The 72,089-nt window shown below is 38.0% G+C and overlaps 1 long non-coding RNA gene across 1 annotated transcript; it reads right to left on the bottom strand.

Annotated features, from left to right (window-relative positions):
- Positions 1 to 39,103: 39,103 nt before the first annotated feature.
- On the bottom strand, positions 39,104 to 68,627 carry LOC135311734 (uncharacterized). The gene is made up of 4 exons (XR_010371321.1): positions 68,582 to 68,627; positions 65,467 to 65,532; positions 53,731 to 54,037; positions 39,104 to 40,160 (listed from the first exon to the last, which is right to left on the bottom strand). It is a non-coding gene; the product is annotated as an uncharacterized LOC135311734 (long non-coding RNA).
- Positions 68,628 to 72,089: the final 3,462 nt, after the last annotated feature.

Below are 72,089 nucleotides of genomic sequence, written 5' to 3'. Positions count from 1 at the left end.
TTTCAAAGGTTCAAAGAATTAATTGCTATGGCATTGTTTAGACCATAAAATGCTACATCAAGCACATCAAGATACAAACATATGCTGACTGCAGTGTCCACATTACTAATAGACTGAAGACTACTGGTGAGAGTGGTGAGGTAATCTTTAAAGCCACAGCAAGGTCTTTGTATGCATTTATTATCCTTTACTCTATGGAATTAGAACATATTTAGATTCTAAGTCAAGTATCTGGAATCTTCCAAAGGATGGAAGAAGGATGCTTAACAGCAGTGAAATAAAGGTAACCTAAAATCAGATTGTCCCAGTATTTTTACTCCCTTGAAAACAAGGTGTCCAATGTGTACCGTGTGCAAAGAATTGCTCGTCTTTACAACTAACTGTTAGACTAAAGGGTTCATTCACTTTCATAAATTCTACCTTTCACTAAACTCTCCCTCATTTTTCCTTTGTAATCTCTAGAAGTTCAGTGAGCACTAAAATATTTTAACAGATGAAAGAAGAGCAGGTATTATGACACACAAGACTCTTGTCAAGTATTTTCTTTCTTGTATATGTTTGCATACAGTTTACTTGAATTATTTGTGATAGTCACACACAAACCTAAAATGCATATATATGTACACATACACGCAAAATTTTCTTCTATTCACTCAACACATTTTCAAAATATGTTGTAGTTCTTATAGCTGAAATGCCAGAAAAATAAATTTCTATATGAAATAACTGTTTCCAAGGGATACAGGAGATCTTACAGATACAGGAATGGCAAAGGAGAAGTACCAGACACAATATAACATAAAATATAGGTCTTGGTTTTGATAATTAAAGTGGCATAAATTAAAAATAATTGCTTAAAGACATTTATAAGATATATGTGAGAACAGAAGAATATTCTGGAGTACTGCTGCAATGTCGAAATGTACCAAAAAACCCAGAAGCACTGTCATGGCATTGACAAGATCCTTCATATTTCTTAGTTGGTTTTGGCTAAGTCTTCATTGAATATTTTAAAGCAAATACAAAAATAGCTTATTATAGCACTAATGAATGAAGTATGAATTATAAGCACTGAAGTTGTAATTTAAGGGTGAAAGCATAATCAGAAACTGGAAGAAATCTGCAAGACATTGCAGATCTACCAAGCCAACACTAGGTAAACAACAGTTTTTCTTCTACTTCTTGTATCTTAGATACACTATAATTAGATGTGATTATTACAGAATAATTTAGCTCAGTCATATATGCAATGAAGTTAAAATACAATATAGGAACATTAAGACTGTTTAAATTATAGTTAGTCCATTTTAACCATACTGTATGTCAGCTACTAACCTCTCATTTCTGAGACTTTGGAGGTCTGAGATTGGTCTGAATGGACAACCTTGAATCAGTGAGTAAGTCTACAAGAGTTTCCATTGTGGGGCTCTATATTTGTCTTTATAGTAAAACACAGAACTACAATAGCAATCCCAAACTATGTAAGTAATATTTCAAATACCACTTAGGTGAATACAGTTCCTTATGTTTTTAAGTGCAGTCTGGGGCTGCACTTTTAGATCTGCAGTAAGGTACAGGGCTAAAATAACAAGCACATAATAATCAAACAGTAACCTAAAGTTGCATAAGAAGTCAAAAGTAATTTTGTAAATTACAAGACAGCTAAGCAAAGATTTGGTAATTATTGCACTGGGAATTAACAAATATGTTCAAACATCAGAGCACTCACGTTTTTCTAAAACATTAACTTAGAATATTTGTTACTGAATATGCACATCCTTTTTGGCATAGAAAGGCCAAATTGGTATGGAAGTAAATCGCAAAATGAAAAGATAGCTTATTTTCAAGTCAAATCAGAGTGAAAATTTTGCAAACTCCAGTGCATTTCTGTTTATTCAAATTTGAACTGAAAGTACAGTAGTTCGACCCTTTCTTTGCAAGGATGCTAAACATGTATATCTTCAACATAGTACACTGTTTTCCATAAGAATACTGTATAACACTGGACCCACTCCAACAGGTCTTCCTTGTGTTCGGGGCTCCAGAGCTGGATGCGGTACTCCAGGTGGGGTCTCAAGTGCAGAGTAGAGAGGGAGAATCACCTCCCTTGATCTGCTGGTCACACTTCTTTTATGCATTCTGAGATGTGATTTGCTTTCTGGGCTGCAAGCACATGTTACTGGCTCATGTCCAATATGTCATCCACCAGTATCCCCAAATCCTCCTCTGCAGGACTGCTATGAATCTATTCATCCCCCAGCCTCTAGTGATGTTGACATTGAGTCATTGATCATACTTTTTGGATGTGGCTATCCATCCAATTCCTTATCCATATAACAGTCACGCATTAAATCCATTCATCCCCAATTTAGAGGCAAGAATGTTGTGGGAGACAACAGCCTTACAGAAGTAAAGGTAGATGACATCCGTAGAGCTTCCCTTGTCCACTAATGCAGACTCTCCACCGTAGAAGTCTACTATATTGGTCAGTCATGATTTTCTCTTGGTTAAGGCATGTTGGCTGTCTCTAATCACCTCCCCGTCCTCCATACGTTTCAACATAACTTCCAGGAGGATTTGTTTCATAATCTTAGGTGGCATGGAGGCTGACTAGTCAGTAGTTCCTAGACTCCTTCTTTTTACCTTTTTCAGTAATGGATGCATTGTTTCCCATTTTCCAGTCACTGGGGACTGGCCTGACTGCCATGACTTTTCAAATATGAGGGAGAGTGGCTTGGTGTCTACATCAGCCAATTCTCTCTAGACCACTGTGATGCATCTTCTCAGATCCTATGAACCTGTGTATGTTCAGGTTCCTCAGGTGGTCTTGAACCTGATCTTCTCCAATGATGGGAAGAACTTAATTCCCCCAGTCTCTCCCTTGAGGTTCAGGGACTTGAGAAATGTGGGAACAGAGAGTATTATTAAAAACTGAGGAGGGAAAAAAAAGTATTGAGTACCTCAGCCTTCTGCGGCTATGCCAAGTGTGTTGCTATCAGTTCTTGAATGTTTCCAGGGATGGGGCATCTAGCACCTCTCTGGGCAATCTGTTCCCGTGTTTCACCACCCTCAGTGTAAAATATTTCTTCTTTATATCCAGTCTAAATCTACCACCCTTTAGTTTCGAACCATTACCCCTTGTCCTGTCACAACAGGCCTTGCTAAAGAGGTTGCCCCCATCCTTCCTATTGTCCCCCTTTAAGTTCTGGAAGGCTGCAATAAATTCTTCCCACAGCCTTCTCTTCTCCAGGCTGAACAACCCCAACTCTCTCAGCCTTTCCTCATAGGAGAGGTGCTTCATTTTTAGGATCATTTTTGTGGCCCTCCTCTGGACCTGCTTCAACAGGTCCATGTCCTTCCTGTGCTGAGGGCTCCACAGCTGGATGCAGCACTCCAGGTGGGGTCTCACAAGAGCAGAGTAGAGAAGCAGAATCACCTCCCTTGACCTGCTGGCCACATTTCTTTTGATGCATCCCAGGATACAGTTGGCTTTCTGGGCTGTGAATGCACACATTGTTGACTCATGTTCCCTCTCCGTAATTCAGCACAAAGTCACTGTTAATCCTTCCCCAAATTTATATAGGTGGTTATTTTACTGTCTAATAGTTCTTCAGCACAGTTGCTTAACAATTGGAGAATATATTTATGGGACAGCAAAGTGAAACATTGCAATGTGGGACCAAGACCTAAAACTAAAGATGTTCTTTGTCTCTGATTACAAAACGAAGCTAGAACAGTGAGCATAGTATCAAAGTTACTTTTCTCTTCCCCTGCTACTTACTGTATAATTATGAGCCAAAGTTTATCTACAGTCATGTTGAAAATGATTGCAAAGCTCTAGTCACCGTAAATGTAATAAATTTTGAAACCAGATGTGGAACTTAAAAATATTTTATACAAAGAAAATTTTTTGTGTTTTTCCAAATTAAAGCCATAAAGAATTAAGAGATATCAAGGAAATTGAGAAAATAATGCAAGTAACCTTGTAGTGCCATGACATTTTTGTAGTATGTGAATACCATATTTCTTCCTGGTTAGACTGCCTCATAAAATTATATAAAATCACAGAAAAAAGAATTCATATTATGTTTTGTAATAAGTATGACAAGAATGCCATATGGGAAAATATACACTTTTTACAAAGCTAAGACCTGTTACATAACATATCAAATATTACCAATAAGGTAATTGATTCTAGGTATTTATTCTTGTCATAATAAAAACAGGTGTAAGAAACCTTGTTAAGAAAGACTGTAGCCCATTTGTCTTGTGTAATTCATGAACACAAGTCTTCAAAGATGTCACAGATGAAGCAGGATGCAAAACACAAAAGAAGAATTATTAAATTAATAAAGGTTAACTCATTTATATACAGTGAATTAAAATACAGGGATACTTTGTCACACTATCCAGCTTTGCTACCTTCAAGCATAAGGAAAGACAATTCATAAGCAGCTTCAATAGCACTGAAAAAAGAGCTATCAGAAACAACTACCTAACTTTTGTGGCAACCGGAGTTGGAAACTTTATTTTATGTGCCAGTTTATTTTTGAGTCTCATTTATTGGCCTGAATAAGTTAAAACAGGGAGAGATGGAAATCTCCATAATAAAATAGATTGGAAATGTACGTTTTCTGTGTTTAATACATGTATGAAATTTGCAAAATAAGCCATTACATTTTTAGGCTCCTTCTTTTTTGGTAGCGTGAGGCCTGATGCACCAATATAAAATTATGCAATATAAATTATGCAGTTTAAGACCTAACAAAGTGATTACATTCAGCATGAGTAAATTCCCCCTCCAGCCTTTCTTTTTCTCCCTACATCCTCTTCATTTTTTCTTCAGCAGTTTAAACAACTCAACATTCTGCAACTTTATTTCTTTTAATCAGTATTTGTCCTTCCAAACCACGCAATTACTTCCAGATAATTTCAAGCTGCAAAATCATAATGTAGGGCTGAACCCTCTCTTAAAGTCATGTAAGGGCAGGAAATTGAAAATTAAGCAGTTGCTGAGCACACACTTGCTTAATGTTTGCATTTTGAACACGCGATTCATTCCATTCCAATACAATTTGAATACTAGGCTTCCTGCAGTTTTAAACAGTTGTAAATTTTATTATAATAATCAAGATCTCACCTGGGTGAGTGTATTAATCAGTTTATCTAGCTTACATTTACCTCAAGGTGCATGTTGACCAAGGAAATTTCTCAAGGACACGGTATGGTGTGTTTCATTTCAGCATGAAATGGTGGGTCACCTGTCCCTGCCCATGGCAGAGGGGTTGGAACCAGATGATCTTTAAGGTCCCTTCCAACCCAAACCATTCCATGATTCTATGATTCTTAAAATAAATCAATTATTCTATAATGCATCATGACAGAGAAAGTAAAGAAACATATTTTCAAAGACAAGAAGGAGACATCTTACTGTTGACAATACTTACAGGAGTTGAGGACCCAGAATTTTGAGTAAGTCATCTCTCAGATTTTGGGTTATGGCTGGTTTTTTTTAATCTCATGTGAAGATACTGCTGTCTTAAATGATCATCTGATCATGTTAGACTTGGTTTCTCATATTGCTATTAACATGTGAAATAGAGAAATGTTTGGGTTTGTGATGTAATTTCTAAAGAAGTGCGGCAGACAGACTACAATTTGTTGCTTACCTTTTGTCATCTTCATATGGAAAGAAGTTTTGAAGACTCAGATCAAAACAGCTATTTCTAAAAAAGAGGAAGTCTTTCTCTGCCTGCTGTTTATCAACACTAATGTTGAAAATTTAGTGGCTAGAACACAAAATAAGCGAATTGCAGTAAAGATAGAAAAAACATGCTTCCCCAATATCTCTCTCTTTCTTATTAGGGAAACAATCTGCACGAGTCAATAAGTTGCCGTCATTCCGAAAAAGGTTACAATTCTGAGCCCATGAGATGTGATGCCCATTCTTCAAACATCTACAGAAGAGGAGACATTAAAAGAAGCACTGCAGCGTATGTAAACCACATATTTTATGTAATTGTTATTTATACAGCCAAGTCCTTCTCTGAGGATAAAGATCCATAAAAATAACTAAAATAGTCTGCATTTGCAGGCAAGAGCCCTTAAATTAAACAGCCCTGGACATCTGATGCCAAAAGTGGATCCCTTTGGTTTGTGATGAAGAGGAGTTGAGAAATCAATGTTGAGGTTAAGGAAAAAAAGAAACGAAACTCAAGCAACTCAGAGCTTTGGCATGCATAAAAAAGAGTAAGGCCCATACTTTGTTATAAAACCAGAGATTGTATTTGTACTTACTAGCAGATATAAACATACATAAGGAGTGGTTTGGGGATGAAGTGCTTGATGGTTGACTCATTACAAGTTTAAATGTCATCTTTAATATGCTGGCATGTAGAGCAGTCTGCTGTGATGTTCTGTATTATTCCTGAAGATATCAGTCATGCTTCTTGCACAGATGGGCCTGCTTCTACCTGGGCAAAGTCAACAGGATTTGTTACCGTTCCAGTAGATGCATAACTGTACCCTTCCCCTGGTATAATGCAGTTTTTCCCATGGTAACTCCAGCAGCTTATAGATTCCTCCTACAGCTTTTTATACATTAAGGTAATCTGAAGCAAAACATTTTTAACAGTACTTTTTCTATTTCTACTTCCACAAAAAAAACCCCACACTGTAGAAAAATCAATGCATTTCTGAACATCAAGAAAGCCATAATTTCAGATTTAAGAAAATATTCAGAAAAAAATTCCTATGTAATTTTCTATATGTGTGCCCAAAGTGCTGTTTCTTTTTATATGGCATTACACCTCCCAGACAGTGGAGAACCTTAAGATAAGAAAAAAATACTTCAGTAGTAACACGTTTGGTGAGGTTTTCCATATACCATATGACAGTGTCTACACAAATTTTTTGTTCCTTTTACAACCAAAAAAAAGCTTTCCATTTATGCTTTCTGAGATGGAAAGCTTAATTGTAGGCCATATTTTAAACTGAAGTCCATAAATGGTCTGTAAATGGACCATGACAGTGCATAAGTTATACCTATACTGTATAAGGATATTATGTCTGCTAGCAACTTCCCAATGGGTGATTTAGATTGCTTAAAGAACCACTGTCAAAGATACTAGCAAAAATGGTTTTAAAGTGATGTTGTAAAAGGGCAACTTTATTAAGTTTAATGGCAAGGTTCACTCTATGTAAACCTTGTATGTACGGCACAATCATTCGAACAGTGATTCAAAACTGTTCAACTGATCAAAGTTACCAAGACAAAATCAAAGTTACCAAGTCACAAATCAAACTTATGAAGACAAAAATCAAAGTTACAATTACAATACTATAAGGTTATGCACGATATCTGTCACTTACCAAAGCTCTGCCATTGGTAAAAGAACTCACTGCATGGAGGAGCAACCTTGAGAGGCATCCCAGCTCAGCGGGAGATCGCCACCATGCAGCCATGCTGCCCTAGCAGGGAGAGCTCAAAGAAGGCTCACTTAGTCTGTCATATTTATGCAATAAAGTGGTTGGCTCACAGTCAAATTACATGTGATGAGAAAGATATGCATGAAATTCCTTGTACCCACACCTTTCTTTGTTCCTTCATAAATGAGTCTTGGATAAAACACACACTCTTCATGTGGAAACGCATGATTGGTGTTCCAAGCTCATGTGCATAGATGCTTACTGTGTCACTCAGTTCCTTTCTGGGTTTTTCAGAGATCAGATTGGAACTAGAGGAGTTCTAGGCTGGGAACTTCACTTCCTAACAGCTCAGGCCTTTACCTCCTTTGGAGCCTGTACCAAACAACAGCTATTTTGGTTAAGGGGTCAAGTGCATCTACACACTCCACCCCATGACTACAGTCAATCTACTTTATTGACTCATAGAGTGGTAGTACAGTTACCTATTGCCTCTTTGTCATAAATATGTGGCATATTGCAGGTCAGTGGTAAGCGCCCAATTATATGATAAGCCGTTTAGTTTAAGTGTCACAATTAATGCTAGTTATATACCATTTCACATACAGGATCAGTTGATTGTACATGTTTTACATGTTGGATTGATGTAATTTGTTTTATCTTTTACCAGGCTTTGATATACAGAATTATTATAAACAGCAAACATAATAAGGTTAAAATTAACAAAGCCACAATTGAATGCAGCATCACATTCAAAATTCCAGTTGCTGTTGGTGACCATCCAAAAACAGTTTCCCACCAGTGAAGCTCTCCATCTTTCTTCACTCTTTCTAGGACCTGGTGTATCTTCTCTGCACCATGATGGACAATAATCAGGGTTCTTTGCCCATTTTTCCAAATTCATTTTAGCAATTGACTTGGGTCATCATGTTGCAACAGTTTTCTTACCAATGTGAGATTCATTCCAATGGGGGTAGGCAATAAATTTTCATACAATAGATACTTAGATTGTAGCAATTGTTGGGTTGTGACAGGAGCTGAATACTTAAATTTGCATCCATGGTTTTGGTAAAATTACAAATAGACATATTTGAGTCATTATTTGTCTCTACACTGGCATTGTCTATAAATATAGAATCACCAAAAGGTTCTTATACAAACATATCCATTTCCAACATATACAAGTAGAGTTTCAGGGGTTTCATCAGGATGGCAAACTTTTGTTCAGTGTCAAGACAAATGTCTTGGGCCTTAATAGTATTACTTTCACAAATAAATCCCTATTGTTCCCATACATCACATGTATCAACATCATTAGTTTGCCATTTGTTCCCATTTTATTGGGCCCATACTCTATGGTCTAATGGATATAGGACAGTTCCATTGTGATTTAATGCCAGTGCAATGTTTGGGTATAACAGGTATGTGTATACCAAAGTATTGCCTATTGTCAAAACAAAAGCTGTGGCTTTACTGTTGGTGGGGCCATAAGTGAAATTAACTAGATACCACCAGGACTGAAAATCCATTTTGAATTGAGTCATATTATCCCAAATTACCTTTCAAATCTCAATAGGCAAGGTGCATTCTTCATTTTCCCTTATAATTGCTGTTGCAGCAGATTACACCCACAACTGAGAAATGTATATGGGGCAGAATGTACTATAGTTACCATAATGATTAGCATAAATGAAAGAAGTGAGCACCTTCACTCTGTGGGACAGGCTTGTCAACTGACCTTTGGAGAAGAAAAAACAGTGCACACTGGGCCAGCTGTAGTTTAGATACTTATCCCAATGAAAAGCTGGGCTTTCAAAAACCATCTGCAAAAACCTACAAAGAGAACACACAATTTTGCTTGCTACTAGTCACTTAATGGTGAAACATGCATGTGTTTATGTGAAATCATTCAACAACTCCAGCCTACAGTAGAAGAAAAGTTTTCCCAGACTTTACCATCTCTGAATGTTCTTGTATTCTTGCCAGGCTTACTACCAAAAGCAATCAACCTTTTAGTAGATCAAACGGTACCAAACCATGTTACAACAACAAATGTAAAACAATTATCTCTGTTATTGCTATGAAAAATGTACCCCACCACCCCTCACAACAAAACCCTGGGAATTCTTAAAGACCATGAATACACAGCCTTTTTGAAAACACAGCAGATGTCTACAGTCATGAAACATAAATCATATCCTACTAATTGGACACCGGTACATGCATCCTAGAATGCAACATTATAATCAGTGTCCTCATGGAAAGTGTGTGTATGAAATCATGTCACCACCACCAGAATTATCTGAACCCATTATGAGGGGGAACACATTTTTCACCACAATATTTTCATTTCTTTTTCAGTTCTAATGCTCATAGGGAAATAGAATTCCATACATACTAACAATTATGGACACAATAGAAATAACATTAACAGACCTGGTGAAAGCTGATTTAAATAAATATATTACACCCTACCTACAAAACCTATTCTTACTCAAATTCAGACATCTGTTAGAGTCACAGCCACAATATAATTACTGTTTTAAGTAGTGAAGCCACAGATTTGACTCCTGTAAACTTTCCATACAAAAAAAAAAAAAGACTTTCAAACTAGCTAGTTTTACTGATTAATGATGAGTTGACTTCAAATCACTTGGTTTGAATATGCTTGCTCCTTTCAACAGTCCATCTCCCTGCTCATTGACTTCTGCTTCCTGCTGGCTGACAAACTGTGCTTCTTTGCCTTCATGAATTTGGTGAGGGGGGAAAATAAGACCCAGCCCAGTCCCTTGTTGGCTTTCCTACAGGCATTAATAAAAACAAGTTTGTTTTTGTAGTAGCTGGACTACAAAACAATTCCTCTTTTCCTCATTTCACCCATTATTGTCTGATAGCCCAGAATCATGCCCAGAGAATACCGTTATCCAGGATTTCCTGATGTGCTAATCCCATTCACAGACCACCACAGAGTCTAAAAAGGAGTATTTCCCAGTCTTGCTACAAACAGAGTGGAGCCTTTCAACTCCTCACCAACGCTAGGACCACAACATTTTTCAGACAGTTTTAAGACATGTATAGGAAAGAAATGGGCCTGATCGACCCTTAGAGATGAGAAGCAGTAGAAAAACAGCACTATATAAGAAAGAAATTATGCTGAAAAGAATGTAAATTAATCTTAATGGCTTTTATCTTTCTTTGAGAGCAATTCACAGACCAAAACAGAAAGTGAATCAAGTTTTTCTTAACTTTCATATTTACTCAGAAGAATCAAAGAACTTTCATAGCCACTTTAAAAGATTTGCTTTTCCAGGAAGGCTCTGGATTTGCATTCTGGTCTTCTCGAGGCAACCTGTTCTTACCACCCTTACCATAAAATAATTCTTCCTTATATCCAATCTAAATCTATTCTTTTCCACTTTAAAACTGTTGCCTCTTGCCCTGTCACTACAGGCTCTGGTAAGAAGTCTTTCCCTGTCTGTCTTATAAGCCCCTTTTATATACTGAGTGGAAACAATAAGGTCTTCCCAGAGCCTTCTCTTCTTCAGTATCCCCAAGTCCTCCTCTGCAGGACTTTATGAATACATTCATCCCCCAGTCTTTAGTGATGTTGAGGGTTGCCCTGACCCAGGTTCAAGACCTCACACTTTGACTTGTTGAACTTCATGAGGCTCACATGGGCCCATTCCTCAAGCCTTTCAAGGTCCCTCGGGATGGCAACCCTTCTCTCAAGCAAATCAGCTGTACCACTCAGCATGACATGATCCACAAACTTGCTGAGTGTGCAGTCAATCCCAGCGTGTATGTCATTGATGAAGATACTAAATAGTATTAGTCAGAGTACAGACCCTTGAGGGACACCACTCGTTACTGGTTTCCACTTGGACATTGCATTGTTGACTATCTGAATGCAGTCATCCATCCAATTCCTTATCCACCTAACAGTGCATCCATCAAACCCATATCTCTCCAATTTAGAGGTAAGAATAAATTAATTCCTTCTTCCCTTCCTAATACCTGTATTGCAGAACAGAAAGTCAGAAGGAAGAAATTCCTTAAATTCATTGCCTTCATTCTTCAAATTGCTGGAAATACATGCTTGATTTTTGTCATTTCTATGAGATAGTATTTGTATTGTATAAATTAAAACCTGTATGGATAAATTGATTTCTGCAACACAATTCATAAATTAGGTCTACATGACAGTCTATAACCAACATGAAGTTTAGGTTGTTTTGTGCTACAGAAAAGGAACAAATAGAAATCTTTTTTTTCCATCCTGTGGTTCATAAACATATTTTGCAGTAAAATAGGGCATAACACTAATCGAGATGCAAAGTCAGGCTAAATCATATTACTGGAAGAAGGGAGACTTAACCAATCCAGGATGTCCAGGTTATGACTATCTGAAAGTAACACCGCATTTCCAAGCAATGATGGACACCTGTAAGCCAACAAAGAATGCCTGATTACTTTATTCACAGAGAGGCTAACCTGCCTATAACAATCTATACAAGGGGAAAGAAAAAAGTTACTGTTTCATCACTCATTGATATCTCCTTTTCTTTTCCATGGTCTTGGTAAACTAGGTGAGTCTCCTTGTTGTACTTCCCCCCACCCCCTTTTTGGGGAAAGAGAGAAAGAGGAGAGTTTAGGAAGAAGGCCAAGGCAGAGGGTTAAATCACTGTTTGCTGCCATCATTTTGTTCTTAGTGCTTCACTGCTGTGCCCAGTAAACCAGAGTGAAGTAGTCTGGTATGAGGGGCTATTGCTCTGTACTCACTTTAGACCCCTTCGAGCTGCTGCCATCATGTCTTCCATATCCTACTGCTCTGGACCTACAGATCTTTGTGTGTGACCCCAACACTTGCTAACTTTGGACTATTGCATTTGCCTTCAGTTTGGTATTTCTGTTAGATGGACAACCACCACCAATGTGTCTTATCCCCATGTTTGGGAGAGCTCAGCTTCTCCATACTTGAATCAGTCCTGTCTATAGTTTAAAGTTTGTTGGGGCCGATACCATTCATTACTTAGAGCAGGGTAATATCTCATACAGTTCCCTAGGACTTGTCTTTCTTAAAATGAAAAGGGGGGGGGGGGGGGGGCAGGGAAGGAAGCGGAAGGAAGGGGAGGAAAGCAGGAGGGAGGGAGGATCGTCATAATCCTTCCTATGCTTGGCTTGTTGTAAGGCTTCTTCCACAGGACTTTGATAATCATACACTAATTCTCCAGAGAGCCATTCATCCACTCCTCATTTTCTTTGATCACAACTAGACCTTTTGGTATATTAAAGCACATAATTGAGGTTTTCAGGATCAAACACAGAGTTTATATCCCCTTTTCATCAGCTCAAGATCTCATGATTAACGTAGACCATTACATATTTTTACAAAGCCAAAAGCAAAAGCATTTTCTTTTTAAGAGATGATAAAGGTATTCATTCGCTATTGCTGAAAAAGGTATACTTTTAAACCCATTATGAAATATTCTGCCCTTCATTGCTTCTAGTTTTGCTTTCACCAATTTCTTCACAGTGCCTGTGTGTTCATACTCTATGAAAATGGTCTACCTAAAACCAGATGAATAATAAAAACAGAAAGAGTTAAACATTATATTACGCTAGATAAAAGTTTGGTATTCAAGCAGAGAGAAAACAAGATGAAAAATATTTACCAAATTAATTATTTAGGTAAAATTTGATCAAGAGAAACCCACAGAAGAAATACAAGCTTACCCTAAGGCAGCAGACTAAGATGTGTCTTTTGTTTCATATTTTCCCAACAACCTTTTGTTTCTATTACAGTTTTCAGCCTGGAAAATATAAGCAATGATTATTCTCTCAACTGTCCTTTGATTAACTTTTATATAACTCTTACTACCAGTACCTGTAGGCCCAAATACAGGAGAGGCATATACTGATTTGAGTCCTAGGCACTAACAAGATATAACTGAAGTTTTGTCAATTTGCAGTATCCTGCTCATTGTAGGCAATACTTAACTACTTAACTAAGTGTACAAGAAACAGATGTTCAAAACTAACCATCAGATTATTCAAGTAGTCTTATTATTAAACTAATAAAAAACATATAAATCAATATAATCATAGAACCATAGAATGTCCTGAGTTGGAAGGGACCCACAAGGATCATCAAGTCCAACTCCTGTCCCTGCACAGGACAAGCCCAAATTCACACATCTTCGAGGGCGTTGCCCAAGTGCTTCTTGAATATCATCAGGCTTGGTGCTGTGACTGCCGCCCTGGGGAGCCTGTTCCAGTGCTCCACCACCCTCTGGGTGAAGAACCTTTTCCTAATATCCAACCTAAACCTCCCCTGGCCCACTTTCCTGCCATTGGTTGCCCAAGAGAAGAGATCAGCACCTGCCCCTACTCCTCCCCTTGTGAGGAAGCTGTAGACCGTGGTGAGGTCTCCCCTTAGTCTCCTCTTCTCCAGGCTGGACAAACTAAGTGGCTTTAGCTGCTCCTCATATAACTTCCCCTCTAAACCCTTCACCAACTTTGTGGACCTTCTCTGGACACTCCCTAGTAGCTTTATATTCTTAATGTACTGTGTCACCCAAAACTGCACACAGCACTCAAGGTGAGGCCTCACCAACGCAGAGTAAAGCAGGACAATCCCCTCCCTGAACCAGCTGCAATACAGTGCTTGATGCAGCTCAGGACACAGTTGGACCTCTTGGCTGCCAGGGCATGCTGTTGGCTCATGTTCAACTTGCCATCAACCAGAACCCCCAGATCCCTCTCTGCAGAGCTGTGCTACATCCTCTTATTCCTGAATTAAATTCCTGAAATTTAGTGAATCATAAAAACCTAAAACTAACTGTTTGTGGTACTTTACATCATATCTAATTAAGATATTCGAACTGGAGGAACAATGAGCATTCAGAATTCTTTGCTTTATCTCTATTGGTAAAGTGATTACAACACAGTGTTAGATCTCTGCATTGCTTTTGGAACACAAATTTGCTGTTCACTGCAAACATGCACTAGAGCCCAACTAAACTCCTCAAATCCAGTGGTAATTAATCCCAGCAGGAAACAATAAGATACTGAAAAATTGTAGTGTAATCAGTAGTTTTATATATATTTTATCCTGTATCCACAAATGTAAATGATAAAAATTTGTCTATATGTACTAAAACAGGCTCATAAAATACAGCTTTTGGTTCCCTACTAATGATAGGACTGGAGAAGAAGAATATCTTAAAATCTGCAAACAGTATTTTGTCCTAATCTTGGGGAGGGATGGTGGCGGAACTACCCCTGTTGCTAGTAACCCAAAGTCTCACACTAAATGGTAGTTTCCTATGTAAACAATCATGAAAATACTAAAGTGTGATTAACACTACCACAATTTCACCCTAAAAGCCCAAACATCTTTGCTATCTCTATCTTACCCACAACCTCATTTGTTCCATGATGCACATAAGCCAAATAAACAAAAATAAATGGGTTAATTCAGTCATAAGGGGGAAAATGTAAAGCATCCAATGAGACAAGAACTTTAACAAAGCTCCAAAACAAACCTACATAGTTAAAATGTGCATTAAGGAAATTTTTTTAAATTTCCATGTAGAACAGGAAAGAGAAACTCTGAGAGAGTTTGAATAAGTCAGCCTGGGTACAAAAAAAAGGATTTTAATACTTCGCTTACCATAATACTCTCATCAGGCCTGTCAGCCTTCCTGAGAATTCAGAGTTCCAGACTAAGACAGTTTGAGGCTTCTGGTTTACGTAATGATGACTGATTCACATACAGAATTTATGTGAAAGCACTCCAAAGCACAATACCCTTTAGTACACAAGAAAAATATACATCTTTCTAAAGAGGGAGCTTTAAAAAAAAAGTGGCTGCAGTGAAAGAAGTGGAAAAACATCCCTTCAAATTTTCCTGAAGGAAAAACTTTTCCCCACCAGTTCTACAAAATATTTCATTAAGCCCTTCATGGTCGTTAAATATAATACAATTGTTTCACAGAATTTTTAATGTGTGCCTTGCTTAAAACTTATTTGCTCTTTTTCTCAGACTCTTATGCATATTATACTAGCAATTGGGCATTATTTACATCTGATTCTGAAGTACTCTGGAGGGTCCATCTGTATCAAAGAGATATAATCTTAGTAAGAATATCATAGGCATAATAAGTAAATTGAAAAAAGAAAAATATTATTATAGCATAAGAACAATCTGCTTTAGGTGAGAAATACCACATGAATATAAACATATGGCTTCTTAAGGTACCAAAACTAGATAAACACATCTGTATGTTTATGGTATTTTCCACTATGTGCTATTTGTATGCATCATTCATTCACACCTTAACTTAGGAGCATATTATACTCTAAAGTCCTATGAGATTATTTCTTTGTCTGTGTGCTGGTTTTGGCTGAGAAGGGGTTAATTCTCCTCACTGTGGGGGTCGGCTACCTTTCCAGCTTCCCGCGCTCTGCCGCGTGGCGGGGGGGGCTGGGAGGGGCAGGGCCATGGTGGGGGCGGCTGACCCCGACTGGCCAATGGCAGGTTCATTCCATACCATGTGACACCATGACCAGTATATTGAGGGGGGGCAGTGGCAGCGCGGAGGCAGCGCGGTGCGTGCGGTTTGTTTCGGTGGTTCGTTCCCCCTCTCCCCTCCCTTCCCCCTCCCCCGGGGCTTTGCGCCTCTCGTTGTTCTCCTTTACATTGCATTTCTATTGTTGTTTCTTTTAATTTTAATTATTAAACTGTTCTTATCCCAACCCACGAGCGTTACCCTTCTGATTCTCTCCCCCATCTACCGGTGGGGGAGTGAGCGAGCGACTGTGTGGGGCTGAGCTGCCGCTAAACCACAACAGTCTTTTTGGCGCCCAACGTGGGGCTCAAGGGTTGGAGATAACAACAGCTGCTGGTCACAGCACCATGTTGTACTTTTTGCAGTTGGTGTTAAAAATCGGTGTTGGTTTGTTGAGTCTGCTGTGTTCTGCTGTGATTTGTAATCTTTTGCCTGCAAGATTTGTTATACAAACACTTGTTTTCAGCTTTATCTGGTATTTGGGGTTTTTGCTGAAACCGTTACTGTACTTCGGATACCACCTTGTTGAGGCAATTAACAATTATACCTCCTCCTCTGAGAGATTTTATATGGAGGCAATACAGAATAATACCTTTGCAACTTTGTTCTATGATGTCTGTGCCTTTGTTACAACAACGTCTTTGTATCTTGAACATCCTTGGGTGGTTAAGGTGCACTTATTGTTAGTTTTTGGGCAGGTTGTTTTGGTTTTGACTAAGCAACTTAAGAATATCACCCAGAAAGCTGCCCCGAGGCTTGATAGTTACGAGTGGCAGGGCATGTGGGATAGCATGGGCAAATACCTAGGGCAGTGGGCACCCCCAGTGTTTTGGAGTTTCACCCCCGAACAAGTGCAGAATCCTAAAAAACCTAGTAGAATATTTGGAGAAAGTATGTTGTTACGCTGGGAACTCCAGAGAGACACAGATAACTGCAACATGCTGGGGTCTGGCCCATGCATACCGAGCCCTGCTCAACAGTATTCAGTGCCCCCAGGGGGAAGAGAATGTCTCTGGATTGAAATGCAAAGTGACTGGCATTGTAGACAATCCAGCCCTGACGACAGGCACTGCAGCCACTCAAACCCCCACAACAAGTACCGGAGCTAGCTCAGAAAATAAACCTGTACCAGTATCAGTTGCCCCCATACACAAGATGAAATATTGGAAGCGGACATCAACTCGTTTAGAACGGGATGATGAAGAACCATGGCCATCGCGGGGAGAGGAGGGAGAAGTAATAAATGAAATAGAGACCACCCGATCCCTGTCCTTGAGTGACTTGCGAGATATGCGAAAAGATTATAGTCGTCGTTCAGGTGAGCACATTGTCACCTGGCTGCTCCGATGCTGGGATAATGGGGCCAGTAGCCTGGAACTAGAGGGAAAAGAAGCCAAACAATTGGGATCCCTTTCTGGGGAAGGGGGCGTTGACAAAGCAATTGGGAAAAAAACCACAAGCCCTCAGCCTCTGGAGGCGACTCCTGTCTGGAGTGAAGGAAAGGTATCCGTTTAAAGATGTTACATATCGCCCAGGAAAATGGACAACTACGGAGAAAGGCATCCAGGATCTAAGGGAATTAGCTGTATTTGAGGTGATTTATGGTGACCTGGACGATCAACAGTCATCCAAAGATCCAGATGAAGCCGAGTGCACACGACCCATGTGGCGGAAGTTTGTACGGAGCGCACCATCTTCGCATGCAAACTCATTGGCAGTGATGTCCTGTGTGGGGAACTATAGGATTGAATCAGTATGTGTGTTTCATGATAAGTTGTTTGAGATAGAAAGCGGGCTGGAGGATTATGGGTATGTGATGGAATTAGCTTGACTACAGACCCGGCATCAGACCCGCTGATGGAAAATTACAGAGAATCTGCGAGTCACTAAAGAGGAGGAAGAAAGGCGAAAGACATTTCTACTTTGAGAGCAAACGATAAAACAAGAACAAGGAACTTTGGTATGAAATGCAGAACTAGACTGCTTGCTAAGGAAGAATCGTAACCCGTGACATTAACTAAGCAGTTATTGAAGCTTGTTTACAAGAGCATATAAAAGCGCAGTGACTTAAAAATAAAGTTGAAGCTTGCTCTATCACTCACGTTGAGTTGGCTGCTTGCTTTCCTCGCTCGCCGCAGTCCTGGAAAGATGACAAGACACCAACAGTGGCAGAGGTGATTGATAGACTCCGGGATTACGACACAAATATATCTTCCTCGCTCGTCTCTGCTGTGGAGAAACTATCCCAAGAGGTCCAGCAACTCAAAGAAGATCTGTCCTCCGCCCCACCTCGACAGAGCAGTGTCTCAGCTGTTAGGAATAAGCGTCCTTTGGCTCAAAGAAGGGGATACACACCACGGGCCACCCTATGGTTCTACCTGCGTGACCACGGAGAGGACATGATGAGGTGGGATGACAAGCCTACTTCGACCCTACAGGCACGAGTACATGAACTGCAAGGAAGAACAGTCACTCAGGGAGGCTCTTCCAGGAAAGCTGCTGCTCCAGTTTCCAGCGAGCAAATCCCCAGACAGAGGAGTAAAAGCACAGATTTTATTTCTAAGTGTAATAGAGGGACTCCTGATTCACATTTGCAGGAAGTGAGTTGTGACTGCCATGATCAGGACTAGAGGGGCCCTGCCTCCAGCCGGGTGGAGGAAAGGGATAACCGGGCTTACTGGACTGTGTGGATCCAATGGCCTGGCACGTCTGACCCACAGGAGTATAAAGCTTTAGTGGACACCGGCGCACAGTACACCTTAATGCCATCAAACTATATAGGGGCAGAACCCATCAGCATTGCTGGAGTGACAGGGGGATCCCAAGAGCTAACTGTATTGGAGGCCAAAGTGAGCCTAACTGGCAATGAGTGGCAGAAGCACCCCATTGTGACTGGCCCAGAGGCTCCGTGCATCCTTGGCATAGACTACCTCAGGAGAGGGTATTTCAAGGACCCAAAAGGTTACAAGTGGGCTTTTGGTGTAGCTGCCTTGGAGACGGAGGAAACTGAACAGCTGTCTACCTTGCCCAGTCTCTCAAAGGACCCTTCTGTGGTGGGGTTGCTGAAGGTCAAAGAACAACAGGTGCCAATCACCACCACAACAGTGCACCGGCGGCAATATCGCACCAACAGAGACTCTCTGATCCCCATCCATAAACTCATTCACCAACTGAGGAGCCAAGGAGTCATCGGTAAGACTCACCCTTTAACAGTCCCATATGGCCAGTGTGGAAGTCTAATGGAGAGTGGAGACTAACAGTAGACTATTGTGGCCTGAATGAAGTCACTCCACTGTTGAGTGCTGCTGTGCCAGACATGCTAGAACTTCAATATGAGCTGGAGTCAAAGGCAGCCAAGTGGTATGCCACAATTGATATTGCTAATGCATTCTTCTCAATCCCTCTGGCAGCAGAGTGCAGGCCACAGTTTGCTTTCACATGGAGGGGCGTCCAGTACACCTGGAATTGACTGCCCCAGGGGTGGAAACACAGTCCTACCATTGCCATGGACTGATTCAGACTGTACTGGAACAGGGAGAAGCTCCAGAACACCTTCAATACATTGATGACATCATTGTGTGGGGCAGCACAGCGGAAGAAGTTTTTGAGAAAGGAGAGAAAATAGTCCAAATCCTTCTGAAAGCTGGTTTTGCCATAAAACAAAGTAAGGTGAAGGGACCTGCACGAGAAATCCAGTTCTTAGGAATCAAACGGCAAGATTCCAATGGATGTGATCAACAAAATAGCAGCCATGTCTCCACCAACTAGCAAAAAGGAAACACAAGCTTTCTTGGGCGTTGTGGGTTTTTGGAGAATGCATATTCCAAATTACAGTCTGATCGTAAGCCTTCTCTATCAAGTGACCCAGAAGAAGAATGATTTCAAATGGGGCCCTGAGCAACGACAAGCCTTTGAACAGATTAAACGAGAAACAGTTCATGCAGTAGCTCTTGGGCCAGTCCGGGCAGGACAAGATGTAAAAAATGTGCTCTACACCACAGCTGGGGAGAATGGCCCTACTTGGAGCCTCTGGCAGAAAGCACCAGGGGATACCTGAGGTTGACCCCTAGGGTTTTGGAGTCAGGGATACAGAGGGTCCAAAGCCTGCTATACTCCAACTGAAAAGAGATATTGGCAGCATATGAAGGGGTCTGAGCTGCTTCAGAAGTGGTTGGTACTGAAGCACAGTTGCTCCTGGCACCCCGACTGCCAGTGCTGGGCTGGATGTTCAAAGGAAACATCCCCTCTACACATCATGCAACTGATGCTACGTGGAGTAAATGGGTTGCACTGATCACCCAGCGGGCTCGAGTAGGAATCCCCAGTCACCCAGGAATCTTGGAAGTGATTATGGACTGGCCAGAAGGCAAAGATTTTGGATTATCACCAGAGGAGGAGGTGACACGTGCTGAAGAAGCCCCACTGTATAACAAACTGCCAGAAGATGAGAAGCAATATGCCCTGTTCACTGATGGGTCCTGTCGCCTTGTGGGAAAGCACTGGAGGCTGCTGTATGGAGTCCTACACGACAAGTAGCAGAAACTGCTGAAGGAGAAGGTGAATCGAGCCAGTTTGCAGAGGTAAAGGCCATCCAGCTGGCCTTAGACATTGCTGAATGGGAAAAGTGGCCAGTGCTCTATCTCTATACTGACTCCTGGATGGTGGCAAATGCCTTGTGGGGCTGGCTGCAGCAATGGAAGCAAAGCAACTGGCAGCGCAGAGGCAAACCCATCTGGGCTGCCACATTGTGGCAAGATATTGCTGCCCGGGTAGAGAAACTGGTTGTAAAGGTACGGCATGTGGATGCTCACGTCCCCAAGAGGCGGGCCACTGAAGAACATCGAAACAACCAGCAGGTAGATCAGGCTGCCAAGATTGAAGTGGCTGAGGTGGATCTGGACTGGCAGCATAAGGGTGAACTATTTGTAGCTCGGTGGGCCCATGACACCTCAGGCCATCAAGGGAGAGATGCAACATACAGGTGGGCTCGTGATCGAGGGGTGGACTTGACCATAGATATTATTGCACAGGTTATCCACGAATGTGACACATGCGCCGCAATCAAGCAAGCGAAGCGGGTAAAGCCTCTGTGGTATGGGGGACGATGGCTGAAATATAAACATGGGGAGACCTGGCAAATTGACTATATCACACTCCCACGGACCTGCCAAGGCAAGCGCCATGTGCTTACAATGGTAGAAACAAGGACTGGCTGGCTGGAAACATATTCTGTCCCCCACGCCACTGCCCAGAACACTATCCTGGGTCTTGAGAAACAAGTCCTGTGGCGACATGGCACCCCAGAGAGGATTGAGTCAGACAATGGGACTCATTTCCGAAATAGCCTCATAGACACCTGGGCCAAAGAGCATGGCATTGAGTGGGTATATCACATCCCCTATCACGCACCAGCCTCTGGGAAAATTGAACGGTACAATGGACTGTTAAAAACTACACTGAGAGCAATGGGGGGTGGAACATTCAAGCACTGGAATACACATTTAGCAAAAGCCACGTGGTTAGTCAACACGAGGGGATCTGCCAACCGAGCTGGCCCTGCCCAGTCAGAAATCCTACATACTGTGGAAGGGGATAGAGTCCCTGTAGTGCACACAAAAAGTATGCTGGGCAAAACAGTCTGGGTTCTTCCTGCCTCCGGCAAAGGCAAACCCATTCGTGGGATTGCTTTTGCTTGAGGACCTGGGTACACTTGGTGGGTGATGCGGGAGGATGGAGAAATCCGATGTGTGCCTCAAGGGGATTTGATCTTGGGTGAAAACAGTCAATGAACTGAATGGCACAATGTGAACGGCTATATAATACTGTGTGTCACCTCTGTGTTGTATCAATGATATCAGAGTACGAGCCTCCCAACCCATGGAAGATCAACTATGAAACAAGCCGTGCAGCAGTGATGGAACGATGACTGACTCGGTATGCAGCAACCCAACGCCACACACCAACTCTCCCACCCGGAAAGACTGATACAACAGATGGAGCCCAGAGTCATGGACTGGGTGAACTCAATGGACATTTTAATGGACATTTTACAGGGAAGGTCCTTGAACTAAGGGAATGATGTCTGTGTATTATGTTAAAGGATGGGAAGGGGAGGGGTGGTGGTTGGTACGGTTGTATTGCATCGTATGGGACCTGGGCATGGTGTAAATGGTATGGAATAAGGGGTGGAGAATGTGCTGGTTTTGGCTGAGAAGGGGTTAATTCTCCTCACTGTGGGGGTCGGCTACCTTTCCAGCTTCCCGCGCTCTGCCGCGTGGCGGGGGGGGCTGGGAGGGGCAGGGCCATGGTGGGGGCGGCTGACCCCGACTGGCCAATGGCAGGTTCATTCCATACCATGTGACACCATGACCAGTATATTGAGGGGGGGCAGTGGCAGCGCGGAGGCAGCGCAGCGTGGGGTCGGCGAGCGGCTGCGGTGCTTGCGGTTTGTTTCAGCGGTTCGTTCCCCCTCTCCCCTCCCTTCCCCCTCCCCCGGGGCTTTGCGCCTCTCGTTGTTCTCCTTTACATTGCATTTCTATTGTTGTTTCTTTTAATTTTAATTATTAAACTGTTCTTATCCCAACCCACGAGTGTTACCCTTCTGATTCTCTCCCCCATCTACCGGTGGGGGAGTGAGCGAGCAACTGTGTGGGGCTGAGCTGCCGGCTAAACCACAACAGTCTGTTTCAATAATTAGGTCTCCAAGTCACAAGATGTAATTGCAAAAGCTTAAAAATTGGCTTAGGGAACTACAATAGAGATACCTATTAGAGTATGAGAAATGTGAATGTTACATAGTAGCCGGATGTACAGTGTATTTTTTTTCTGTAAACATTTGATTTCTTATTAGCTTTATTCACTTCTAAAACAATAAACTGATAGTCTCTGCAAAGGAAAGAATTGTAGGAAAGCTTCTGTCCAAAATGTGACTTACACATACACATGAAATATTTTCATATAATAAGCAAATTACATGCTCACATTTTGTCAGATTCTGTTAACTTTCACATTAGTCACACATCAAGGAAGAGAATATCAAGACACAATAGCTTTGTAGCACAATTATATTGCTGTTCATTTATTCTGACTTTTAAACACCCACAGAAAAGAAGGAACTGTAATCCTTTGCTCTGATTACTCCTTGGTGATCATGAAACTGGTGATTCTTATAATCACATCTTCCAAGGTAGCCAACAATAGTTTGCGGCAAAGCAAACATTTGAAACATCTTTGCTTTTCTATTCTCCTGTAACTGGGGTAAAAAGTGAGTTTTCCACCATGCTCTGAAGCCCCTTACTCTGTGCCTGTAAAAGACAGCAAATTCCTAAAGCTTGGACTTGCTTTGGAACTCCCTCCCAAAACTGATCCATAGCTCTGAGTCCAAAGGGAGGTGTTTCACTGGCAACCTGGTCCTCAGTGTTTCCAACTGGAACTATCTAGTAAGTGACTGACTATGCAGCAAGCTGAATGTGCTTCCCTTTCACCTGGTTCTGTGTAGGGAAACTCACTAGGGGGAAGTTTGATGGTTTCTACTATGACTTAGGCATTGCAATGTCAGGATTAAGATCCTATATGGATCCAGTGTCAACACACATTTGATTTATCTCTCCCAATTCTGAAAAAATCCATTTAAAATAAGTGAACTTTGACATGTAGGAAAACAATATAATATGTATAAACAATAATTTCAGAGTAACACAAGTGTAATTGTCAGAGAAATGACACCTGACACTGAAGGGAGCTACAGTGTTTAAACTTGCATGATAACTTTGACATATAATAAGCCATCTGAAATGGTATACATCACTAATAAAACAGGGCTTGTTCTCTTTTATTCCAATTGCCAATTTCCTTTTCTAAATTGCTTTTGCAAATCACAGAAACACAATATCACAGAATGGCTAAGGTTGGAAAGGACTTCTGGAAGTCACCTTGTCCAGTCCCCCTGCTCAAGTAGGACCACCTAAAGCTGGTGTCCCAGGACCATATCCAAATTTCTTTTGAAGATCTCCAAGGAGGGAGACTCCACAACCTCCCTGGGCAATCTGTGGCAGTGCTCAGTCACCCTCACAGTAAAAAAATGTTTCCTGATGTTCAGAGAGAACCTCCTGTGTTTCAGCTGGTACACGTTGCTTCTTGTTCTGTCACTGGGCACCACTGAAAAGAGCCTGCCTCTGTCTTCTTTGCACCCTCCACTCAGGTATTTATACACATTGAGAAGATCCCTCCTGAGCCTTCTCTTCTCTAGGTTGAACAGTCCCAGCTCTCTCAACCTTTCCTCATAGAAGACGTGCTCCAATCCCTTAATTATCTTTGTGGCCCTTCACTGGACTCTCTTCAGTATGTCCATGTCTCTTTTCTATGGGGGAAGCACAGAACTCAACACAGTACTCCAGGCTGAGTGCTCCTCCTCACCAGTGCTGAGTAGAGGAAAAGAATCACACCCCTCAAACTGCTGGTGACACTTTGCCTAAGGCAACCCAGCATACCATTGGCCTTCTTTGCTGCAAAGATACATCACTGGCTCATGTTCAGCTTTATGTCTACCAGGGCCCTCAGGTCCTTTTCTGCCAGGGAGCTTTCCAGCTGGGTGGCCCCCAGCATATACTGGTGCATAGCGTTGTTCCTCCCCAGGTTGAAGAACTTTGCACTTCCCCTTGTTGAATTTATGACATGTCTTAACTTTTTAATTGTGGGAATCAAAATCCCTAAATCCCTAATTTCTTTGTCAAACATATTTGTCTGAAAGATAACAGTTCACAGAATTGTTTTATTCTAGTGAAACAGAGCAAAAGATAAGCCAAAACCTGAAACTGTTGAGCTGGCTAGGTGGTGGAATATTCACCTTGATAGAAACTCAGGGTGTTGCTCTGTGAAATGTGGGATGCTTGACTCAGAGGATATGTAGTTTGCTCATCAGATATAGGATTTTGTCATTCTTACCCTCACTGGGTATTTAAGAATTCTTTATCCTTAAAACTGGCATACAAGATAGATCTCCAGTCATTGCAAATGAACTTACATGCCCTCAGTTAATGAGACAGAGCAGCAAATTGATTTTGTCCTTCAAGGAACAATCATCACAGGAAAATTCCAGGAAGATTCTCACTCTCTGTATTGTCATATTTTGTTAGGCAAATGAATAGTGTGTAACTGGCCAACCCATGACATCTCATCCAAGGCAGGGCTTGGAAGGACTGAACATTTTTTCCTACATGAATACTGACTGCAGCAAAAGAATGTTTTAAGATCCCCTGCATTTAATCAGAATTCTTTGAATAATAAAAAAGTCTGCATGTTACTAAATGTTACTGCAAGTGCCAGGGCTTCCTATTAAGTGCTATTTTCAATAATGTCTACAAGATACATAAATGTTCAAGAACCATCCTTCCAGACTTTGGAAAAAAAAGTTATTTTTAACAGCTACTATTGTTAACAATTAAACCCACTTCTAAAATGGAATTTTTTAACACTCATATTATGGTTAAATGGCAAGCCAAATTTTACCATAACATGCAAAAAGAAAATTTCACATCTTTGTTTAATTCCATACTAGTGAATAGTGTCATTGGCACCAGCTGGAGACCTGGCTCAAGCACACTGCTACTAAGTTGTGAGGTTAACTTTCCACTTTTGACCCCAACTTCCATTGCACAGTCATTTCAAATTAAGGTCACGACTTTATTTTATATAAATATATAAGTAAATAGAAAAAACCATTCTTTTTCCATTTTTCTTGTCTTTAAAAGTATTTCAGTAAAAGAACAGTGGTGGAAAACCTGAGCTCTATCAATAGAAGAAGATATCTTTCACACTAAAAACTAGAAATGGGAAAAAAAAAAACCAAACCAAACATCAATTTATCCACAAATGTGTTTCGGTGTGAATAAAAGCAACAATGGGTCAATATCTTAGCTGTAGCATTTCTGTCCCTGTCAGCTTGAATAATGGTATGGAAGATTGTCATACAATCACCTGTAGAATGCCTTACCAAACAGGCAAAAATGAACAGACTGGGACGTTCATATTGGAAAAGAAATGTCAGAGGGCAGGTGTGATAGAAGTCTATTAAATCACAACAGTAGGAGATTATATTTGGTATTTCACAATACAAGGGTTCGGGCAGATCTCATTACTTTTCTGAACAGGTAGGATCAGCAGCAGATGTACAAACACAAGAAAAATTCAGATACAACAGTCAGCTGAGGGAGAATGGAGAAAAAGCAGATCTTTGTATATTTAGTTGAAGGCCAAATTTCCATGGTTTAAGGAAAGCATTAACAAATTCATGGAAGAAAAATCTTGAAATAGATGGGGGATTTATTTATTCCATAGCCTTCAGAAGATGTCCCTTACCCAAAAACCACTATAGGCCAGGACAGTGCTAGGAGGAAGCATCATCAGTCTGACCCTATGATGCCATTCTTACTTTGTAAACAAATCCAAAAGTTTGGAAATTTTGTCTTTCTTTAGATCATAGTGTCTTGCTCTCTGACCAAACTGCTGCTGTCTGGCTTATTTAAAGTGGTGCACATTGTTTCTGAAGCATAATGTTGAAAGATGAAAATATTTTCCCAAATGAGATTTAAACAGTGCTCAAGAGACCATATGTTTTGCAGGCTATTTTAATTTCTATGCAAGTCAGGATGCTCTTTTTGCCATAGAATAAAACTACTGATTCAGGCTAGCTTTCTGTAGCTTTTCTACTGAACTGCAACTCATGCATTTATGAACTGGTTCATTCCAGTTTAAATTCAGTGATTGCAATTGTCCTTACTGGTCTGCATCCTTTTCCTCCACTTCCAGACAAATATTCGTGATTAATAGCTCCTGAAATCAACAGCATAAATTGCAGTGGTCTGTGAAAACTATCTTTTTATTACTTTTTTCCAGTGAATGTTTGAAACCAGATGCATTTCTTCCTCCATAAACATTTCTTCCTCTTCCTGGGGGCATGAACAGTTCTAAAAATAAAATTTAAGTTCTTAAATTTTCTTCCAGAATTTAGGCTTGCCAGGCAATAAAAACGGATCCTGTAAATTTCCCATCCTTCTCAAAGGTCCTGAAGATTGTCTTGTTTTCAAACTTTCACCTACATATCAAACAAGTAACTGCTTAAAATGAACTACACTTTAGAAAGAGACACTCTCTTGTGACAACCTAACAGCTTAGACAACCAATATAAAGTAAGGCACAGAAAGCTAGATGAAGAGGTTACAGAGGAATGAAAACTGGTTCCAAAAGAAAGGCGCTAATTTCAGGAGAGAGTATACAAGCAGATTTTCTATATGAGGTTCAGTAGCACAAGTAAATCTTAAAATAACAAAGTGAATAAATAAATAATAACTACCACATATGAGAGAGATATGTGAAAATATGGGAATCCCTGGATGTCTGGAAAGTTACTGGGATTATCATCTAGCTTGCTATTTCTTCTTGATGGCCTGCACAGGGAAGCTGGAGCAAGAAGGAAGAAACGCATGAAGGAAAAAACCGTACCCTCTTAAAAACAGTACCAAAACATCTAAAAAGTTAATGGAGACTTCAGAATTGTGTAAAACAAAATGTGTTGATGGAGTTCAGGAGGCTGAGAATCTTCAGAGCAATGGTCTTCATAGCCAGAGTCTATCTCTGGCTAAAATGACCATTGGTTAACAATCTGAATCATTTGTTAAACTTCATACCATTTCAGAAGTATCTGTGAAAAGCAGGTAGCTCATTTTTCAATCCCAATATTATCTGGATAAAGAAATTGTTAACGACCTTTTGTTAGCATTGTCCAGAAAGAATATAGGAAGCTATGAAACACCATTCTCAAGTACAGGGGATCTTTTAACAGTACATAGGGTTAAATCCAATACAACCTGTCAGAACATTAACCTATCATCAATATGCTGCATCATTAACTAATTTTGGTTAGATAAAATTTATAAATAAAATCGAGAAAAGTTACAAAGCAATCACAACTAAGCAAAATGATTGTGTTGCAGTGTGCCTCCAGCAACATGTGATTCACCATTAATATGGTATGGCAGTATGTTGAGGTATCTCTTGTAGGTTTTACATTGAGCTACAACCAAATCTGAAAATCATGTGTTGATAGGAAGGAAGAGTGTTTCAGTGCTCTAAATAACTGTTTACTGCCTCTATATCCTGGCAATATTTGAGGCATGATTTACTTGCCTAGGTGGATTTAGTTTTATTATTCTAGGAAGTTACGGCATAAAGCAAACCGAAGAGCCCATGGATGAAAAGCTCTTTTTGAACTGTTATTTTACTCCTCCTACACAGGGTTAGGACAAAAAGTGAGTTAAACTGCAAGAAGGTTTGTATGTAGAAAATGGAAAAGTTGATTCAGACTGTCATATATCAGCAAAATGAAATTAGTTTTGATAAATCATACTGACTTAAGTTAGTGAAGGAATTTTAATGTTGATATTTTTACTGTGATTTTAACATACACGTGCTTTTAGCCTTTTTTTTATTCTATGTGCCATTTTGCAGCTCAGTAAAAAACCTGGGTTTGATAGTCTTTTTGTGCTTTAACCCCACAAAATCATGCTCATAAGTCTCATTTTCTGTGGAGTTATTGACATAAAACATATCTCCCAAGTTAACTAGAAGTGTCCTTGCTTCCCCTCCCCAAGATATGTACCTGAAAATAAGCCTGAGGGTAAATCTTATCCTCTGTATCTTATCATCTATAATTAAAAGCCTAAAGATAAAAATGAATTTTACTAGTGTAAGCAAAATATTCTTTATTTTAACATCAAATAGATTAATACAAATATACTTGTTTTAAATAGTCTAAAGCTTGTTTCTGTAACATTCATGAAACATTAGGAATTTAGAGTTCTTCATCCAAAATCCACAAAACTCCTTTTCCGCAGACATCAATATTACTTATAATAGGTTAATACAAACCTTATATTTTGCTTAGTAGCAGATTCTCTGGGTTTGTGGTTTGATGGTTAAGTTTAATGATTTGATTTCAGAGAAACTAGTTGTTCCCTGTGTACTGAAATGGATTTCTGGAAGAGACTGTTATGTGGGCTATCTGTTTGGTGGGATTTTTAAGCTTTATAGATTCTCAGGTGATATTCTGGCACTTTTAAAATGTGTGGTATTTATTTACAGTAGCTGCAAATTCATGGAGAGACATAGTAGTACAACAGTATCTTGTAACTAAATTCCAAACATGGTTGTGAGAGGAAATCGGTTTTTTACTTTTATCTTTCTTTTGTGTACCTTTTTCTAAGCCACAGTACTGATTCAGAGTATTTTTTACTATGCCACAAATAACTCCAATACTGAGGTAAGGTTATGGCTATCTGTTATTATAAAAACTTTACAACTGTATTAAGATATGCAGTACCTTCCAAACTGACTCTTGAGTACAACTTCATTTGAGAAGGTAGCCGCAGAGACAATGGGGAGTTCGATGGTTTAAGCAGTGGAAACATGCTTTCATATACTTGCTTTCACACATGCTTTCTGCCACATAGATTTTTTGTTTAATCTCTTTCTGTTTCAACTCCCCAGAAAGGATAGTACTTCTTCTCATTTTCTTTTCACGTGAACTGTTTTGAGGCTTTCCTTGCAGCATGCATAAGGAGGACATGGCAGAAGCATAAACTAACAGGTGTATAACATAGTTATGTACAGGATGATGTTGTGAGTAACTCTGTGGGCAGACAATGCAAGTGATTTTCCTGTGCAGTGTCTGTATATGGTTTAGTCCTTGTAATTGCTAAATATATTGTTTGAGTAAAAGATTTATATATTAATGCACACCTCAGCTGTCTCTTCTATACCAGTTAACCTTAAAATTAAAGAACTGTACTTGGAAGAAAACCATCAAGTTTATGGATACTAAAAAGAAGCATACCGGTTTGGTTTCTAACACCAGCTGTTTTGGAATAATGTTTGCTGGAAGGAAGCTCATGAGGTTAGCTAGTTCAACCTCCTGTTCACAGCAGGTTTAATTAAATCAAATTGTTTAGTTCAATGTCCAGTCAAGACTTGAACTTCTCCAGGGATGGAGATCCCACATGCTCTCTAGGCAATCTGTGGCAGTATTTAACCACTCTCATGAATTTTTAATTTCCTCATATCTAAAAAGAATTTCCTATGTTCCAACTTCTGTCCATTGCTTCTTGTCCAAATTGAACATGCTGAATACACTTACAGATTTTTTTTCCAATTAGATTGTAAGATAATTTTTATGGCTTCTGCTTGCTTACCATAGAGGGATCCATATGGCACCTGCAGCCACAAGTTCTTAAATAAATTAATACTTATTGACTGATCTTCAATTTCCTACAGATGCAGAACAAGATAATAAAAACATAGAGAAATATAACAAATAAACATTCCTAGTATGTTCTAATCCAACTGTATGTGCATGACAATTACTGCCAAAAGCAGCCTAAGATTTGTCTCCCTCTCACTAAAAAAAAAAAACCCAAAAGAGGTATTTAATAAAGATGTAGAAAATGTACTGAAGGAATGGTGCTTATAAGACACAATTTATGCAGGATACCATAAGGTTATCAGAAAAAAAAATTCTTGTAAGAAGGCCCTTTATCACTCTGACATCAGAAAATTCCTTATGCTTTCTCATACTCCAGTGAAAGAGGCATACGTCCTTCCTAAACCAAGCAAGGTGTCATCATGAAATCAAGTGTGTTATGTTTCCACAACAGAATTACTGCACAAACCTGAACAACACCTGTTTTCAATAAGGTAACCAGAGTAAAATGCCCTTTCCTGTTCCACTACTGTCAGGTAAAAAAAGTCTTTTTTGGGTATAGTCATACCCAAGGTGGAGAAACATCTGGCCATCTTAATCAAGAGCACGGGACAAGCAAAAAGTATGGTCAAATAGGTAATGGCATCTTATAGGCTAGATTTCCCTTTTTAAGATCAGTTTTCCAATAGGGAAGTAACTTCCAAACATAAACACAGGTTTCTACTCTTTTGCACTATGTTACTAACTCAAAACACTATATAAAATATAAACATTATTCTCTCTCAGTTTAGATTAGGGATAAGGTGGAAAAATAAGGGCAGCATCTCTGAAGTTAAGTTCAAAAAGTTCATATACTCACATCAGTACTCTTAAAAAAAAAACCAACAAAAAAAACCCAAAGAAAAACCACCCGTAAACAAAGGAAAACCAGAACCAGAAAAACCAAACCACGAAACTGCAATAAACCACACTTAACAGTTCTTACTGTGGAGACTTTGGATGGTGAGTCTGAGTGCCTTCACCACCATAATGTTGCAAAATGGAATAAAAAGAAATATTCAAGGGATTATTTGAGGCAAAATCTTGCTGGTTAAACAAGCCCACTGTGCAGAGCATGTTTCAGAAGTAGAAGGAGGCTGCAATTTGAGACCAGATTCTGGTATTAAGGTAGTAATGAAACACACCCACAGGGGCCCTAAAGAGGTGTTAGAAAAATCAGAGGAATAAATTCAAAAGGTGAAATCACTACTGACAGTGGTTTATATGTGAAAAACACATGGGAAAGAAATTTTTAAACACACATAATTTAGTGAAAGTGAAAGGCAAGATGTTAACATCCTTCAGTCAGTATAAACTTACCTATGGAACTAAGTGCCTCAAAGTAATACAGCAATATGAGCAGCATACGAAAGACATAAAAAGTACAGTCCACTGGGTGAATGGTGTACCTGCAGGTATTCCCAGAGGCAGTCACACAGACATGATTATATAGTTGCAGCTGTAATTTTTCTTTTCCTCATCCATGCAAATTATGATTTATTTTTCTAAGCTTTTGTAAACTTGGTCTCCTTTCAAGTTTTTCCCATTTATTCTTGATACTTTCAACAACAACTCAGATTCAGAAAAACAAAACTAGAAAACTGATAATACATATGTAAAAGTAAAAATTCTTTTATATATATATACTGAATCTATTCTGATTCTGAAAGTGAGCAAACTGTCAGAGGACTGAAATTGGTAGAACATCCTGTTCCCAAGGAACTTTATCCTAAGATTCATTTCCTGATGTAATAATCAGTTTTCATTCAATTACCATGTGGTTCCCAGGAAAAAAACACAGTAAAATACAGCATCGGGGGTCTCATTTATTGTCTAGAAAAGACATCTATATCCAACTTGTTTAACTTAGAAATGAAATAATGTTTTTTCCAAAAGATAATGTGCATACTCAAGCACTGAGTTTAATGAAAAATTACAAAGGATTTGGCTGGGTTTTGGCACTGTCATCAAGAATACAAATGCTGCATCAAAAATTGTAGACCACAGACTCCTACTTCATATAATAGGGCAACATAAGACCTGTTAACCAGGCAAAGGAAAATTTGAGGTGTTTTGATATGATCATAGAATCATAGATTCATAGAATGGTCTGGGTTTGAAGGGACTTTTAAAGATAATTTAGTCCAACCCCCCCAGCAATGAGCAGAGACTTCTTCAACTAGATCAGGTTGCTCAGAGCTCCGTCCAGCCTGACCTTGAATGTTTCCAGGGATGGGGCATCTACTGCCTCTCTGGGCAACCTGTTCCAGTGTGTCACCACCCTCATCATAAAAAATTTCTTCCTAATATCTAGCGTGAATCTACCCTCTTTTAGTTTAAAACCATTACCCCTTGCCTTATCACAATGGGTTCTACTAAAAAGTCTGACCCAATCTTTCTTATAAGACCCTTTTAAGTATCATGCACTAAGCCTGTAAACAAGTCTCTCAGAAGACCCGAGACAATTTCTCTTTCTGCAATGCCCTAACATGAAATCTTCTCTTTTTACTTCACCAGTTCATCCCTCACATTTTTTCTTGGAAAAAAAAACAAATCCTAAAAGGAAGACTGAATTATCAAAGATAAATAATGAGATCTGTTCAAAGGGATTTATACTGCATGCACGGATTCAGACAGGGGTGTTCTGTTTAGTGGGAAGTTCTGACCTTTCAAAAAAAGTTCTATCCAAACTTCTTCCGGTGGAAATAGTGGGTTTTTTAATGTTGACTTGGAGGTGAGGAGAGAAGATTTTTACCAAAACAAAAGAGACCAATCACTTGCCCTTAAAAGAGATAGGCAGCCTTGGGAGTCTCTGGGAGAATCAAAGCCAGTCAGGGTGCAGTGACTTCTCAACCCATCAATGGTCCTGCTCAAGCAACAGGACTGCAGTGATTTCTGTGCTGGAGTCAGAATCTCAGACTCTGTCACTACCTCTATGCTACAGTGAAAATGGAGTACGGTGGAGCATAAGACTGCTGAAAAGCCATAGGCCCATCAGTGCACTCCTGGGCGCAGTTTTGACCATTCTGAATAGCTGTTCCCATGGCAGGGCCCGGTCACAATTCATAGCACATACCAAGGACCACTCCCTTTAGACAATATGGACAAGACACAGCAACCTTGCAGTCTCTCCAGTGACAGTCCAAGAAGTCTTTACAACTCTAAGTAGCCCTTTTTCTACATCCTAGAGTAGGCAAAATACCCCACTCAGTTTCATGCTGTGAAAATGTTACTCTGTTAAACTAGATCACAGTCCTTACATTATTTCAGACACTCTGAAGGGCAAAATAAATTTCCGCCATCTCTCACACTCAGATATGCTTTCACTGAAACCACTGGGAAGCAACACAGGTGTAAGGCTAAGTGCCACACAATACAGATGGACCACTCTGTCACTGTTCCCAGAAACCAAAACTGTTCCTGAGTTGTTATTGTTTAGCAGATTAAACATAACCTGGAGAGCACACTATACTAAGTCAAGGACATTCATCCTACCTTAATGGGACTTCCCCAGAGCTGTGCTCTGGAGACCTGGCCTCCTGCATCGTCTCACCAACCACCCTGGTGGTATCACACTTCCACCATATTTTTTCTTTGTTTCAAACAGAAGGAACAGAATTTGATTGTCTAAGTAGAAATATCTCTGAGAGCCAAAGGACTTTCCTAGGGTATCAGAAACATATGGATGGGGCTAAGAGACATAACACAGACCTACAGGTGACTATACTCTTCTGGAGCTAGAACTTAAGGCCAAGCAGGAAAAGAATTAATAAGAAAATTTACAACCTGAGAACTCTTTGAAATGCAATCTGAGAAATATAGTGTTTTCTTATTACTTCTATCTAGGTCTCACCTTCAAAAGGAATCCTGGAATAAATAATACCAAGTTTTCCGTAATAATTAGCATACTGAAGATTATGATCATGAAAAATTCTTCCAAGTAGAACAAGTGGTAGACTTTGACTCCATCAAAATATATTTGTACCACATTGTCAGAATATGTTATGAAATACAGTAAAATGTGTACCATTTAAAAATGAACTCACCTAATTTGAAAAGATAAACTGAAAATCCTGTATCAAAGTGATATATTTGTATGAATACTCTTAATTCTTCCTACCCTTCAACAAAGATTTTTTTGAAGATTTTCTCCTGTGCTATACATATTATCTAACCACTGCAGACCTCCAACTGGTGATGTATATGGCCACAAATCCAGATTAATCAGTTGATTTAGGCAGGTATGTTAACACCAGGGTTATCACTACAGTTAAAAACCTATGGAATGCTTACAGCTGTGGGTTTTTTGCCATACATACCAGTGTGTGTACAACACTTTGCCATGATGTGGCAACCATGCCATAGAAAATGATTGCAGTTATACTTCTGACCTTATACTCTGAAATAACAAAAGTCAATTTACTTTTTCTATGAAAGCTGTAGAAGTATGTTCACAAACACTTGTGTAAGGCTAAGAAAAAACATACTGTTAACTGTAGGAAGATAAGACATAGTTTCACATAGAAAACTCTTTATCCATTTGAATAAACATGGAAACAGATATTACAGTATGCATATTTTTTCAGTTACTTGTATATATTCAAAACTAAAGTTATTAGTAAGGTCATTCAGATCCTATTAACTCTGGGTGCTATATTCAAAGCAAACAAGCACCTACCCTGAACAGAATTCTTTTTTCATATTCTATCACCTAGGCTGTATTTATATAAAAACTGATATTTTCACTGATATTCACACAGCAGCATGCATGGCTGCTATACAAACAAGACTAAAACAGACCTGGATAACTAGCAAGCTTTTTTTTTTTTTTTTAATGCAGATGGCAATCATGTATATTTCAGGAATGAAGCTAATATTCTTGGGTTTATTCTTATCATAGCATTTCTTATAGTATCATATTAGTATAGTATGTTCTTATTCTTACAGTAGTATACTTACCATTACTGTGTAATTCTTCAAAGTGAATTCATCCTTCTTAAATCTGACGAGCAATATTGTGCACAATATTTCACAGAAGTGTAACTTCTCTCTGACAAACAATGTCTGGCCTGATGTCTTCTAGCATCAAATTTGTCTTTTTCACTGCCACATCATGTTGTTGGCATTTATCATCCTGTAAACAAGTACATTTCTTCTCACCTGTGATTCTCAACTGATAAACATGCAGCTGGTATCAGAAGCCCTTGGTAACAATCCCTACTGAAGCCTGAAATGTCATCCCATTACAATTAATTCCTTTCCGTTATTCCAGTTGTCAGTGCCTCTAGTTCTTCCTCAAAGATATTTCTCTTCCTGATAAAGCCTCCCACTTTGTCATTAATAATTTCAGTAGCCCACTCATCAACCTACTGTGACAGCATGGTCATTAATAAAAAAATTAAAAGTGATCAGGCTCAAGAATCACTAAAAAACTAACTCCTTGCCTTTATCTGTTTCTCTAATCCTCTCCAGTTTGTGCATCTCACAATAAGAGAAGAAATAACCTCTAGTCTTATATAGGTGAATATATGCTCTTCTCACACAATAAAAATATTTGTGAACTTTGTTCAGAGTATTAAAAGTTGAAAAGGATGTTTGTGTAAACAGCCATCTCCCCCTAAAATCCATGAGGTTAAACCGAATCTCACAAGTGTACTTTGATATTCTGTACCACAGACATCAAAATCCAGGCTTTAATTTGCTCACACATATTTAGCACTCGGACACACACTGGATTTTCAGTCAAAATCTAGATTCTTATGTTTATGAAGACACCAATATTTTGTTACTTGACTCATAATTAAATTGCCCATGAACTCTTTTGAGTTCCATTACTTTTGTAGAAGCTCACTGGCTTTTTTTAATGGAATATGCCAGTACTTGAACAGTGATGCTTGCAGAATTTGTTTCTCGCATTTCTTTGACAATAAAAGCTATACTGAAAGGTATGATAACTTCATTTCACACTGATAAAAAACACACAGCATGTCCCACTGTGGTGTTTCACACCCTAAACAAACAAGAAAGCACAGGGAGTATACACAGAACCTTACTATGAACTTAATTAACTGGCAGTTTTAAAGGAACTCTATCACAGTGATCATGGACAGAAGCATAAAAATATATTAAACATCTTTATCTCTTCAGTGTTTCATAAGAAAAGGCCAGAAGGAAGCTAGATCCAAGCCACAGTCCTTTGTTGATCAGTTTGTAGCGATAGAGCAGAAAGTATAAACACCAAAGATAACTGCTTAAACAAAAAAAAAAAAAAAAGGAAAAAAGTCCAGATATATAAAAACAGTAAGATGAAATTGCAGAATGCCAACGTTGTAATAATCCACCATATAAATAACACACTTTGGGTTAGTACTGAGTAGCTGAGCAACTTTTATTCAATTTACGTGTGAACATTTGGGTACTCACATTTTACTATTAAAAAAACAAAACAAAACAAAAAAAAAACCAAAAGGCTTTCAAATGTTATTACTGATTTTAGGCATGTTTATTTAAACACATCTACCTGATTTTCATAGAGCAGGTGCCTTCTGTAAGAAAAAGGTGAAAAGGGGAGGAAGAGATAAGCAATCTTAATATGCCTACTTGAATTCCCAAATGTCAAAGTGCCTTAATTCTTGTTAATTTTCCAACCTAAGGATGACTCCTTGACATTTTTATTTTATTTAAAGGTTGTTGTAGGAAATTTTCTTAAATTTTATATTGGAATAGCAACAAATTGGGGTTTGGCTGATAAAGAAACACATAACTAGAAGTTCCCAGGAGATAAATGTTCAGATTCTGTGGGTCCATACTAATTCAAGTCTTTTTACCAGACTACACCTAAATGACAATAAATAACAAATAGCTAATTTAATAGTACAGCTTCCCAGCTACAAAAACAGGGACCTGGTTTCACAGCATGAGCAAATTGCAAAATTTTGAGGTAAACACCAATCTCTTACCAGCAAGACAACTTCAGGGTGTAGGAATAAAATGGTTGTACAGTGTGGACTTAAGGACATTATCCAGTTTGACCAGGTTAGCTAAGCTTTATTCTTACACTATATTGCAATCCAAAGGGATAAGAACATCAATTTATCTCTGATATTGGTCTAAGTAACAATACTCTCAATTAACAAAGTTTAGACAATCTGAAAAATGCATACAAAATAGTGCATCTACATATATAAACACTACTTAATTTCAGTTTACAAAGATGTGCTCTGCATAGATGAGGGTAATCTGTTTTCCTAAATTTTTTCTTTGACCTAGGTCAAACTGATGTCAGGAAAAGGGTTTGTTTGAAAAATATGTCCGTAGGAAGGAATGCAAACATACAAGGCATCTGAATACACCTAATTTTAACAGCTGAACATATTAAAAAAAAAATCTTTTTGTGACATAGCAATTCTACAGCTGATATCACACCATTAATTGATAAATTTCAACTTAAATAGTGATTGTCTGTCTAGCGATACAATTGTACATCAAATGGTATCTAGTTGCAAATGCTGGAAGGAGTCCCTCTGTTAATGATAACTAAAAAAAAAAAAGGGAAACAAAATTTAAGTCAGCCAATGATTGCAGCATCAGAATTCTTTTCAGAATCATACATAGGACCAAGTGACAACTTTTAGTCCATGCCTATAGTGAGATGTTTGGATGTGGATTAACTGTGGTTGAGTCATATGGCAGAAAAAGTCCCTAGAAAAATTATAATTAAAGAAGAGAAACCAGCTTATACTTCTATCAGAAATAATCTTTTTTCTTATTAAGGTAGTCCTGGATTCTCAAAAAATTTCTATCAGCTATGGGCTCAAATACCTACTGAATAGGAACCAAGTACATAACTGCCATCTGCCACAGATCCTTAAAAAGAAACTAAAAAGGATTTGGAAAACTTCATTAATTCTTTTTCCCCCAAGAGTGACTCAGGAATTAGTCTCCTGAATCCCAGACACTTGAATGTGTATACATGTCCTCTTCCAACTTCCTCCCTCCGCCTCATCCCTGTAGGGACCACAAGTGAAGTTGACCTAGATTTCCTTTGAACGTCTGAACAGTGTTTCTCCTCTAAAGGCAGTCAGTAGTATTATTATATTTAGTACCACAGACTGACCAAAATGACTGAGGGAATTCTTGGTCATGCACTGCGCTCCTTCAGCCTCCAGCAGAGACTGTTCAAACTCAGTGCCAGATTACTACATTTTCATGTCAGTGGTGCATTGCTAAATTTTACAAATGGTCCAAATAAACATTTGTTCCTGTTTGTCTTATTAAAAACACAAAAACATGTATCTGTGGTGCACTTTGTTTTCGGTAACTTATAATGACCTAAAAATAGAGATAACTTCTCTTAGAAATATTTATTACTGGAAATGCTAACTTTTTAACCTTAAGAAACAGCAAATAATCCTTTATAAAGACTTTATAGTTTGAAGTTCTTTCTAATGAAAAGTCTCAGCTTTTAACCTCTAAATATTTGAAATTTAATGCAATTCATGTCTGGCTACGCTTCTTCAGGTAAAGTGTGAAATTCAGTTGCCATGACAACAAGAAAATACTCTTCTATTGATAAAATCAATTTTTATTTTTCCAGTGCTAGGAAGTGAAGGCATGCATTTAGGAGCAGAATTCTAAACCTAGTGAGAACCATGGAAGAAAAGCCTTACAGAAGTAAAAGACTATTTAATTGCATATTAAAAAAATTTATTTATTAATTACATTGCAAAACCTTCATGTAGTTTTTCAACTGAAGTACACAGCATTAAAACACATAAAAAGTATATTCTGTTACAGACAAGTCAATTATTCTGCCTTATATTTGCTTTATTAATTGATAATATAAATGTAGGGAGTAAATAACTTCAGCAGGCAAAATAAAAAAAAGGAATGTTCTTAAAATCTACAAAGTTAGTATAAACCATTTAATATTTTTAAGGCATTTTGTAATAAAACAGACCACTCACACTTCCAATGCTATTTCACAGAGCATATTTTTAGAGCATATTTTTGTTGCTATTGCACAATAGTAGCAGTTACAAGTTCCACTTTTCTATACAGTGATACTCTGTTGCAAGAAACTTCCTTCATGGCAATGTCAACTCACTCAAATTATGTGTAGCATATACACTATAAAAAATCATCAAGTGAATATATTTGTCCCTATAATTATAACATCTTTGAGCTGAAAGAAGAAATGCACCAAAACCATGGCAAGTTCTCTTTCCCCACAGGCCATTTGAAGACCTATGATACCAACCCTGAATGAATCAGAATGCCCATACTTTCAGTCTAAAATTTTAAAAAGAAAAATACACAGTATGGAGTAAATGAGCATCAAGCTTATAAAGTACTCTACTGTGTTTTTAATATCTGTGCAAGGAAGATAAAGAGAAAGCTTCCTCACAGATTACTTGTGGAAAAGTATTTTATTTTACAAACTAGATACAGTTTTTCAGCTACACCTTTTGTTAGCAGCTCCCAACAAGCCTCTAAAATCTATTCTTCATCATGCAAATCATGCCATAGAAAAATAACAGAATAAAACTGCTGATATTTTTTAACATTTGATTTGTGCATGCACTGAATTAGTATTGTAAATTCATGAGATCAACAATTCTGTGGGCTGGTCTTCACACTTAATTTCTCGAAACGTGGACACATATTATTATTGCAAAATTAAGCCTCTTGAAGTAATTCTGGTCTCCAACAAATGTTTATTGTTATCTTGGTGATGATGATGATGATAGCATTTCAGGACTTTTGGGAACTTTCTAATCAGAAGAAATCCACTGTCCATCAACATGGAAGTGTCCTCTTGACCTCAGAGACAGGGTTTTTTATAGTGACTGTTAGATCAATGAGGTCATTTACATCTGTTATAGAAAAAAATAAAACAATTGTAAATTATAAAATTAAAGAAAGATTCATTTGATACTAAGGAAAAAAAATCTTTTTTTGGGTGAGCTTAAAACCAACTTCAAGTGCACGTCTAGCTCTGCCTCTTTGAAGAATGGCATCCATAGAGTGCTGGGAAGAACTGGGATCCTGTGAGTGCTGGCAGGAACTACATCCCTAGAATGCTCTACAAACTAGTACAGTTGGCAGCCATCCTTCTAAGAATGAGAATAAAGTGGCATTTAGCTATTGAATGAAATATAATTAGATTTTTATATATATATAGATACACTTCTAATTGAAGCAATTCAGCTTATTTGAGCAAAATAGTTACCATCTTGGACATAGCTGACACCCAATCTTGCTGAAGTATTTAACTACATACGTTTATACTAAATACCAACAAGAAGCAGCCTAGAGTTCTGAGGATAGGTACACCCAGATACAAAGGGTGATTGTTCTACTCCAAAACTACTTTCTTAAAAAAAAAGAATGATCATTTTCGGTCTTCATCTGATACTTTTGAAATACATTTGTCTAAGTCTTGTCTTCACCATTATGATGTCTAAATGACTTCGTTGCCTACGAACTTTCAATTAATTATTTTCCCAGAAGGGGTAATACAAACTCTATTTTATAGACAGTTTTCAAATATCACCATCACAAAAAATACTCAAAAACAGACAACACATCCTACTAATTATTATTTCTGTTACTGTGAAATCTGAAAGAATGAAAATCCATTGGTCTTGATGCAATACACAACAGTTTATATCCTGGATGAAAAGTGAGATATATTGATCTTTTAGAGATGTGGATCAGTGATAGAGATTCTCAGACTGTAGTCTCAGGAGACTGTTTTTTGAAAAACAGTGCTGTCATTCACTTTGCCTCCCTATCATTCCTCCCTTGAGCAGAAAAAAATATTTTCATGTTTGTGCTGTTAACTACATTGGAAAAACTAGTCTGAGATAATCTGCAGAAACAAAACAGAACTAAATTTAAAAAAGAACAAATGTGGAAGGGCTAATAGAGAGATATCTTCAGTCAATTTTTGAAAGTCATCAAGGAAAACTGTCACTAGGAATTAAGGAGTAGATTTCCATTGTTTCATGACAGTGTTTTCAACTCTAAATACAGTCTTCCTTTTAACAACTTCAATAATATAACAAGCACACTATTTCTGTGCAAAGTAGTTAGCTAAAATGAATTCCTCCTAATCTTTTATTCTCATTCAAAAGATAGAGAACCCTAAGGTGGGGATCATAAAAAACAAACAAACAAAACAATTGTTTTCTGTTTCAGGATGGGAAAAGGTACTCTGTAATCTTAGAAAAGTGTTAGCAGTGTAGTATCAATTCTCAGTAGTTTATAGATTTCAGTGAGTTCTGATATCATAAACTGATTCAGAAACTCTTTAATTTTACTTTCCAAGGCTTGCATTCTACATTGACAAATATCAAAGCAAACATTCTTCTTACATATATAAGACACAGGTACTGAGGAATAATCTGGCGATACCTTTGTAATTCTAGATTCTGGAACACATCAGTATGTTTTGGGTTTTTCCTTTTGTGTTTCTTTCAAGGTGGAAAAGTATTACAGTAGTGCCTAAAATCAAGAATTATCATTCATAAAATGAATAAATAAAACTAAGATACTTCAGTTAAACATGAAAGCAGTGTGAAATAAGGGGCCAGAATGCTGTTCTTTATATTCAAATTCAATATGCTCTTAATAACAATTCTGTGTTCTGGATACTATACTTCAAGAAAAGTGAATTTGGCATGAGATCTGGAAAAAAACTGAGGTCTTATATGGAAGTATATTGCACTTTTGGCCTAAAATATTACAGTCTTGACCACCGTAGGCCAAACTGTAGTTGAGAAATAAGAATTCTATCTATTGGAGAAAATGCATTGTTTCACTGAGCTTAATCTAAAATAAATCCTTATACTATTTGTTGATGTTTTGCATGGAGACCACACTTTAAAGGAAGCTAATAGGCAAAGAAGACCAGTTTAACCACATTAGAGTGAAAGGCTTTTTTTCGGTTGTATTTTATTATTTTTCCATAGGGGACCACAACAGAAAACATGAACGGGAAGAACCACAAAATTGAAGAAAGACACAGCTGCTATTCTCACAGTTTTGGTTCTGCAGCTAGTGCAAAAGAAGGGAGACAGAATGCTCTGCTTCCCTGTAATACACATTTCCTTTTCTTGTAAATGCAAACAAGAATTAAGTTGCAAATGAAAGCTGCTAAGGCATTCTCCCAACAAAGCTTTTTTATAATTTCAAAATGTATTTGGCAAAACAAATTCCCCATCCTCTCTGGAAAATACCAGCATTTCTCTTGACAAATGTTTTTTAGAGCCAAGATTAGGTTTCATGTTTAAAAATTAGGGAGATGGGCAGAAGGCGCAGAAAATGCTAGGGAGAACAAGCACATGATAAAGAGCCTAAGGATCTCACATACTCATGTGGGATAGTAAAGCAACCAGACTTGAACCCAGCAGTCTCACGTCCCCAATATTTAGCTTGCCCACTGTCCTCAGGAGGACAGTGTCTCTTGCATGCTGAATATACAGCTATCAAAACTAAAACAACTAAAAATCAATGGTAAATGTTTATCCAAACGCAAGAAATAGCCTAGACTTGTGCTGAATATGAAAGAAAAGATGTTTCAGGTCTCTGCTCCCAGTCAGAATGTTTGCCACTTTCTTCTTTGTAACTTCAAGTGCAAATTTTATAGACTAGACAGGTCTTTATCAAGAAAGGACCCAAAAATGATGAAAAAGAGAATGGAGGATCCTTAAAGGTTATACTAAAATGTACACATTATAGCCATGAAGAGTTATAATAAAATAACTTTTTACAGTTCAAGGTTTTTAAGTCTGGTTACTTCAAAGGCATCTTTTCTATACCTTCCTAGAAATCTCCCATCTGAAACATAACATCTTTAAGTAAACACTTGAGGCTGTCTTTACCATGCTGATACCTATCAAGATGTAAGCTTTCACAGAAAAACAACAGAAAACTTTGCTTAAATAAAATCACACTCAGACTGATAACTTCGAATTATAAAAGAAAAAGTTCTGAAAAAGAAGAGAAACAGAAATTGGCTTAATTATGATATCAAATCTTTAAAAAAATAATTGCAGAGTTGCTGATCTATTTATGGTTTCTTACCAGAGAAGAACAGGGGGACTGGCAATCAAATTACAAACAAAAATATATAGAAATAAAATACATTGATTCCTCCCTATAAAAAGAATATTTCACTAATGAATGGTGAATTTTGTAAAAGAAATGTTTTGTTTTCAACAACTTTGTAACTTTGCAAGTTATACAATATACTTAGTGACTTAATTAAGCCTAAAGCACAAAGTCAGTTGTTGCTGTACGCTTCTGTGGGAGCACTTATCTTGGGCCGCATATCTCCAGGACACAGGGCTCTACCCACCCTGGGGATAGTGATGCACAGACATCAATATGATGGATACGAAATGTCCGTTTATTTAGCTGCGTCACACGCTTATATAGCTCTTGCGCTTCCTGTTCCTGCTACTCCTAAGGGGAGGAGTCTATCTTTCCGTCACATCCCGTGATCTTCCGGTCGCCGATCCCTGTCTATTCCCCTACAGTCAGTCATTGATTTTAAGGGGCAAGTGGGGCTTTTCTCCTTATCATTATCAGCGAACGACTAAGCTGGCATTTTGTAAGTGCTGGTCATGATACTTTCCCAAAGTCTTTCATACTGCTGGCTCAACACCTGGAATGATTTTTCTGTGTGTTTCTCAATCTGAATATTAGCACTGTACCTTTTGCCTTCCACCAAACAAGAAACTAGAAATTTGTTTCTTTTACCATGTCTCATAATAACTGCCTCTACTTTTGCCTCAAAGGAAGCACAGAATAAAGCAGAGATAATGCAACCATCTAACAAAAACCATCAAAACCATCTTCTGTAACAGAAAGCCATTGTAATCACTGAAAAATCAGGGGAAGCATAAGTTAGAGAAACTTTACATAGAACAATAGGGAAAGAAACCAAATGAATATGACTTTCAAAAGCCTGCCACAGCCTGGCAGAGACTGTTCGGTATTGCAGTGGACACACCATGCAGCTAATAATCCTGGAATGGAGACACCTCAAAGCTTCAGCTGATATCTGAAGGAAGGCAGGACCACACACTACATAACTGTAGTTGATGCTCCAGAATCACTTATATTAATTAAAAGCTTACTAATGTAATTGTCTTGTTACATCTTGTGGAAACAAATTCCATACTACAATTATCTTAAAATAACACCAAAGCCCCAGATTCATGCAGTTAAATGGTTGTAAATACTGGTTTTCTCACTGTCCAGGAAGTTAGGTATATCAAAACGATCTATTGAGTTCATTGGTGTCATCATCTTTTGCTTCTGGTATAGCAAGCTACAGAATTATATCCTCTGATGTCATATGTAGGACTGGATATTTTCTACAAGATGACCTTCAACTCTTTCCTACAAAATTTTTTTCTGCTTGTCATTAAGAAAAATGCCACCATTTTAACTAGAAGTTGGTGGTCCCACAGTGTTAGAAGAGGATCCCAAGAGCACAGGCATAGGATGATAACTGAGACAACAATAACACAAGCAACCACTGATATAAGTATATCACACTGGCAGTATAAGTACAAATCATAAATGGCCAATTACAGAGCACTAAAGGGACGAAACTTTAAGAGCTGACTATAGGTGGTTATCAAGGGAACAAAGAATGTGTATCCAATGTATGCAAAACATTCTATATATAGAAAAGATACAGAGGAAATTACAAGACAGTTTCACTCTCTACAAGAACAAGAGGAAAGAACAGAGAGAGAGAGCTGCTTCAGTATCTTCTTCCCAGCTACATATTCTACTACAAACCTGGTATAACTTAATCAGAACTAAATCAGAAGAGCAGTGTGTGAGCATGTCCTGTGTATAGGTGAGCACTGATACTGCAGGACAGAGCTAGAGTAAACATAGATGAAACAGGAAGAATTGTAAGGGGAAATGTGTGACTGAGATCACTTAGAGCACTATATGATTTGAGTTGAACTTTTTTTTCATATCTGCTTGGTTCCCTGCTTCTCAAACTCTTCCACCAAAGCCTATTGTTTCCTAAGAATCCTGTAAACACACGCTTTATTGTAAACAGACACTTCTGCCCAGTCACAGACATTGCGACACCCCAAAAATGTGCAGGATGTTCCTATCCTAAGTTTCACAAGCAAAATGCCTATTCTTAGGAGGAAGTAAAAATATCTTTGCTGATGCAAACTGACTGTTTGCTTAAGTTCAAATGCTGACTATACCAGTTTATACCAGAAGGGTATCTGTTGTTATATTTTAACATGTTGTTATATTTTAATCTTCTTCTAAATCAAGGAAATAATTTTACTACTACATCACTAGCTACCTTGTTGGTAGCTTAGGTCAAAGGACAGTAAGGACATTTTAACACATCCACAACTGTTGGAAATACATTAGGTACCTCCAATAACAGAAATGAGAAGAGGTCAATTCCTTAACTGTTCAAGCACTCAAGTGATCTAAAATAAACAGATTACAGCTGACCCTTACTTTTAAACTCAAAGTGAACTATTCCTTACTTCTGCACTGAAAATATACCTCTTTGCAAACTATTTACATCTTTTATTCTGGTGGGACTGGTGGATTTTTCTAGTAGAAGGATTCTAGTGCCATCATTCATCATTGAGTGCTGTAAGGAGCTAGTTTTAGCTTTCCTAGATTAGACCTCTTTATTTTTCTTTTTAACCTGCTGTTCTCCACCCTCTGTCCAGGAGCTAAAGTGATATTTGCTTGCTATTTGTTTAAAGTACAAATAGTAAGTCCTATATCACTTTCAGGACTAAGGTAATCTCAAAGGAGAATGACGACGTCAAAGGAAGTCAACTGCCTAAGTATTTTAAAAACCTTGGTCTAAGTCTCTATAGGGACCAAATACATTTCTCCCTCCCATCTGTACGTGAAGTGTCATCATCGTGCTGGTAAAGGGGAACAGAACACAGATTCTGGTTTTCTGCATTCCATAATGTCAAGCAGAGTCTTTTGTCACTGGTCACATATCTTAGCTAAAGGAACCTTTCTGCACACACTGCAGGAGGGGGAGAGCCAAGATAATTGGTAGCCACAGCTGCAAGTGTTCGTGAAAAAGCTTTTCTTAGAACCATAATTAATAGAGTTGTTCTGCCTTTTATTCATTTAGTGAAGCACTAGATGTTGAAGCTTGCACTATACACAAAGTTGACTAATGTCAGTGGACACAAATGTGTTCATTAACTATGCTAAACTTACTCTTGGTATTGTCATTTTTTTCTTTGCAAAATTTGAATTCAAAATAATAAGCAAGAGAGACAAAAATTACAGCTTCTGACATACAGTGAGGTTTTCTTTAATAATGAATATGGAAATTAATGATCTGCATATAGAAACAAACACATATACACACAATCTGACAATTCCTTAGTCTAGCAAAGATTAACAGTAAAACATCAACAAAAGATATTTTGGGTCACTATACCTACAGCTGTCCAACATTATAGAGAAGTACTAGCTGAGTGCTACATGGAAAAGGACTTTCTATCCCCTTTGTCCTATCCTTGAGCCAGACCGTTCAGCCTGGCCTTGATGTCTTTTCTGGATTCAGATCAAAATTCAGAAACTGAAAAAAAAATCTCTTCTTCTTATGCCCATTCAGGACACACAAAAAAAAAATCAGTAGGAGACTACTACTAGCTTCATTTTCAATGCTCACTAAACTACAATAATGCGGGACTACAGAAATCTTCCATGTGCAAAAATATTTCTGAAAGCTCCTCTTCAGTGTCCCAGCTTTATTTTTCTAATCTGTTTTTAACTTTAAAATTCAGTGACCTGAATGCTGATTTAGGTCATGGTTTTCATTAAACAAATAAATATACACATTTAATAATACCCCTCCAAAAATAATTCTAACATTCAATAGAATAGGCATTTTGCACACATTGGTAAATGAGAATAGATAAATTGAATCTAAGTATTTATAGGCACTTAATAAGAGACAAGAAACAAGTATATAACATGATAAAATGCATGTAATCACTATTTGTAAAAGTCAAAAGTGCCTTAGGCAGAGTTCTCAAACTCATAAATCTTCCTCAGAGGTTTGCCTGGGTCATTCTAAGACAAAAGATTTGTGGTGCCTGCAACCGCTGACATGATGTCACATTATTAGATGTGGTGTTTTAAAACATTTCTTTTCTGAGGTGCACAGACTATCATTTTAAAGAGAAGAGAAGCATAAAAGATCCTAAAAGTAGAGAAATTAATAATAGGAAATCACTGATTCTGAATGAAAAGTCTTAAAGTATGATCTGAAAATAGAAGAGCAGTGAGCCTCCTGTCTGTCCCTTCTGTTTGTTAGCCATTTTCCATCTTGAATTCCTTCCTGGTGTAGCAACAGCTTTTTGACTGCAGTATGCTGGGGTTGTATTTAAGGTATTATAAATACTGTGTATGCAACGTACAGCAGAAGACATGTCCCTGACAACAGCTTCTGAATTAGACTGAATGGAAAAATACATTGTTCCATGCAAATTGTAAAAAAAAAAAAAGAAAAAAAGCTTAATACTAAATCTTACAAAACCAGGAAGAAACACAGACGATTACTAGCTTTTAAGAGGCAAACTCTGCATTATGAGCACATCTGGCAAAAATCCTGAATGACATTACTGAAGAATGCACACCTTGGTACTGAAACTGTCTTGAAGCTAATGAAGAAATATCAACATCTATTCTGTGCATGAAAATACGAGTCAGCTTGCTGAGTTGGCTACCACGAAGTGAGCATGCCACAAAGAATATGTTCAAAGGGGAGATTATAGAATGAGAATGTGTAGGAGGTAGGAAAAGGAGAGAATGCCTGATGAAGGAAAGTTCAAAAATTCTATGCAATCCTGTAGCATAAGGCTGGCTGTTACCATTATTTTTAAATTAATAATTTTCCTGCTTTTTTATGTTCTCACTATCAAAAAAAGACCCCCTCAAACCACTAGACATTTCCTGGTATAATATTTATTAGTGCTAGTGTTATTACTTCTGCTGAACTTTCCATTGCTTGTTTTTAATCTTCCTGTTCTGTCACATGCCGATACATGCAAAGAATTCACATCATACCTCCCAACAACTTTACACTGTGCTGCCTGGCAGGCTAACATACGTTATGGTGTGACATCCAGAAGGAAAAGACAGGTTGTGACTCATGTCTCTTCCTCTCCTGCTGTTCTGTTTTTGCAAGTTGAATTTTCCTTCTGAACTGCATGAAAAAACTAAGCATCTGTATGAAGTTACAGTTGCTGAGCAAGAGACCTGTACAAAACACTACAAAACAGTGAAAAACAAAAGAGCAAAATTATGAGAAGATTGAGCATAGAAAAGAAATTGTTGCTAGATGAAGAACAACACTGTTGTTTTAAAAGCACTCTTTTCACTTGGGCTGTTCCACAACATCTCCAAAGATTGCTAAATGTCAGCAAAGAGAAACTGTTTGTAGTACAACTAAACTTTTCAACAACTTCCCAGAAAGACTAAAAATGTTTCTTCCTTCCTTGCTTTCTCCTTTTATGTCCTTTGGTCTTTCTCTGTCAAACCTGTATTCATTGCCTAACAAACATAGGGCAATTCCATTTCTGGTATCTCTGAGCCCATAATTTCAGCTACAAGGCCTTACTCTTTCATCCTTTAAGGACTTTTTCAATGCTCCTACATTGTGACCAACGTCCTGGTCACCTATGGAAACAACTTATTATTTCCTTATTTCACAGGAAGAAATTGGCATAGCACAACTACAGAGAGATTGAAGAAATACTTGAAACAGCTATCAAAAGAAGAAGCAACTCCAAAGACCTACCAGTATCTTAGCGAAGATGCTACAATTAACCCAAATCACTCTCTCTTCTATAGGAGGAACTACTGTCCTGTCTAGGCAACAAAACTCTCTATCTGCCAGGCAACTGTTAAGCATTATAAAACTCACATGGGTCTGATTAAGGGTGTGGCTAGATGACTGGGACACAAAAAGAAAAAACAAAACAAACCAAAACTTCAAACCTACTCTGGGAAAACTGCCAGGAGAGAGAATTCATTCTATGGCATAGCTCCAAGAAAGAAGACTGAAAAACCCTAATTCTAAAAGAGGATGGGGGCAGGGATGGAGCGAACTGATTAATATGAACAGTTTAGACTGAACAAGAAGGAAAGTATTGGATTTAACAATTTCTCAATGCTTAAAAAAAGAAGAAGAAATTAGATAGGTACCTTGTCTTTTAAAGCTGCATCAGTCAGTCATTATACCCCTTAAAAGTAAAAGCTGAAGCTCATGCTAGCTGAGAGCTAATGAATCAACAAACGTAAATTCAGGATATACCATGAGAAAGCTATTTTTGAAAAATCTAGGCTTATCCACACTATTTAATACATTGATTGGCTTGTATTAGTATGGCTATTGATTCAATTCTGTAGTGCTTCTTGGAAAAACAGAGTGAAAAAGCAATCTATGTTTATAAAGACAAACTTTTCTACAGCTGTACTGCAAGTTTTGCCTCAGTGTAGGCAATAATTTATTTTCTATTCTCTGTGCTTTAAGTAATTTATATTTTTGGTGGGTTTTTAAAATTTGTTGGAGTGTTTTTTTCATTTTGTCCACGGTTGGTTATTTTACAGTTTTGCATTTATTTTCTTTAAACTATTAGGCTCCAGAAGAAAAGTTTGAGCTGTTGTCAGTTGCCATTCTCTGTGCTATTCTAGTCATATTCGTGTCAATTCAGTTCAAATGTTAGGAGAGTTTTCTACCCAGAACAGCAACTTCCACACATATCTTAGGAAGACACATAAATTTAATGGTTCATTTATTTCCTTTGCATTTCAAATTGCTAAGTTAACTTAATACATCTAGAACCTACTAAATTAATGAGTAATTATTTTGCTGAAAGAAGAAGAGCCAGGGCTTTAGAAAACATGGGTCCACCTTGTAAGCAAATGGGCCAAGCAATAATACTAATTTTCCAGAAACAGAAATATTACTTTGATAGGCACTCAAGCAGGTGAAGCTGCAATCAAGTGTTCTTCATATTCTTGTAGGAGTCACTGCCACTTATGGTCACCACAACAAATGGTTGAAGTAGTATGACTGTAAGCATTTGATTTACAGGTTAAACAGAGAAATTTTGAAAATAAAACACATGGAGATGTTCGTAACTGCAGCCCTTCAACAGCAAGGGAACTCAGCTGTCAAGATCTGGTACATTAACATAAAGGCCTCTGGACTGGACTGACATAAATTCAGATTATGGAACTAAAAAGAGAGTACTTCATTCTTCAGAAATGTCAAAGCAGCACAGATATAAATCCAACAAACAAACAAAAACCCACTAGATACAATTGATTATATCGTCCCAAAACTTTTTACAGTCTACTTGATGAAAATATTTCCCTCTCCTATAACTAGTAACAGGTATCCCCAGGCATAGGACGGTGTGAAATGATCAGTTCAAAGAGCAAAACTCTACGTATCCTAAGAAACTGTCAAATTCTCTATTTAAAATTAAATCTTATAAATGTGAGCTTTCATCAAATGATTATGAATTGCAAGAAATAATAATAGATGAAGGTGGATTAAAGTCAGACCAAGCATCCAAGCCCATAAAATTTTATAGCGGGAAGAGGATAAAAATTACTTTAATTTTAAAAGCAAGTGAAACAAATCACATACATCCTTATTCACTAACCAAGTTTTCCTCCAATGCTGGAATTTTCGAACTCTGAATTCTGGTCAGACCCAATTAGAGAACTCAGACTGCACTGAACAGTGTGCATCAAGGATCAAGAGCACAATAAGGAGGGGATAGAGTCTCATTTTCTATACAATAACTGGAATAATGTCCAGTATAACATCAGACAACTCTGAGGATGTGTATGAATGTGCATTTTTCTCCCACTCCCACTCCCTTTTTGTCATAAAAAATAGATCCTATTCAAGAATGGTGTCAGAAGGAAAGTATTCTTTTTTATACCTGGTTTAATTTTTTTCAGTGTTTTTTTCAGCTGTATTATTAGAACACTATCAAGAACATTATCTATAATATTCTGCAAAATGTTCATCTTACTCTTCAATACTTTTTTAAAAGTTCTCTTTTTTTTAACTGTTTTATCAGAAAAATAGTATAGCAACCTAATTATTTCATCTTGGTTATTCAGTTTGGGTAAAATTTAATTTCAACAATTCAGCAAATTCAAGACAAAAAAAATCTACTCAATTTTAATTGTATCAATATGTGGTTAATTTATTCAAGGTATTATGAAACTTCACTTGCTCATCAGTCATCCTTATTCAGTTAAGAGTCAGAATTCTCATATTTTTCACATATTAGATTTTCCCTGTTTCCTTTAGCATATAGGACACTTAAAGATTAAATACCAACTACAAAAGAAATACAAGCTACTAACTTTTAAAAAATACTACTGAATGCAGTTTATTAAAAACAAAGAAAAATATCAAGTGACATATTTTATTTTTTATGATTGGGGGAAGCGGGAAAGGAAGCTACTTGAAGTTTATTGCCCAGACCAAGAACCAGACTTGAGTGCTGCCAAGGTGAGCCTCCCAAGCCTTTATGCAATATATGGCGAAGAACAGAGTGTTCCTAGAATACGATTCATTTGAGCCAGCATACCAAGTACTCAATATAAAATGTGGAAGCACAATGTGGATCTTAAGTCCTAATGTTTTCTCTCAGATTCAAGTAAAAGACTCACTGTATCTCCTTGAGTCAGCTGCTTAAAACTATTAATATCTACATCAAACCTTATAAAGGAGTAGCAGAGGTATAATAACTGAGGATACCCAATTCACTCTACTCACTCACTAACTCATTCACTCTTAGTCGCTCTTTCTCTTCTCCAATTACCACAGAATATGAATAGCATAAACAACCTTAGAAACAGGGACCAGCGTCTATTTCCCAGTATATAAAGGAGGCTTAAAAGAAAGACAGGAAAAGACTGTACCAAGGCCTGTAGTGACAAGGCAAGGCATAACAGTTTTAAACTGAAAGACATTAAACTTAGAGTGGGCATAAAGAAGAAACTTGTTATTATAAGGATGGTGAGACACTAGAACAAGTTGCCCAGAGAAGTTGTGGATGTGCCACCACTGGAAGTGTTCAAGGTCATGTTCAGCAGGGCTTTGAACAACCTGATCCAGTGAAAGATGTTCTTCTCCATGGCAGGGGGTTGAGCTCGATCACCTTTAAAAGTCCTTTCAACCCAAACCATCCTATACTTCTATACCAGCTGAACGACCTAACTATGGGGCTCCAAGACGTAATTTTGTGCATGACAACTCTTAGACTAAGAAAACATAGGCCCTTATCTTCATTGTATCACTTTCAAAGGAGTGGAAACTTTACTTGCTGCTTCAGACAGGTGTTCTGGAACATAATTATATAATTTTTTCCTATCTGTTTACAAATATTATCATAAATGCATGCAGCACCCACCTCCTGCAACTCTGTTTTTAAATCATAGTGAATAAAGCTGTTGTGTTCTGCTGATCCAAGGGTTAATATGACAAGAGTCTGAAAACACAATTGCCATATTAGACCTTCAGATAATCTAAGTGGAAAATTCTGTCTCCTCTGAAGTCTTAACACAATGTGTGCTCGGTCCTGTCCAGGTGTCAGTCCTGCATACATCCAGAGATAGGATTGTAGGCCCACCAAGCACTTAAAAAGGAAAAGCTTATGTGACTATGGACCTCAAAGTGCCTAAGTTCTGCAGGTGGTTTAAATGGAACATTAAACAACCAATATTAAATTATGAACATGAACACCAACATTAAATTATACCTCAGACTCATATTATGGGCTAGTTCCTTTACAGATTTGAACTCTGAGAATCAAATTCTTGTTATTGCCCAATTGCTATTCTATTTCTATATTTAAGGCACATGGATAAGGCATCACCTCCGTTTTCTTCTTAGCAGACTATTAATTTCATTCTGTGTGTTTCTCTTATCTCCTGACTGTACTCCTCTTCTCCTCTCTCTAGGAAAAAATAAATGCTACTGATTTACTAACTCTTCCAAAAATACCGTTAAGCAAAACTTTAACCTCTGATCTAGTTATGAAATGCCAAGAACTCCTCACAAAGGTTGTTTAGCTTACTTTTAATTAGCTGTTAAACTTCAAAAATTATTTATAAAACTCTGTACCGACGGATGAAATAGAAAAGAAATAGGAAAAAACACAAATGTATAGCAACTATTTTCAAAGATCTGTAACTTTATCACACGATGTACTTATTTTATAGCAGAAATACAACATGGTCTGCAAACAGCATAGACAGTATAGATTTAACTTTTAATCAACTTGAAGACCAAAGCTCTTTTATTAAAAAAAAACATTCAATTAAAGCATTAGCACTGTATTAAACAAATGTATGCTAACATACCTGAAGCTTGTCACATAAACAAACGCGTGATTGTGTGACTGGCTGGGTCAATGAAGGGAGAGCAGAGAATGTTGTCTCTCTTGACTTCAGTAGGGCATTCGACGCTGTCTCCCATAGCACCCTTACAGGCAAGATAAGGAAGTGTGGGTTGGATGAGTGGACAATGAGGTGGATGGAGAACTGGCTCAACAACAGAACTCAGAAGGTTGTGATCAATGAAGCAGAGTCTGGATGGAGGCCTCTCACTAGTGGTGTTCCCAAGGGATCTGTGTGGGGTCCAGTCCTGTTCAATATATTCATCAGTGACCTGGATGATGAGATAGAGTGTAAGTTATCATCAGCAAGTTTGCTGATGATACCAAGCTGGGAAGAGTTGCTGATAAACCAGAAGGCTGTGTCATCCAACAAGACCTGGACAGGCTGGAGAGCTGGGCTGAGGGGAACTCAATGAAATTCAACAAGAGCAAGTGCAAGGTCCTGCACCTGGGGAGGAACAACCCCCTGCACCTGTACAGGCTGGTGTCTGAACTACTGGAAAGCAGCTCTGTTGAGACGGACCTGGGAGTGCTTGTGGTCAGCAAGTTGACTATGAGCCAGCAATGTGCCTGTACAGCCAAGAAGGCCAGTGGTATCCTGGGATGCATTAAAAGGAGTGTGGCCAGCAGGTCGAGGGAGGTTATCCTCCTCCTCTACTCTGCTCTAGTGAGACCACATTGGAGTACTGTGTCCAGTTTTGGGCCCCCCAGTTTAAGAAGGACAGGGAACTGCTCGAGCAAGTCCAGTGGAGAGCTACCAAGATGATCAGGGGACAGGAGCATCTCCCGTATGAGGAAAGGCTGAGAGTCTTGGGGTTGTTTAGCCTGGAGAAGACTGAGGGGGGATCTTAGCAATGCTCATAAATATCTAAAGGGTGGGTGTCAGGAGGATGGGACTAGACTCTTTACAATAGTGCCCAATGACAACACAAGGGGCAATGGGCAGAATTTGGGACACAGGAAGTTCCAGCTAAACATGAGAAAAAAACTTCTTTCCTGTGAGGGTGCCAGAGCAGTGGAACAGGCTGCCCAGAGAGGTTGTGGAGTCTCCTTCCCTGGAGATATTCAAAACCTGCCTGGATGCGGTCCTGTGCCCCCTGCTGTAGATGTACCTGCTCAAGCAGGGAGGTTGGACAAGATGATCTCCAAAGATCCCTTTGAACCCCTACCATTCTGTGATTCTGTGATTCTGTGAAATCCATCCCTTTCACCTAATCACCTTGACAACTAGATCCTTCCTTTTCCTTATCCTTGGTTCCTCCCCTAAACATCTCATAATAAGTCCTGTGCAAGCCCAAAATGCTTTTTCCCTGCATCCCATAATGTGCTTCACACCTCTAGGCAGCAACCTGCATCAGTCCAAGAGGTGCTCCAGCATTGACTCATCATGATGTGTGTCACACCTGGACCTGGGGATGACAGTCTCCTGGGACAGCCCTGGGAGCCTATGCTCCTCTGAGCTTGTGGTGATGGACCTTTTATGGGCTGATGGCTCCTGTGATGGGCTGGGAAGCAGCAAGGGCAGGGTATTATTTAGGCTTCCACCCACTTGCCATTGGCTGTCTGTGCTTCTTTGAGGGTGTGTAGAAGAGGTTTTATCACATAACCTGACATTTGCCTCCTATGGTGAGAATCTGCACCTGAACTTGTAACCAAAGATAATCTTGACCTTTAGTTTTCTTGTTTCCACAGTTTTGATGAGTTAATTGCTTCAAGAATAACAAAGCCATTTTACTACCCTTAGTGACCAAATTTCATCCTAAACAAAACCCATCTCTAGCAGTGCCTCAGTGGTTATCCAGTACCACCCTGGAAAAGAATTAGTCATTTCTTGATTTACACATATGAGTTGTATTATCATTCTATTCATACACTCCTCTCCCAGCTCTTTTTGTTATTAAATTATTCTCAGATGCCACAACCGTCAGCATTTGGTTTGAAATACTACCTGCAGAAACATGTGACTTGCATGCAATAACATTTTAACAGTCTCTCATCACCACTAACCTTGTTCACTTTATTTCTCCTAAAAGTTCACGTTAATTTTTCTCCTCTCTCAGAGGACACCACAACAAGCTGAGCTTTGCTGTGATTTTTTTGCCCTTGGCAGAACTCCAGCTTCCACCACAGGGATCCTCCATCCTTACCCCGCTTCTTTCTTTGGCACAGCCAACTCTGTCGACTACACACTGTGTCAGCAGAGCCTAGGAGTCATTTATCCTGCCTCAAATCATAATCAAGTGTTTCATTTTCTACTAGGTAGCAAAGAAAGCAATCTTCAGTCAACACAGAAGCAGGAACAACGTGATGATTTGAAATGAAAATTTGTAGTCCTAAAAACTGTAGGTATCCCTTACAAACAAAATCAGCCTATATTTACAGCTACTGCAGCTCACCGATTTTAAAGAACTTCAGTAGAGTGATTTAAATGCCACATTCACTTTATGACCCTCCTTACCACATGCCAACACAGGCATTCTGCAAATCATTCTTCCATGCTTTTTATATTTGTTGCTGGCTACAGTCTAGAAAGGAACACAAATTTTGTACTGGGAGAAGTCATCATGGGAATTATGCTATGGGTAGGAAGAGAGGAAATAATTGTTAGATAGATTGGGGGGTGGGATTTTAAGAGTAAAAAATGCCGTATTTCTCTTTGAAAGTGGAAAGACAGTTCTAGTCTCCCTGACCTAATATATATAACTTGCTTTAGCAATTACCTGAAATGCAGGCCTTTTAAAATAAAGTCTCATGAATACCTAAGAGTAAATGTAAAGAACTTCAGTTCTTGGAGTATTGTACTCAGATCATATGAGGGATGGCTGTACATGTCCATTTATACAAAAATTCAACACTAGCAACCTCTACTGGGTTTCCTAGGTCATACAATGTTCACATATAAGCTTGTTCAGGCGAAATATATGCCAGACTAAATATAGGATGGCAGCGCAGCTAGTGCCTTACAGTACTTTTATCTTACATACTGACAAGCATCTGCAATTAATAATAGCTTTACTCTTCTTGTGTGCATACCCATGTGCAGGCAAGACTGGCTTAATCTGTTGCATAGACAGGAAGTTTATGAAAAAAAAATGCATGCACAGTAGAATAGAAGATTTTGTTTCCTCTTCTGAGCCTGAAACTATATTAAGTGAACTAAACATTTGTTAGTGTGTAGATCTCAAACTTTCTTTAACCTTTGTGGTTCTGTGGTGGTGGTGTTTTTTCTACCACTGCCTCCAGCCAATTTTTTAAAAGTTGGTTAATAGGAACCCCTATTCAGAAAGCCTATTGAAACAACATGAACAATTAAGTCTTTTTCATGCATTACAAAGCAAACATTGCAAGCACTGTTGGCCCTCACCATATGTACGGTAACAATACGTGCAACAAAGCTGAGAGCTTAGGTAAAGCAGAACGGCATCACTGAGACAGAAAGGAGTGAGGGATAAGTAAAATGGATGCATTCCTAAAGGCTGATTAGCCATTGAAAGGGCTGGAGAAAATAAGGCTAGCAAGAAGTGCTGAGCAGTCAGATTTATGCATTCAGCTTCTTTTCATCAGCCTTTCTACAGAAGAGAAAAAAAAATGAGCTACTGAAGGAGGAGGGGCTGCATTCAATTTCAGACTAATTAAAAGTCACGAGTGGCTGTTGACTAAAGCTTAACCGTGGAAGAAGGTACAGAGAATAGACTGAGGCATTGTCTTCAGTGATTATAAACTTCTGTGGCTTTTAAGCCACAGGTTCAGTTTGAATGAAAGCTTCAAAACTCTAATTCTGCTAGCATGCATCATATCAAATTGTCATGGTCAAATTTATTTTCAAATAAAGTATACCCTTTTTCCAACAATGGTAGATAGGTATTTTTTAGTCAATTTTGTAATGGACTACTCTAGACAAAGGCCCTGAAACCCTTAGAGTTGAAGTTCATATATACCTGCAATAAGATATGAAAAATGAAATCCACAGGCTGATGTAGATAAAGGGATCCTGGAATGAACAATGAAAAAGACACTATAAAGGACAGAGTTGAGAAACAAGTGATTTAGCCATCTGCAGCAAATCAAAATAATGCATTGAAAATGAGACTAAATTATCCTAAAATTAAAAGAAGAAAAGAGCCATCTTAAAATGCTAACAAAGAGATTAAAAGAAGTTAAACAGGGTCTCAGGTGTGAGACCTTTAGTTTTAAGTATCTATTAAGGAATGAAACTTACAGTTTCTGATAATGTATTAAATTTCTCGGTTAGTCACTTAACCATTATGAGAATAGCTCCAATCATGAGAAACCATATAAAACCACAGGAAGATAGACACCCAAGCTACTGATAAGCTGCTGCAGTTTATTTTCAGCATAGTGCTGCACATTGCAGTACATGCCATTAGCTTGCTAACAAATCCACAGGCCTACCTGTGGTCATCTTACTGCTGTTTTTGGATTTGTTAGTTTTGATGTCTTCACATCTCAGATTAATGTGTGATGTCCACATACTTGCAGAACCATTCTCCAAGAAAAGCCCAAAGGTAGTGGTTAAAAGGAGGCAAATTCAGCACTCAGATATATTCCAGTCACAGTTCTGCAGGGCAGTGATAAGGGTAGCTTTAGTGGTAGCTGCACCTGTGTGCACTACCATGCAGCTCTGGCTTTGGTCTTCCCTTTCCCTCTAGGCATTATGAATTACCTAAGCCAACATGACGTTCAGTGCACACATATAAAAGAGAAATTTAAGGTTTGGCATATTTGAGGCAGTGAAAATTAGAAACTTCCAGAATGTATCACTCAGAAGGAAAGAAAGCGGCTTTTTCATGGCTTGATTTCTTCAGCAAAAGACAAGGTGTTTCTAGACCTTTTGTTTTAATCAAACAAACTGCTAAACCAGGTTTAATTACTCTATGTATGAGACAGGAATTCGTATTAGTCCTTCATCCTTTAAAAACATGTCTATGATATGAGCAGAAGAGTTACCAAACAAAGATAGAAAGACCTCTGCAGTATGAATCCAAGGTAACAAATGGTTGAAGAGTTGATATATGCAGTGCTTAGATAGGAACAAAGTAGAATCCTTGGAAGAGGAGCATATAGTGGGAGTTGTTCTGGTGAAATTCAAAAGTGTTAACGGTGGTTGGCTTCTAATTAGCCTATCATTGTTTGAAAGCTGAACATGAAAGGAATTATTCGTGTGATTTAGAATAAGATCTTTTACACTTAAACTCAGTGCTGGATTTATTCCAGGAAGAAGTGCATATACACCAGATTTCATTCAAAGATCCATAGAAGAAGGTCAACACATACAAAAAAGAAAACTGAGAGGACACAAAATGTTTTAAGATTTGTGGGATGGTGTATATATTACCTACTAATAAGAGATACATCAGCTCTTCATTGATTTTGAAACATGTTGGGGAAAGTTGTTCAGATAAAACCATCTATGACAGAATCTGCATTTCAAAAACAAAGACCATATATACCTTGTAATAATAGCATTATTTCTGAAGGACTATGAGTCTTAGAACTTGGCTTAAAAATATGTTGAAGAATCAAGAAATAAAAATATTATGAATAAGCAGAAAACTGATAGGAGATTATTTAATTTATCCTAAACCCACAAAGTCCTCAGAAACCTTTGTGGACAACTTTTAGGTGAAATCCTTTCCTGAATGTGAAAACATGTGGTTTATGATTTTAAAAGCCAGAGAATGATAGAACTTATTCAAGTTAAGCTACAATAGTTTTAACCACTGTGTTCAAGCAACCCACACATGGATAAGTTGCAAATGATTAAGTCTGTATGTGTGTGTGCATGTCCACATACACATGTTTATTTTACAGTCATTTATATTTCAAGGACTTGGGATATGACAGATTAGTCAATGTACGTAAAAAGTCTGACAAAGCACCGGTACAGAAGAATATCCTGGCTTTGGGAAGGAAGTGAAGTACTCTTTGAAAAGTTTATTCTTAACTATCTATGATGTTAACACATACATAGCAGAATTTCTAAGTAAAATTAAATGGGTGTATATATGTGGGTGTATATATGGATATACACATGCAAACACACATGCTGGGTTGCACCTGTTCAAAGCTGAGTAGCCAGCAATCATTCACTCATTGCTATTCCTAATTGCACTGTAATATTATATTCCTGCCTGAAGAATTATGAAAGGGGAAAACAGTCTGAAGAGGAGATGGGAATTTTTGTTCCCATGTATTCTTCCCCTATACCTATACTTGTACTTTTCAGTTACTCTCTTATTCTCCCTGTATTCAGTGTTGAGCATTCTCAGACCAGAACGGGGAGCTCTGTGCCCAGTTATCACTTTTGTCCCATTTGGCTGAAAAAGAACCACTACTTCTGACAGCAAAAAATACTTTAAGACCCCTGTCTCAGCCAAAGCCAGAGCATTCCCCCCAGTACAGAGGAAGTTTTGGGAGGATTTAGCTAAACTATTCCGTAAAGGCTCCAAGGATGGGCAAAGAAAGATGTTTTCAAAGTCTATTGCTCAGCCATTGTTAAATGATTTCCAACAGAAAGACAATACTTCTTTATACAATTTTTAGAGAGACTTCTATCTAAGCAAATTTACCCTCTATGTAATTCAATGCAGACACAATATATTCTTGCAATATGGTTTTAAACCTGTAGATGGCTTGAGTCAAGGCATTGAATAAAACTAATTTGTAGTGCCCCAGAGCATTACTGCAACTGAAAGGAAGAAAATTTCCCATGGAAGAAAATTTTTGACTAAGCAGAAGAAAAATTTCATCTCATTGAGATGCCCTGGCAAGGCCTGAAAACAATCCTGAACCTGTGCCTATGTGTTATTACCAACTTTGCTGGCAAACAGTTGGATTCATTCTGAAGTGCTGTCTATCCTTTACCTTTACTACCACTAAAAAAATCTTCTACTGTTTCCCACAGCTTCATTATTCTGGTCTCCATCTTCCGCAGAAGATGTCCTAGTTATAAACAAACATATTAGTATCTATCTGAAGTGCACAAAAGCATCCTGACATGGTTTTTCTGTTACAAAACAAGGTTAACCTTAATATTTGTTTCAAATAGGTGAATTACTGGCTTTTTTTTCTTTGGGGTAAAAGTATGATTTTAATTCACAAGACGATTTTTGAAAAAGAAAATAATAAAGCAAAACAGGGAATATCAAATCATTACTTCACAATTTGGATTTCCTTTATGCGTGATTCATTGAGGAATCAAAGCCAATATGGCAAGAAGCCATGTGTTCTTCTGGGAAAAAGTATAAATACAAGACATAACTAGTTTATGAAATTTGCACTGTAACAACATAGGCATTTTCCCAGCCATTTTCTCAGTTATTTAAGGAGAGACATCTATGTAGCACCAAGGATGATGATAATGATGATAGGATAACATTTATTTAGAGCTACAATAAAACTTAGTACTAAAGTTAATATTAGAAAAGTAGGTTTCACAAACAGACGTTTCAAATTCTGAGGATTAGGAAACCTCAGAGGCATAGTTTTCAGAAGTTTGCTTCCATTCTGCTACTTCTAAAGTAGAAGTAAAGTAAAGTGCATCGAGTAAAAAGAAATGAAAGAGATGAATTCTGAAATTTTAGGTCTATTTTTTCCTACGCATATTGTAATGAAGACAGCACAGAGCAAAATAGTAAAATTTTCATCAAGTTGGCCACTTGATAGGCCACTATACAAAGGCCACTATTTAAAGGCCACTATTTAAAGCTTCTGTTTGTGGATCTTTATTAGTAAAAAAGGTCCTTTCTGAGGTAAAATACTAAGAACAATATTTTTCTTTCTGTTACTAAAACTTTTTAAATCACTTATTTCAGATACGCACCTGAAACTTTCCAGAATATGCTGACCACCTGCCACTGACTTAACAGTATCTTAGTTCCCCCTGCCTGCTCAGAACATCCTCATAGGTTTTCCAGAGAGGATCCAGCACCTATTGCAACCTCTTTCCACTTGTATCAGTTATGGTCAAAATTGCACATAGACCTCATTAAACCACTTTCTGCTACTCCGTGCCTTAGAGGGGCTTCCTGAGAACAAGGGGTTAGTCTTGCACCATAATCACTTAGTTCTTTTCATCTCTTTCAGTACTTGAATTAAAACGGACAACTTTTGTAATACTTGCCTACTAATCAGAGATTTGCTTTATATCACAGGCCATTGTTGACAAAGGATGTGCATATGTCTTCTTACTGAAGAGCTATACACAATCCAGCAGACAAACTACAGTTACATACACAAATACTTCTTAAGGGGTCTCAAAATATAAAAACTCAAAAGTGTATCACACATATATACACACGTATATATATACACAATCACATACACAGAAATTCTTTGCTAATGTACAAAAACCTTGAATTTGTATCTACACTGTCAGTTCTTACAGAGATACCCTAAAAATACCTTCATTCTTGCAATTTTTGCATTACATCTTTATCTTTACTACCACTGATTATTACAGCTGCTAAACAGATGTTAAAACACTAGCACCACTTAAGCCAATACAATTCTCACATTTAAGGTCATTGATCACTAATTATACTAATTAACTAATTATTCTAACTCCAGCTCAAGAAAAAAAAAAAGGTTTGAAAAATTACAATTAGGCACAAAAAATTTATAAAAGTGGGAACCATAGGCTAGGCAGCATTCTGGGAAGCTGAATGCCCATGCAGTTTCTGAGTTTATAGGGGAACTTAAACACTCAGTTTACTGATCTGTAATTCATGTCATTCAAACGCTATGGTTTGCATTTATCTGTGGAAAGTGATTGCTTTGGTTTTTTAAAGAATTCCACTCTTTAGGACAAGCTAAATAAGATTCAATATCTGTTTGATTCTGGCTGACTTGTTCTGAACAACCGTTAATGCTAATAATTAATATCAACTTTTTCATGCATTAAAGCAATGACTGTGTCAAATGTCATGAAGTCTCATTATGTGGATCAGTAATGAACTGTGCTAGAAGACTAGTTGTAAAGCACAAATAATCCCATGTGGTAGACTTAGTTGTGAAAACGAAAGCATGATTGCACAAGCAGGTGTATGTGTCTGTAACAACAGGTTTATGCAAGAGAAAAGAAAATCTGGTTGGATTGGTTGTGTTTCTTTCTGTGCTGTTTGTTCACATGACTTACCCCCCAAATAGATGAATTCCTTTCATAAGTGGTTTTCTATAATAATACATTTTGTACCAGTAAATACAAAAAATGTACAACCCTCTGTGAAGGCTTTTGACTTCTCTAACTTCTAAATTTATTTTATGGGGACATATAACTCTCTAACACTCTCAAAAGGAAATATTTGAAGGAAACTTTTAGGAAAAATAGTTGGAATATACTTATCACATGATTCAAGAACTAAAAAGGTAGACCGAAAAAAGACAGGGGAACTAATAATAATGTACCTCTTGTAGTGGTTATAACACATTCAGTTCAGATTCTCTTTCAAAGGCCTACTGTTGGAAATTCAGTCCTATTTTCATTGAAGTCCATGACTAATATTTAATTGACTTCAGATGTAAACAAGGCTGAGCCTGCAGTAAAAACATTAATTTAAGAAGAAATAAAGTGAGATGAAAAATCTGTTTCCACAGATCATCTCCCACCAAAGTAGGCCTTTCCTCTTAGCGGATACAGACGTTGTTTTTAAAAGAGACATATGGTCATATCAAACAAACATTCTAAATATAGTATTAAAGGGCAAAAGAAACAGGAATATATGACCATTACGTACTTGTGATATTTTGTTTTGTTGTATTCTTTTCCTCTTTGTGGAGGAGATTCTGAGAAAAAGAACAATGTTTCCTGTAATTTCTTTGCAAGTGGTATGTGCTGTTTTCAGTTGCACATAACTTTGTCATCTGCAGCTGCAGTGTTAAGGAAAAAGCAACAGTCACCCACCCAGGCAAACACACATAGCCTTGGAAGGAACACCTACTCAGAACAGCTGTTTTATAAACAACAATGCTAACTTCAAAAGCTTAGTTGCTCATTTTGAGAAAAAATACACCTAAACACAGCACAGTTCTTCATACTTCTGAAACATACTTCAGCGCTACGTACCATCCCACTGCTAGCCTCATGCTTTCTGCAAAGCATCAGACTCCTGACATAAGCTTTATTCCTTTCTTCTTCCCTCCTATAAAAAAGGCGTCATGTGACTATGCACCTATAATTGGTGGAAATGTAAATAGTTTGAAAGGCTGCAATTAGACACGAGTGTGGGTCACATCATCTGGTCATGAATTTTCCCTTTACTCAGGGAATGGGGAGAAATTAGATCCAAGGCTTTGGTTTTGGCTTGTCCTGAATAACAATCAGATCAGGGGATGATTTTCCTCATAGCTGTGTGATGACATTCAGGAATTCGGTTAAGTTAGGAACTGCAAAGTAGGACAGACCAGAACATAACAGTTACAGCCTATCAAATCCAGATTCCCAACCTCCACCTGCCTTAGCAAACAGCTTGCATATTATCACAAATTACATTTGAGAGTGTCCTCAAGCAGCAAAGCAAACTTGATGCTTCCCTGTCACAGGTGAGCACTCTAGCAGCCAAGCTGCTATAGGAAACTCCAAATTTTTGGACTGAAACTTACTGCCACCATAGTTGCATGAAATCCGACCACAGGTGTAAGGATGACCACCACACCAAGACTCTCTAAGTAGACTGACAAAGCAATGAAGCTTGTATGTGCGTAAGCGTAAGATAAACACAATGCTGGCCAGCAACCCTGAGAAAAAAACATTTCTAGCACAGTCTTGCGTGCCTGAGGAGCTCTGAGTTAAACAACAGTTGTGAGAACATCAGAATAAATGGAGGCTGACTTTCAATAAAGTTGTTGAATGACTTTTTAATAGCACTGTACTAAGTGTGACCTCACCCTTTGTTATAGATCAAAGAATCCATGTGGGGAAGAAACGTTGCAAAGTCCCACTCACATGAAAAGCTGTTCCATGTGAATTCTCCCATGTCTAACAAGGGGAGAGCTTCTGATGGAACCTTTCCTTTAGAAGAGGGATTGTCTCCTACTTTCACAAGCATACTGAATTTGGCCATGCAGGGAGGAGGGTACAGGAAGAAAAGACTAGAAAAAGAATATATCATGTAAACTTTTTTTTTATAGGAAAACAAACTAAAAACTGAGGCCCTAATGGAGATTACACTCCTCCAGAGTTAGGTGCTACTGGAGCGGGCCTATGACCCAAACCTTAGTTCCAGATACATTTGCAAGTACAAAAGACACTCCTTCCTCAGAACTTTAGCAGTGAAAAATGGTGCTGTAGTTAATAAAAGTGACACTACTAGACCATCTGATTCCTAACAGATCCCAGTTCCTTGATTAGTTAAAAGAACCAAAAATACATTAATAAAAGGACTATAAACAGAAAGACAACAACAATACCACAGAAAAGTAGAGCTGTCAGGAAGCTTCCATTTAAACTCTGTGAAGCAAAACATACTATAACCCATCAGATGCTGCCAAAAAGCTCATTATAGGAAAGAACAGAACAGACACTGGATTTCATCTGAATATTTTTTGGGGAAAAATAAAAAGAGACAAATTATTTCCATTTTCTCTGAAACCTCTATAATAAAATGGCATACTTCTTGTGTTCAAAGCAATTCCACAACATCGCAATTCCATTTATATAGTTACATTTTTATAGTATACCCACCAAAGTTAGACGGTTATAAGTCTTGGGATCTTCTTCCCAGTTGGGTCAATAGAAGTCTTCCTAACCCTAAAAAAAAAGCAGTATCAATTGGTTTTCTCCATTGCATATGGGTCTATGCATGTATTCAGCTTTATTACTTAGGAGTTAAAAAAATGCAGATAATATCTAGAAAAGGAGATTAATTGCAGTAGTAAAATTAATATGTATGCATAATAATTCTTTGCAAATACCCAGTTGTGTCAGTCTGGATACATGTGTCCCTCCTTTCAGGTACCAAAACCAAACCATTGTCCAAATTCATTCATTTTTACCTCAGATGACTATCTCCATTCCCTCAGACGAAATCACAACTGTGACCCATGCAAAGGCATTTTTAACATATTAAATATGGTAGTATCATCTCATATATTCTTATAAACAAAGAATTCTACTTTATTACATTTATAGATTAATATGCTATCTGCTTATGTAGATGAATTAATAAAAGAAACCTTATTCCTTTAAAAAAGAAACCCTTTCATTGACTTGCTCTTTCAGTCAAGGTTCTCTCATCATTTTGCGGTTGCGGTATATCATATCTTTCACTTACTAGTAAATTATTACTTATGTCAATATACTGGGACCTACATTCCAACACACTGTCATGGGCTTCCTGTGTGATGCTGAGCCTTAAGCTAACATTTCTTAAAATCATATTTATTCCCTATCTTGAATGTTAACCACTAGAACACAAAATAATCCAAATAATTCACTGCACAGTGAAACATAATAGTTCAATCAACTAAACAAAATGGCTAGGATCTTCTTTTAATAAATGTCTTTTCTGTTACAAATTATTTTTCACCAGATTTGAGGGAATAAACAGATTCAATGTGATACAGACTCACTTAGACTTTAATAAAAAGAAGATTATGATTATCAAAAAGTCTAAACTGGACACAGTTTATTCCACTGAGACTCAGGTAATCTCCTTGTTAGGTCACATGTAGTATTTTAGCATTGTTACACTATGATTCATTTTATAGCTCTCCAGTAAACCATATCAGAGAAAAAATAAAAAGAGACTGAGTAGTAGACAGTAGTCTTGAATACAAATTGCAACCCTCTGCCCCCAATTTTAATTTCTTTCTTTCCTTTTCTCCATTGCACAAGTGAAACTGTCTTTCACTGCAGAAATGCACAAAACTAAAAGTAGTTTACATAAAGTCAATGGGAGTCCGTAGAGCTGCTTAGTTTAGCCTCTCTGTGGATAATGAAAAGAACAAACTGCTTGATTCTATCCACAGGCATAGGTATACCACTTCCATACATCTGGTAAAGCATTTGACAAAATCTGCATGTCTACAGTAAATGGGCTCTGGGGACAGCAGTTCATCAGAGAGCTACTCTGTGGGAAACAAACAAGGCTCCCATGACACAGTAGAAACTTCAGTAGACTATTTTACAGTATCTGAATGCAGGGGAAAAAAACAAACAAAACATTTCTTACTGCAAGCACAACACAAAAGTTTTGTAAAAACTGAAACATTCTATTCCCCCACAAGTTTCACAATCATTCCATGAAATTTCACAATTTAATAACAGTAAACTGTCTGTTCTTCCTACAAGTTACAATCAAATATTGTCCCATGTACCCAGCTGAATATACTGTCTTGAGCTGAACAGATTCCCCTTTCCCACTCAACACGATTAAGCACGTAAAGGTATTTCTATGTAATCTGAATACAGTGACAAAAATCCACACACAGCTTCTCACATCCCAAAACATAATCCTAGTCCAGAGGTAAAACCACTTTCAAAAACTCAGTAAAGCCTAAAGTAGGTCTGGAAGTAAATTTTACAAACCAGAAGAACAACTTCTTGCTTGTGAACATAAGTTGTGCTCTGATCTGAACTGCTTTCTACTGCCTGCCAAGGACACTCAGCACTATTGTCGTTCAATGTCTTCCTGTTTGACATAACAGTTTGTTCTTTAATACTGTGTTCAGTTTTGGGCCCCTGACTACAAGAAAGACATTGAGGTGCTGGCGTGGCCAGAGAAAAGCAACAAAGCTGGTGAAGGGTCTAGAGAACAAATTTTACAAGGAGCGGCTGAGGGAGCTGGGGTTGTTTAGCCTGGAGAAGAGGAGGCTGAGGGGAGACCTTATCTCTCTCTACAGCTACCTGAAAGGAGGTTGTAGCAAGGTGGGTGTTGGTCTCTTTTTCCAAGCAGCAGGTGATAGGACAAGATGAAACAGTCTTTAATTGCACCAGTGGAGGTTTAGACTGGACATTAGGAAAAAGTTCTTCACCAAAATGGTTAATCAAACATGAGAACTGGCTGCCCAGGGAAGTGCTTGAGTCACCATCCCTGGAGGTATTTAAAAGATGTGCAGACGTGGCATTCAGGGACAAGGTTTAGTGACTTGACAGTGTTAGGTTTGCAGTTGGACTCAATGATCTTAAAGGTCTTTTCCAACCTACTTGATTCTATGATTCTATAAAACAGTGTAGTGATCTTCAAACTAGGCAGGTCAGAATCTTGAGGCAGAGTCTAGCAGTTAAGATAAATAAATGAGTGGTGCCTATATCTGCCAGGAAAAAAAAAAATAGGGAGAAGTCAGTAAAGTGGGGTCCACATCGTTTATTCTACCCACAAGTATCACATTAACTGCATTCTGGGAACGACAAGCATATTTTTGGACCAAAGAGGCTTGATGATTTTTAAAGGGCCATAAACTCATCCATCACATTTTTTACTTCCCGGTATCAACTTCCCAAGGATCTAAAAATGATAAAAAACCAAGCAAACACCACCACATTTTTCTGAAACAACAAAAACAAGAGATGAATTCTTAAAAATAATTGGCTGTACCGATCAGTGTACAACTTAAGCAATTAGTTGATATGAAGACAGTCTGTTCTGGAAATTTGATTTATGGGACCAGTCCTTGCTTTACGGAGTTGTCTGAAGTGGTTTTACCTCAGGCCAAGGATTATGGATTGGGATGTGAAAAACAGAGTTTCTGAGAGAGGCTCACTTCCTGGCTTACTTCATCAAGTATTATGAGCAAACATAAACAAGGACTGTGATGCTTCAACTTCCAAAGCACAGCCAAGCCAAGAATTATATTACCTATTCAGCAGCCACAGTTGAACAAACAAAATATTTTCATCTCCCTGCAAAAGAAAAAATTCTCCAGTTACTCCCAAAAGACAAGACACTCATGTTAGTCTCATTGCTGTTGGATATAATATTACTAGGTTATCATGCTCACCTCACTTTTCTCACTCAGCATTATCTACTCTTCTTCCTCACTTACTCTTTTCACAGAACAGCATACAAAGCACTGTTACTTTTCACAGTGCACCTTTTTTAAGAGTCACATACAATGTTGGATTAAAAGGACATACAGGCAAAGACTTGCCCAGGCAGATTAATTGTGCTGGTGACTACATTGCCACAGATGAAGAGGCCTTCCCACATGACAGCTGCATGGGAGATCCTAAGAAAGCAGCAGGTATTCTATGTACCTGCCAGATGGCATTAGAACTGTGTCATATAAAAAAAGACATATCAATGTAGAAAACGTAACAGTTTAGATGTATTTGAAATCTACATCCAAATCCCTTTTCAGAATTTAATGTGAACCAAAGACTCAGCTGGAAATGATGCTGCCTCTGGCCAAAACTGGTCAAAGGTGGATAATGAAAAGATTAATTCCTCTCTCTCCAAGAGAGCAGTAGCAGCTGAGGATTGGCTTTAGGCCACTCAGCCTCACTTGCATCCCAGCTAACAGCTGTGCAAACCACAGAATTTTTACTTCCCAGGGGTTTATTAAAATGTTTTTTCTCTTTTGATGTGTTGTTTATATAAACTCATATGACTCTTGCTTTGAATTAATCTCAAAACTTGAGAATATCCTCTGCTGATTTTACCTATATGGTGAATAATATGCTTTGTACAAGTTTCATCTAAAAAGAAATAAAAAAGATTACCCCTGAGAAACTGTTTTAAAAGATAATACAGTTGATTGTTGTGTAAGTCTGAATGTATTAGAACTTGCCAGAGACAACCATGTTATTGCTCAGCGCTCATGTTCATCCAGTAGAAGCACAAGACTACTTCCTGCAAAACCAGAATAATTTCTTGAATCAAAGTCCTAAAGACAGGCAATTTTAGAAATAACTACTGCCAATCACTAAGTTTTACTCAGAAGTCACCTTTGGCATGATAACATTATTTTTTAAGGCCTGAATACTTAACAACTAACCAAGAACCAATAAATTCTCTTCATGTTTTACACACATCACCAGAGTTTAAACCATATATTTTTAATAATAAGGGCGTAAAACAGTGAATTAATGGAGACTTATGTGTTGAAGGAATTCACCTGCTTTACCAGTGTTTTCTGCATAAGCTTGCAAACCAAATTGGAACAGCACTCTTCTTGTTTGGTCTTCAGTCCACTAATTAGGAACAAGAACCATGCTTTCATATGTGCTTACAAAGCATCTAACACAGTCAACAACAGTTCAACCCAAGAGACTACTATACACACAGATGTCTTAGTGAGTGTAGGTCCAGCTTGTATGACTCAAGGATCATGCATTTAAATATCCTCCAATATAACAATGGGTAAGCCTTTCAAACCCATTTGACCTGGCTGGTTGTTACTACACTCTGTTCCAAATACCATAGTAAGTCCTAAATCCAGGGTCTGGTCCAGAAAACCTACTGACTTCCTTTGCCTCTGAAGTAATACTTGGGCTAAAGTTCCCCTATTTAGCAGCTGAAACAGCAGCCTATTATTGGATGCTATTCCTCCTTGGAGCCCAGGATCCTCCAGGCCTCTAGTTCAGGATGTAAGGAAGGTAGTTTATTCACAAGAGCCTTGTTTACAGTTAAAATTAGCTGCAAACAAAAGACAGCCAGTGTAATTCTTGTCTAGCCCTATGGTTTCAACTAGGGGGTCTTGTGGTTTGAATGGAAGATAAATTCCCAGTCAAGTCTGGACTCTTACTCAGGCTTAAATTATAAGAATGTGCTCAGCCTTCTTGCTTTGCAGCTCATTGCCAGCAGGTGGTGGACACGTTAGCAGAGTCATTTAAATCATAATGAATAGAAAAAGGAAGGACACTACAGATGAATGGATGTGAAGGCAAGAGGACGTACAGGATAAAATTATGGATGCTTAGCTCACATGCAGTGCCTAAGAATGAATACAGAAAAGTCAACGAACACTGAGTGAACATGCAGAATTAGGGCAGACAAAGAAACATGATTCTAGGCAGACAAGCTGTGAACAAAAATGAAGAAAGATGACAAATGGCAAGTAGCTACATGGCACACAATGACACAAGAAGAAAGGCTCTAAATGCCATTTTGACTGTCAGAAGCAGGGAAAAAAGGGGGAAAATAAAAAAAAAAAGACCTGAGCAGATATGCCAAGGAAGAAGACAAATAATGGAACGTGCTGAAAAGCTCAGGCAATGTGCACTGAATTGGGACAATAGAAGCATGGTGATCCACTCCCAATCTTTGTTTCAAACAAACAGCTTCTCAGAGTAAAAGAAATAGACCTAAATATGTTTTTTGCATTTTTTTTCCAAAACTGAAAATTTAACTAATTATTGCCAAACGTCGAGTAAAGTCCATTTTCACTGGTTTTTATCTACTTGTTTACAGAATGTGAAATTTTCATAAAAGTAATTCTAACAATGCAAAGACTCTTGTTGATTAAGCTATTTGATTTAGAATGTTCTTGTTATTGCCCGTACATACAGAGAAAGATGCTGGGTTTTCCTCTACCCTAGAAAGGAAAAATAATAACAATATTAAAAGTTATTATTAAACACCACCCTGAAGTATGTCTATGTGCCACAAGCACTTCAAATTCTACCTATATTCTTTATTGTGCTTGTATATCTAGACTTCAAACTGCTTTGCAAAGCAGTAAATTCACTCTTATTTTTCTAACCCATGCTTGATCTAAACGCCAAGGAGAATCTCATTTTTCATTTCACCTATGTGCAACATTGAAAAAAGGTGCATTGTGTTAAAATTCTAAAGACCATATCTGTCACATTCATGAGACAAATAGAAAAATAAGTACTACCTGGATTTTCTTCTATGAAAAATATTGCAGATTTCAAATTTCATTTTAATTAGCTAATTTTTTTTTTAAACAATTTTGCTTTTAAAGAAACTTAATCAAAGAGATGATTTTTTGGACTTTCATTGTAAATTAGATGTGTTAAACATGACTATGAGTAAGTGACAGTGAATAAAAATATAATAACACTATAAGAGAAAGTGGTTTTTTGACCAATACAGTACATTTCAGATGCACTAGACTGTAGAAATGCAGAAGTACACATATTTATTTATGCATTATGTTAAAAAAAAATGCCTCTGAAGTGGAAAATATAGAGGAAAAAAATGTTAGCCCTGTTTTCCAGAATCTAGCTACATTGTCAGTACTCCCATTGCAGCAGTTATATCAGGTTTATAATCATGGCCTTCACAAATTTTCTTCCTCCAGTTTCAAGTCTATGAGTATGCCATAATGCTTTTTCATATTTGCTTACACAACTGAAACCAGAGTGTCACCTCTAAAGTCAAGGACTTGCTTTGCTGCTGA

The sequence above is a fragment of the Phalacrocorax carbo genome, chromosome 2 (assembly GCF_963921805.1).
Source record: "Phalacrocorax carbo chromosome 2, bPhaCar2.1, whole genome shotgun sequence".
Taxonomy (NCBI): Eukaryota; Metazoa; Chordata; class Aves; order Suliformes; family Phalacrocoracidae; genus Phalacrocorax; species Phalacrocorax carbo.
The sequence above is the reverse complement of the archived record's forward strand: the minus strand, read 5'-3'. Positions and strand labels throughout refer to the sequence as shown.